This window comes from Callospermophilus lateralis, chromosome 2 (assembly GCF_048772815.1).
Source record: "Callospermophilus lateralis isolate mCalLat2 chromosome 2, mCalLat2.hap1, whole genome shotgun sequence".
Taxonomy (NCBI): Eukaryota; Metazoa; Chordata; class Mammalia; order Rodentia; family Sciuridae; genus Callospermophilus; species Callospermophilus lateralis.
In genome coordinates, this window is record NC_135306.1 from 147,178,066 (window position 1) to 147,239,013 (window position 60,948).

Below are 60,948 nucleotides of genomic sequence, written 5' to 3' on the forward strand. Positions count from 1 at the left end.
CACCCTAAATATATAAGCAGAGGGGCCCAGGGACAGACCAAGCCTTGCCAAGTTCACACAGCAGGGCAGGACAATTCAGAAGTAGGACTTGGTCTCTGGCCTCCCAGTTCAGGGTGGTCCTTGGAGTATAGGTGAAAGGGCAGCTCAGGCTGGGGACAGTCATGAGCTGAGCTAAAACCTTGCCAGACTCACTGCTGCCCTCAGGACAGGCAACTTCAGCCCTGAAGTCTGGCTTTCAAGGTCCAGCCAATCGAGGCCCTGCCCATATCTCAAGTCTTTTTTCTCCCCAACCTGTCACTCGATATTCCTGAAATATTCCGCTCTTCTCAGACCTCTTAGCTTTTGCTTACATTGGCCCTTCCACCTGGAATTCAGACTAGAAAAATCTTGTCTGTGGTTCATGGCTCGGTTCAGATGGTACCTCCTCTAGGAAGCCTTCCCTGACCCTGTCCATGCCACCAAGGTCCTCTGTGTCTCCCTTTATCCCAGGCTTGACTACACATATTCTGTTGTTTGGGTCGGAGCCTGTCCCCACCTCTGCCCTGAAAGCTGGGGATTTGATTCGGCACAGGGTATGCCCTGAGTCTGTGCCGTCCCCCATCTCTAGCCTTGGCCATCCCAGGGCTGGGCTCAGATTTGGGCTTGGGAAGGACTCCTGGGACTAGGTGTAGCTCTTAAAGCCCTGGCGCATGGGCCCTGGCAAGAGGCCCTGATGGCCCCAGACCTGTCCTTCAGGATGAACATTAATTTTTCACAAGGACCCATTCAGAGGCGCCGGGGCATTCGATCCTCTGCCCATGACACTGCCTGACACCTGAGCCCTGACCCCTGTGCTGAGCCCTGGTCTCAGTGGGCACACAGTCCGTCTGGAGACCAGCACTAGCCTGGGTACCGGGAGGGAAGTGAATTCAACAAGGGCCCGCAGGTAGCTGCCATGGGGAGCTATGTCTGAAGAGGACTCCCAGGTCACTTGCCGGCATCCAAGGCCAGCATGAGCCAGGACAACCAGGGGCAGACCAGAGTTGTTAGAAAAGATACGGGACCATGGAGGCTGGTGAGGGTGTAGAACTTAGGGCCCACAACAGTAGGAGAAACTATGAGATATATGATTTATTTCTAAAAATGGGAACTAGACCATGTTCAAGCTCATTGCTTTTCAAATTGATGATAGGAAACACAGATTGCATTTATATTTCTAAGCCCATGCCCGATTTTGCCTTCTCCCCAGGACAGTCCTGGCTGATGCGCTTCTGACCCCCATGTCACAGATGGGAAATTTGAGGCAGAAATAGGAAGTGACTTGTCCAAGGACCGAGCATGTCTGCTCCAGGACGCCCCCCACCCCAGCTCCCGCTCAGCAACAATTCAGCAGATACCATGTGCTCGGCTCTTCCCTTCTCCAGGGTTTAAGCCTCCATCATTCCAGGCTTAGGACAATTTCATTCAAGGACTGCTGTGGAGGCACCCCTGTGGGTGGCAGGAAGCCCAGGAGCAAGGGGCTATGGGGGCAGGGGTTCCAGAGGAAGCCCATACCCAGGACTCTTCTAAGCTCCCTCTCCCCATGCCTGGGAGCAACCCAGCCTTACCTGGGTCCCAGAAGCACACTCTCAGCACCCCACCGGCTTGGGTGCTGCTGCCACAGGCACAGAGGACTCAGGAAGCAGGGCACAAACGTAACTGGCCTGCAGACACGCTGCCCTGCCTGTCTTACTCCGAGGCCCGCTGTGGGTGTCACTCTGGGTCTTTCCGACTCTCTCTGGTCTCTCTTCGCCCTTCTCTCTGCCCAGGGAGGCTGTCCAGCCAGCACTGCCACCCTCCTTTCTCACTCCAGAGCCTTCTCCCAGGAGGCGGAGCCGGAGGGGGCCTCCAAGGTCTGGGTGTGGTGACATCAGCGTGGGGGATGGGCTGTGCTGGGACTAATGTCCAGAGGCTGTCCAGGGCTCTGTGCAGAGCCCTATGCTGACCTGTGGGACCCAGGCCCCCACCCATCCTGGCCTCAGGTGCCTCTATCATTTGCCCAAACCTGCTACCTGCTGACTTGGCGCGAGGGCAGGAAGTCTGATCTGGTCTTGGTGGCTGATTGCTGGCAGCTCAGGTGCGCCTGCCTCCCTGCAAGCCCACCGTCTCCTAAGGTGGCTGTGTGAGACTCCCACAGCACAGGGGCAGGCAGCCCATGGCAGGAGGCGGGTCCTAGCTAGCCCAGCACTTGGCACCCGCTCCCAGACACACTGGCCCGTGCCCCAGACCCACCTCCCGAGGGTGTGCTCAGACGCCACCCCCTGAAGCTCACCAACTCAACACAACCCCACAACATGTTCTGGGGGGTGGGGTGCACATTATTCTACAGTCATCCAGAAACTTTGTGAACCAGATAACTTGGGGCAACCCCAGTGCACCAGGAACACGTACCAAGGGAGGTAAAGTGTGTGATTAAAAGGGACTGAGGACAAAGAAGGGCACAAAGCCTGTTATTAGCGTTGTGCAGCCCGGGGCTGGGAGGAGGGTGACTTCTTGAGACTTGGCCCTTTGTCTTTGCCACCCTTGGCCTATAGCTCTGGGCCCCAGAGAGGGGGGGCACTTTTGTCTCCCTAGGCTCCATACCTGGGGTACATCTGCAGGGAAACCAACCATGGATGGGTGGGGGCCTGTGGGGGCCCAGTGGCCCAACAGCACCACCTGCTGGACGAAATCTCCACGGCCACAGAGCCAGGGAAGCAAGACCCCTGACGGGGAGCCAGGCCCCAGCTTCTCAGCTCCAGCAGCAGCTTTGGTCCCTCCACAGGTCTGCCTGGTCTCCCGCATCCACCTGGGCCTCACAAGCCCTTTAATGGTGTCCTTGGTGCGGCTGCCTCTGCACCCCTGGATCAGGGCTTGGGCCTGCTTGGGCCCCGTGGGAAGTCCCACACTGCCTAGCAATCTTCCTACAGTGTTTGTCGTGATTGGAGATCCATCTTCCAGAGCACGGACTGTCTCCCTGTGTCCCCAGGGCGAGGCTTGTAAAGCCAACAGCACTGGCTTGCTGTAGGCTTATCCTGCTGACCAGAGGACAGTCACCCATTGTATCATCCCCTGTAGAGGGGGAAAGACAGACACAAGAAGATATTTCTGGATTGCAGAAACATTTATTCTGAGAACAGAACAGGCCTCCTCTCCCCCAGCCTGGCAGTGGGCCCCAGAAGGACTGAAGCCCAGGTCTGGCTGGTGTGGGCTGGAGGCCCTGCCCATCTGTGAATGCCGACACTGAGGCCCTCCTGGGCGCACAGGTGAATTGCTCTCCCTGATCCACCATCTATTCTCATCTGTTTGGACCCCACACCTTCCTGGGGATCAGAGATCCCTGCACAGCCAGGAACCAGCCTGGCCCACCTCGAGGGAAGGAGCTGCTGTTCCAGTTCTGCTGTAGGCGGGAGGCTAGGATCAGCCCCCAGGCTGAAACCTACACAAATCAGCCACTTGGTCCCAGTTTGCCCCTATACCTAGGGGACTATGGCTGAGCAAAGACCCACGTGTCAGCTCCAGAGGCCCAAGCTGGCATACCTGACTCAGGAATCTTAATTTGAAATAGACAAGAAGCCGTGATTACAGGAACGTGTACAGTGTGTAGCATACAGAGATACATAGAGAGAGGGGTTGCTTTGCCCTTGTTTAGCACTGTGGGTGCTGACAAATAGGAATCATTGGCCCCACTTTGCAGAGGGAGAGATCAGAGGCACAGGAGGTTTAAGTGACTTGCTCCTGGACACATGCACAGTTCCAGCCCTGGGTCCTCTAGGTCTTTCAGTTCCAGGGCAGGACCCAGGAGCAGAGCCAGCCCCAGAGCAAGGTGGAAATATCAGAGAATCCAGCACCTCCAGCCAGGACACTGGACTGAACAGTGAGCTCTGGAGTAGAAAATTCAGGTTCCCAAAGGAATTGCTGTCCTGGGGCCAGCTGGACTTTCCATTTGCTTTGCCTGGTCCAAAGTCCAAGGAGGGTACAGAGGAGACCCTGAGTGGGTCACGGCACCAGCACTTCACAGAAGTTCTCCAAGAACACAGCGCCAGCCTGCAGTCACCCAAGTACAAACACCCTCTTCGTCACCCTCCTGCAGACCTCCTCTGAGAAGGCCTGACTTCGCCCATGTCCCTGCCCAGGTGGAATCAAAATAAAATTAGAGGGTGAGCAAAACTGGTATCAAAAGAAAGGGGGATCCAGAATCTCCTTTAAACCCCCCTGGCTAAAACTGAGATTTTTTTTTTTTTTTTTTTTTTTTTTTAATACAGAGGACACTAAAAGGATCATTTTGGTCCAGGCAGTAAGAGGAGCACTGTGGTCCCATTAGCTGTTGGGGGAAGATGTGGGTGGACAGCTTCTGGGGAGGCAATGGAGTCACCTGTCTCCTGCCATGCCCACTAGGTGACCTGACCCCAGCAGGCCTGGCACCACCCACCCTGGAGTCCTTTCTCCTATGGGAAGCTGGGGTCTTGCAGCAAGGGGAGCCTGTGCCTCTCTCTGGGTCCCCACAGCTGCGCTGCCTGCCTGGCCCACTAACGGGGCTCACTCAGGAAGGTGCCCTTTACTTCCCTCAAACCAGGGGCTGAGAGTGGATCAGAACCTGGAATGAGAAGGTAGCTGCAGCCTGCCTGGGCTTCTGCCTCGGGGGGGACCTGAAGACAGAGGCCCAAGGTGGGGGCTGGGTGGTTCCCTTCACCTGTTGACTTGTGAGCGTTGCTTCTTCATTTGGGGGGAAAAATGGATGGCTGAGTGGGCAGGATTAGAGAATGAACAGGAATCACCTGCACATGTCCCAAATTCCAGCCTGAGCAGAACCCCAGCAAGTGCCTAGCAACCGCTCTTTCAAAGTAGCTTGGAAATCAAGTGTAGGTGGCAGAAAAAGTGAATTCTGGGAGACTGAGGTGGGCCTGGGAAACAAGGGGGAGGAAACATGGGGCTTGGGGACATGGCAGTTTGTGTGTAAACAAGTGACATCTTCTTGGCACTCCTCGGCAGACAGCAGGGCCTGGGGAAAATGTTTTCAACGGATAGAGTCCTTTAGCAGTGGTGACAGCTGGGGTGGGGAGGGGACTCCCCAACAAGGAGGGAATGCTTTGGGGCCCTCAGGACACTGAGGTCCAGAGAAGGGTAGAGCTCTACCAATGTCACACAGCAAGTCAGTAAAAGAATGGAAAAGGACCCCAGCATCTGGCTCCCAGGCTGGTCCCAAGTCTGGTGAGGACATGCAGGTGGTGGTGAGACTGTTGGGGCCGGTAGATGGGCAGGCGTCAGACAGCTGTGAGGGAGGCACTGCTGAGGACGTGCACAGCCACGGTGCCTGGCAAGTCGCTCGGCTGCCGGCTGCTTCGGTCTCGGAGGTGGAGGGTGTGCAGGGCCTGGAGGTCATCCGGGTCAGCCTTCAGATGCACCTGGCCCAAGAATTCATCCTTCAGGACTCGGTGATTCCAGATCTGAGAGGAGACAGAAGATTATGGTAGGGGCCATATAGTCTATGGTAGGTGCTGGTGGTGACAGCTAGGTCTCAAACTCACTTCCCGCAGTGCAAGCCTGGCCAAGGAGCCCTGGTGGTCTGCCTGGGCCAAGGGCATGCCCCATCCAGAGTCTCAGGCTCCCCGTCTCTCAAACTGCTCTTCCACCTATAAAGTCACATCTGTTCTTATTAGCTCTGCTGCTGACCTAGGATGAACTTGGACAAGTGATACACCCTCAGCTCTAGTTTTCCCATCATTTTTTTGGCGGGGGGACAGGCTACCCAGGATTGAGCTCAGGGGCACTCAACCACTGAGCCACATCCCCAGCCCTATTTTGTATTTTATTTAGAGACAGGATCTCAGTGAGTTGCTTAGGGCCTCACTTTTGCTGAGGCTGGCTTTGAACTCCCGATCCTCCTGCCTCAGTCTCCCTAGCTGCTGGGATTACAGGTGTATACCACAGCGTCCGGCTAGTTTCCCCATCTTTAATATGAGGGTCAATATGAGGGTCGAGTCCTTTCCGAACTCCAATATCTATGAGTCTGTGATTTGATCCAGTGGGACCCAATGTTAAGAAAACTTAGAAAATCTACTGGGGCTCTCCGGGGGTACCCCAGCATTTGTTCACAGAGTTTTTTCACCCAGAGAGATGCTGTTCTGAGCCTGGGGGGATACAGAACTTCCTGGTAATGAGCTCAAAATCATCACGTACCAGCCTGAGAGGGGTGGGAAGGCCTTCCAAGGACACTGGCTTTCCCACCCCTGCTCAGAGCTCTTAGGAAACAGCCACACTGGTCTCCAGCCGCTTTCCCAGGTGCAGCCACTACAGGGGAATCTAAGAATAGCTATGAGGCTGTGGGCGAGGTCAGCAGAGATGACCACTGTCCACAGCCAAGAGACTGACCCTGCTGGGTCTTGGGATTGCATTGGCTAAAACAACTGGCCCACCTACTGAGGGTGACCAGGAGGGGCAGGCAAGGAATGCCAAAGCCACATGGGGAGGCAGGGACAGATGGAGAACCAGAATCCAGCAAAGGTCTTCTGCCCTGGAGCCTGTGGGCAGGTGGGCTCACCTGCACGGTGATGGGCTGGCTTGGCTTCTTGCGGTAGAAGACTCCTTTCACATTGTACTCAGGTGTGGAGGTCCCTTTCTGCACAGTTGAGCGGACTTTGTCCCCTTCACACTTGATGATCACGTAAGAGTTAGCCCCTAGGGAGGGGGAGGGGGAGCTGGGGTGAAGGTGCAGGCTGGAGCAGGGCCCGGGTGGGACAGAAGTCTGGGAGGTGAAGTGCCTCCCTGGGCTCAGGCATTCAGAAGGGGAGAGCAGAGCCTGGCCCACCCCTGGGAACCTTAACTTCCAGACACTGGCAGATGGCAAGAGGGCACTGGCCATGTCTGGCCTTATCCATGAGGTTCTCCCGGCTCAGGCTTCCTACCATAGTACCTCCTCGAGCCTCCAGGTCACCTTCCCTGAGCCCTCCCTACCAGCTCTCTGTCCCAGCATCTGACTTCCCTACCACCCAGGAAGACCCTGGGAGCAAGAAGCAGCCTTACTCCTCTCTGAGCCCAGGATGCCCCAGCAGTGGCTGGCCTACAGTGGGTGTGAGGAAAGGTCTGCTGACCAGCGGAGTGTCAGAAGGGAGTTCTGGAGGCTGAGCAAGGAGAGGGCCTGGGGCAACTGCCAGGAGGGAGACACAGGCCTTTCCCTGGGCGAGCTCACCTGTCTGGGAGTCCTTGAGGCCAGCAGCCCCCAGGACATGTACCTGGGTCACCTGCTGGGGGTAGCCACACAGGGAGCTCCAGCAGGTGCGGGGGGGCTCATCATGGCGCAGTTCTCTAATCCAGGAAGGACAAAGAGGCCCGGGGAGACAGTGAGAAGGGGGTTCAGAGTGAGCAAGGGGAGAGGAGGATTTAATACAGACATTCATTTAGTCCTGGGTCCATCTCTATGGGCAGAATGAGCCACCCAAGCTCACGGCTTCCTGCCTTCTCTATCCCTATCCAGGGGCACCCATCCCATAGGTAGGGAGAGAGGAATAATTTTATGAGCACCTACTACTGAGTGCCAGGCCCACTGCTGGGTGACATAGGTGGTGTCATTTCTAATCCTCAAAAAGTCTGGGGACACACAGGACTATTATTTGTCCATTTTATAGGGGGGGAAGCACCAGGCTTCCCCAGAGGAAAGCCCCTTCCCACACAATGGAAAGCGGTGGAGCAGGGGGTGGCAAGGCCCGAGTCATCTAAGACCACACGGGAAGCTGCTGCCTGGGGCTGGGATGTGGGCAGGGCCCTCTCCTGGGGACAGTGAGTCTGGGCTGCATGACAAGGTGGTGAGGTTAGTGGAGGATACACAAGGTCTGCTCTCCGGCAGGGACAGGGGTGGTTTCGGCCGACCCTGATCCCCAGAGCCAGCTCCCTCAGGGAGGGGAGAAAGGCCACAAGGCTAGAATCAGGCTGGGTAGCGGGCCAGCCTGACATGACCACACCTCGGCATGACCTTGGGCTCTTTCTGATCCCTGTTTTCATTTGTAAAACAGAGTGGCCAGGCCCCCTACTTGGGAGTGTGGGAAGATCAAATGAGGTGAGTGGAAGCTTCTTTGTAACTGGGAAGTGCAGCGCACATAGGAGCTGCTGTTGCTGGTGGTGCCCAAGAGGCCAGGACAGACCTGGGGAAGGGGAGAAGGGGCAGGGGATGGGCAGGTGGTCAGCCCAGGGAGGCTGGATGCCCAGGCTCCACACCTTGGGCAGACCTCAAGTGCCCCTGGAACTGCAGACTCTGCTCAGCCTGGCTCGGACTGTCACCCCGCAACCCTGGCCCACTGCAGTCCCTGCGCACCGGCAGTTGGAGGGCACGTCTGTGAAGACTCTGAGCAGGAACTCGCCGGTGTGGCCTGGCTCAAAGGTGGTGGGGATGATGACGTATCGGCCCTCGGGCTGGTCCGTGCGCAAGAAGACGCTGCGTGAGTTGATGTAGATGGAGCTGGCGGCCTTGTGCTGCAGGCTGTGCATTCGGTACTGGCGGTTCTCCTCCACCTATGAACACAGGAGGGGCTGGCCACTGTGCCACCTGGCATACCCAGCTTGCCCCATGTCCCCTCACCACCAGAAAAGGACAATGGAACCCATGCGTGTGGAATTCCAAAATGGGCTAATCTATAAAGAAGTGGATTAGGGTTTTGCCTAAACTGAGGGGAAGCAGGTCCTAGGATTGGGTGAGGGGTTTCATTTTGGGGGGGATGAAAATGTTCTAAAATTGTGGTTTCTAACTCTGTGACCACACCCAAAGTCTCTAGATCATATACTCTGAATAGGTAAATTGGATGGTCTATGAATTGTATTTCAATAAAAGCTGTTAAAGACAAAGGGCACCGGGCATGGTGGGGCATGCCTGTGTTCCCAGAGGCTCTGGAGGCTGAGATAGGAGGATCATGAGTTCAAAGCCAGCCCCAGCAACTTAGCGAGGCCCCCAAGCAACTTAGCAAGACCTTGTCTCTAAATAAAATGTAAAAAGTCTGGGAATATGGCTTGGTGGTTAAGTGCCCCTGGGTTTAATCCTGGTACAAAAACAAAAAACAAAAAACAAAACTGAAGGCAAGGAGTTAGGGCAGTGGGGCATGACTGTAATCACAGCTGTTTTGGACTGCAGGAGGACTGCAAGTTCAAGACCAGCCTCAGCAACCTAGTGAGATCCGGTCACAAAGTTAAAAGTAATAAGGGCTGGGATGTAGCTTGGTAGCAGAGCACTCCTGGTCTCAATCCCGAGTACCATAAAGAAAGCGGATCATAAGGAACCCCCCTAATAACAAGTCCCTTGGAGTTTCTCACTGTTATACTAGGATCAGGTACGGCAGTCCCCCATATCCATGATTCTGTTTTCTACTGTTTCAGTTACTTATAGTCAACTATATGCTGAAAAAATTAAATGGAAAATTCCAGAAATAAACAATTCAGAAATTTAAAATCTCTTGCTGTTCTAAATAGTGTGGTGAAATCTCCCACCAGCTCCTTTCACCCCTTAGGGCAAGGATTAGGCTTTTTCCAGCATATCTATGCACCAATGACTTAGTGGTCGTCTTGGTGACACTGGAGTGCATAGGACTTGGTACTATCTGCAGCTTCAGGCATCCACGGGGTGGGGGTCTGGGACCTACCTGCCATGGAGGAGGGGACTACTGTATCATGGCCTGCCCAAACCATGGCACAAATCTATGAAATGACATCACCAGCTGCCAGGACATGCTAGGCAAGTCCTAGAGTAAGTGCCACAATATGCCGTGACCACCTTAGTGAAGGCCGTGACATGTCAAGGTCATGGTGTCACAACAGCCAGCCTGTGTGAATGCAGAACAATGATGTGAACAGATGGCTTCGATGTGACTGAACACACTGAAGGCCAGGGACCCAGCACACCCATGTGGTTTCATCAAGTTCATGGGGTCTGACAAGGACATGGATCCCACTCTGCCACCTGTCACCACACACTGGGCCTCACACGTGGATGGCCTCAGCTTCCAGGTTGGGGGAGTGGCCACAGTGAGCCCACCTGGCTCAACTCAAGTATGCTCCTACCTGTCCTGGCATGGCCCCTGACACAGGGAGGTCCCAGGAGAGGGCTCTGAGCTCTGAGGAAAGGCAGCAGCCCTCAGAGCCTAGCCCCAGCCCTAGTCCTCCCCTCCCTCACCTGGGCCTGGGGCCTTGGGAGCTCCCACAGAAGCCACGCCCTGGCGGGGCCCACACCACTGTATCCCCATGATGTCACGGAGCAGCTGGGGTGCTGTCAGAGACTGAGGTGCTCTAGTCCCAGACACAGGCAAGCCAAATTCTCCCGTGCTCTCCTCACCCTCAGCAGGGGTCCAGCTGGCCTCACCTTGTAGATGTCAAAGCCAATGGCCAGGTTCTCGCCCTTGCCCTCCTGGCGGGTGGACCGCTTCGGCTGCTGCTGGAGACACACCAGCACCTCATCTTCTGGCTTCCTGACCTCAAAGATGTACTGCAGGGATGGCCAAGGAGAGACAGACACCTTGTTGGCTCCGGGGTGCCTGGGCTCCTGAACCAGGACCAGACACTTTGGCTGCATGAGCTTGGGCCAGTCCCATCACCTCTCTGAGCCGCTGCATCCCTCCTCTGTGACACTGTAGGCCTGCCCACGCCTACAATGGCTACTCTGCGTGAAGGCTCAGCTCAGGGCCTGGCACGTAGTTGATGCTCAATAAAGGCACACTGATTCCCAGGACTGAGCAGTGCTCACAGGCTGTGAGTGAGGAAGCCGCAGGGCAGAGGCTACTGCTGGGGAGCTGAGCCCGGCCAAGTTCCCCAGGAACAGGCACGACTGTGCTACCATGAAACCACGCGCTGATCCTCAGCTCCACCACTAAATGTCCTGAAGACTCTGGACCAGACACTCAGAAGTCCCTGAGTCAGTTTCCTCATTTTTACTGTCTGCAGGTCAGGTTTAAGTGTAGGGCTTCGTGACAGCCAGCTGAGACTGCTGCGACCGTCTACTGTACACACAGGTATGCCGAGACCCAAGGAGGGGTAGAGATATACCTGAGGTCATGCAGGAGCCCCTGGAGGGACAGCGGGGGGGAGGTGGCTGCAGTCGCTGCAGAGGCAGGGTGAGGTGCCTGAGGATGCCCACCTGAGGGTTCTGGAAGAAGGTGTCCTTGTGGTTGATGCAGCCCCCGCTGCGGTTCTGCCGAGGGTCCTCGTGCCGAGTCCAGGCGCCGCGCAGGCGGGCCTCCTCCCACGTCTTGTGGATGCTCAGATAGGATGTGTTGAGCAGGCGGCACTTGATGATGTCGGTGAAGTAGCGGCACATGTCCTCGAAGGTCATCCTGGGTGAGGGAAGGGGCTGAGCCAGGCAGCCCCCAGGCCCTCCTGCCGGCCCACCCTTTATGCTCTAAACCATGGCTCACGCAGGAGCGACTGGGCATGGCCTCCCGCAGAGAATGGTCTCCTCGTTTGTAAAATGGGGCTGAATTTACCAGCAGGCGCCTTACAGGGCTAGTGCAGAAATCAAGTACAGCAGTAACAGCTGGCACACAACCTTTAACGGAGTAGCTAACAAAGGCCGGCTGCTCAGCTATACGTATACAGAGGATGGATAACTGAGTACTGCCCTCTGCAGTCTATAAAGCTGGTTTCCATCCATTGTATTGTACATCAGCTATGAAGCCTCAATAAAGAGGTGGTGGGCACCCCACGGTAGGTGGGTGACCGTGGCCAGGACATTGCTATAGGCACCTTGTGCTATGCACACCTCCAGGAGCCTGGGCGGGGCCAGGGGAAGTGCAGAGAAGGGCCTTAACAGGAGTCCTTTCCACAGGCCAAGGGCTCGACTGACCCCTGAGCCAGACTGAACAAAGCAGATCTTGTCCACAGGAGAATAGAATGAAGGCCCTGGGTGGACTCGGGCAGCAGCTCCCCTGGCATCTGTAGGAGGGTCCTCGATGGGATGCCAGGATCACTGCCCTCTGCCCCTGGTCTGCCTAGGAGGCCTCATGGCACCCACATCGCAGTGGGCAACCCATACGTCTCCAGGTGGGGCTAAATTCCTAAACCAGGTGTTTTTTTGGTGGTGCTGGGGATTGAGCCCAGGGCCTTGTGCATGCAAGCAAGCACTCTACCAACTGAGCTACATCCCCAGCCCCCAAAAACCAGGTGTCTGTTGAAGAACAACACAGCCTGGCAGGACACAGGGGAATGAAGGCAGCGGTGGCGCCCACGCTCCTTGGTCTAGGCTTCTGTTGTCTTCCCAGCCACTCCAGACACCCGCTGCTCTCACCTCTGAATTCTTCCCGAATTTGAGAGGTGTGCCCTCTCACCTCTGGGGCATGTCTCTCTCCTCAACCATCAAAGGTTATTCTGTACCCCAAATCTCAGCTCAGGAGTCAGCTCCTCTGCGAGGCCTCTCCTCTTCTCTCCCCACTCTGAGCACTCAGGCTACCACAGCGTGCCCCTGTGCTCAGTCCCCCACCTGCTGGTGCCCCAAACTGCTTGCCAAGAGCAGCACGGGGGTCCCTCAGGTGGGCAGAGGGGACTGCAGGGCTAAAGGGCCCATTACTGCCCAATTCATTATACAGTGGAAGAAACCGAGGCTCAGAGAGATGGTGTGACTTGTCCCAAGCCACACAGCAAGCTTCTGATGAGGCTGTGCTGGAGCCCTGGCAGCCAACACCCCCACCACCAGGTGCTCCTTGCCAGGTCCAGGTGGTCCCCTTGACTCAGGTGCCAGGCACCAGCACACTCACCAGAACTCGCCATCGTCCTGCACGGTCACACCCATCTTTTCCCGCTCACTCTTGCTCACTTTCTGCCATTCTTCTGAGCTGGGATGTGAGTGCCAGGAAGGAAGAGAGCAGAATAAGAGGACGGGCCCCACCAGAACCACCCTGAGGGACAGCTCAGCGCGAGGCCACCCTCAGTGCAGTGTGGTTAGGGACACCTGGGGCCCTGCTCAGAGAAGCCCTGTCTGCCCTCTCCCATGGGCTGTAATCATGCTAGGGCTAGGAGGACAGGAAGGAAAACCGCAGACAGAGAGGGAGGGGACGTGACCTGTCAATCTGTGGGGCCTCACAGCCGTGAACAAGCACAGAGCATCAACCCCGTTCACTGTCAGCTGGTGGCCTCCTCCTTACCCTCCTTCCCAACCCACTCACCACACTGGTCACTATGTCCTTATAGGTCAGCTGTCCTCCAGGCCTCTGTCCTTGATGAATCCACTGCCCCACACAATACTCCAAAGGAAGTCTTTTCTAATTTCATCCTCCCCCAGACCCTCTGAGGCCCAGGTCCAGTATCAGCACCCCCATGGAGCCCACCCCATCCCTGCCCAAACAACTCTCATGCCCGTGGTGCCCATCCCCAGTCCTCACGTGTCACTCCAGGGACCATTCCACTCCCGCTCGCCCCAGGGGTTGCGTAGACGGATCATGTCCAGCTTCTCTGACTTGAAAAAGGCCAGCAGGCCATGGCCCAGGCGCACCTTGCGTACGTCGGTGACAGCATAAGCATGACCCTTCACCAGGCCACACGCCAGGCGTGCCTCCATGTCAGCTGCTGTAACAGCCTGCAGGAAGACACAGGTGCTAAGACAGGTGGGGCCAGGCTGGAAGCCGAACCCAGGGGGGCAAAGGCCCAGGAACCAGAGCAAGGAGGCCACACCGCCCCCTCCAGGCAGGTACAGGAACTGCACCCTCCCATACAGATAGACCTTGTTGGGTGGTGTCGGAGTGGTGGGGGGTTCAGAGCTTTACGCAGCAGTCTCTCGTAAAGGAAGGTGTCTGCAGTGGGGCCAGCCCAGGGTGGGCAGAAGCTGATTCACCCTGGCTCAGCTGATCATTAAATATTCAGGGTTTTTCTTTTTTCTTTCTATGGTACTGGGGATCGAGCTGGGGGTGTTCTATCCCCGAGCAACAGCCCCAGTCCTTTTTATTTTGAGATGGGGTCTTTCTACATTGCCAAGGCTGCCCTTGAACTTGTGATTCTCCCGTCTGCATCTGCCTCTCAAGTAGCTGGGATTACAGGTATGTGCCACCACACTCAGAAATATGCAGAGGTTTTGAGAATTGACTGTTAAAACATTGGTAACTGGAAATTAACCATGGTGGAAATATTTACACCCCTCAACCAGAAAATGCTACAAGTCAAGGCCTTCTGGGTTTCTAGAGCCAGTTTGTGGGTGTACCAGGGGGTCAGCTAAACCTGGGTCAAAGCCTGTCTTCACTGGGCTGAGCTTTCTCCTCCAGGACCTGAGCAATTAATGAAGCCACATGAGCCTCTTGAGGTGGCAGCCCAGGGCCGGCCCACCACAGGGCTCCTTCCCTCTTTCATCTGCCCCCAGCTTCTGATGCCTCCCACTTGGACTGAGTCAGATGCAGATGCCCAAAGCCCAGAAGGGTCAGCACGGAGTGGGTGGTGTGGGGCTGCACAACTCGGGCAGGGCAGAGGCTACTCCTCCAACTGCTCCCATTGCTCACGAGGCTGAGGGTCTGGACTTGGCCCTGGGTCCTCACAGCCACCTCCCGTCCCAGTCAGGGTTGGTGACATGGAGGTCTGCTCTGGGCTCTCACCTTGATGGAGGCACTGATGAGGCCCCCCCGGCTGTGCACCTTCAACACACGCTCAAAGAGCTGGTTCCTCTTGGCCTCGTCATTGGCGAAGTCCCCCTCAGTCAGGTCGATGGGCTCAGAAACGCCGCCCGTGAAGTCCACCAGTGCATCCGCCGTGTTGCCTCCATCCAGGGCCTGGTAACAGCCCGCCAGCCTGGGGAGCAGTGAGCAAGAATTCCCAGTGCATCCCAGCCGGGCTACACCCTTCACCTTGTAGGGGAGAGTTTTGAACCTCAGAGAGCTCAAGCAAACTGCTAAGGTCACACAGTAGGCCACAGCACAGCCAACACTGGAACCCAGACCCGACTCCCAGTGAACCCCGTCAAGTTCCACTCAAATTTCCCCAGGACTTAGCAGCTCCAGCTTCACAGATCAGATGGCCCAAAACCTAGCCATTCATTTCAAAAGCATTAAAGGCTCATATACCTTTTGACACCCCAATTCTGGATAAGTGACATGATTTATAATGATATAAAAGCAGAAATAACCTCAATACCTAACAATGGGGAATTGATTTTAAGAACTAAAGCTGTACCCATACTCTGGAACATGAAGCAGCTGTGGAAAATGTACAGAATTCCTGAGGTAGGGAAATGCTAGTGCTTGCTTGGTACATTTGAAAAGCAATACAAGTGGATTCCAATTGTGGTTTTAAGTATATCATGATTCACTTAAAACAAAACAAAACAAAACAAAACCAAACAAAAAAAACCCCACTTATTAGCCAGGAAGGACAAACCATAAAATCAGAGGGACCTAAGTCCCATTTCCTGGGAGTAAAAAAAACAAAAAAGAAACTCTTAAGAAAATATTTAAGTACCTACTATGTGCCACATAGTAATGAATGAATGAAAACTCAGAAGCAGAAAGAGATATATAACATAATACTGTTGATGGAAATTGAAAATATATATACACAAAACTGGAACACTTAGCATGCCCAAGGCCCTGGATTCAATTTCCAGCACTACAAAGAAAGAAACAAACAAACAAAAACAACACCACCCCCCCGAAACATGGTTTTATAAGGTCACCCACAAACAAAAATGTCTCACAGATGCTGAAAGAGGCTGGAGGTATGCATAAGGCCTGGGTTTGATTCCCAGCCCTGCCCCCCTTTTTTCTTAAAAAAAGTTAAAGCCACATCAATTTTACAGCAGCTCAATTCACAATAGCCAAGCTATGGAACCGACCTAGGTGTCCTTCAACAGATAAATGGAAAAAGAAAATGTGGTATATATGCTCAATGGAATATTACCCAGTCATAAAAAAGAATGAAATTATGGCATTTACCAGTAAATGGATGAAACTGAGACTATCAGGCTAAGTGAAATAAGCCAATTCCCCAAAACTAAAGGCCAAATATTCTCTCTGATATGTGGATGCTAACCCATAACAAGGGAGGGTAGGGAGGAGAATAGAAGTTTACTAGATTAGACTAGATTAGAATAAGTTATACTCCCCTATGTATAATATGTCAAAATATGCTGTACTGCCATGTATAACTAAAAAGAACAAATAAAATTTTAACAAGAAAAAAGTTGAAACAGTTGCCATTGGTGAGGGAGGGGAAGAGGGGAAGGGAGAGGCCCAGGTAGGAAAGAGGGTAAATGGTGACAGAGCAGAGTAGGACAGGGGCCAAGCTACAATGGTGATGCTCTTCGTTAACTCAGACCAAAACAGGGAAGGGGAAGGCAGGGGCTGATCTTTCTACAAATCTTTCATTTTATAATTTAAAAAGTAAATGTGGGCTGGGTCTGGGGCTCAGTAGCAGAGCGTTTGCCTAGCATGTGTGAGGCACTGGGTTCCATCCTTAGCACCATATAAAAATAAGCAAATAAAATAAAGGCATGCTGTCCATCTACAACTACAAAAAAATGTTTTTAAAAAGTAAATGTAAAAAAATAAGCAAGCACAAAGTATGCAGCCACTGTGGAAAATAGTTTGGTCATTCCTCAAAAAGTTAAACATAATTGCCCTGTAATTCACTCCTAGGTGTGTGCTCATAAGAAGCGAAAGCAGAGATTCACATGGACACACCCATGTTCACGGCAGCACTATGCACAAGAGCCGGAGGTGGAAGCAGGCCAGGAGTCCAATAGACAAACAGAGAAACAAAATGTGATGTATTCAAGTGGAGACTGTCACCCAGCCGTTAAGAGAAAGGAACCTTTGATATCTGCTATAACACGGATGGACCTTGAAAACATGGTGCTTTGTAAAAGATGCCAGACACAGAGGGGCTAATACAGTACTCCACTTACACCAGGAACCTAGAATAGGGCAAGTTCCCAGAGACAGAAAGCAGAACAGAGGTCCCTGGGGACTGGGGGAGGAGAAGGAGGAAGCTACCGTTCGATGTGTAAGAGTTTTCATTAGGGATGATAAAAAAGTTTCTGGTGTAGACAGTGGTGAGTTCGTTGCATGCACTGAACTGTGGGCGTACACACGATGAAAATGAGAAATGTTGTGTTGGGTTTATTTTACTACAAAACTGCTTATTAAAAAAATAAAAGCAAGCCAGGCATGGTGACACCCCAGCAGCCTCATCCTCTTGGGAGGCTAAAGCAGGAGGATTGCTTAAGCCCAGGAGTTTGAGATCAACCTGGGCAACATGGCAAGACTCTGTCAAGAAGGGAAGGGACAGAGGGAGGAAGGGAGTGACGGAAAGAGGGAGGGAGAAATAGAGGAAGGAAACAATGATAAATACAAAATTTTTTAAAAACCCCAAACCCAAGAGCAAGGGCTGGCCGGGGTTGTGGCTCAGTGGTAGAGTGCTCGCCTCACATGTGTGAAGCACTAGGTTCAATCCTCAGCACCGCACAAAAATAAAAAAATTAAATAAAGGTATCGTGTCCATCTACAACTAAAAAAAATATTAAAAACAAAACAAAACAAAAAACCCCAAGAGCAAGACCAGAGCCTTCTCTCCAGAAGGGCAGCACCCATGGTGGAGACTCAGTGGCCACCAGGGGGCAGGCTTTGCTTTCTTAAGATTAAAAATGGAACCTGCCAGTTTTGTTCTCTTGGATTTGTTTTTCCTGTTAGTTTTCCTTTTCCTCCCTTCTTCCTTTCCTTGGACTCTCCCTCCTTCCCCTCTTCTGTTAGGAGACTGACATATAGGTCTGGGAGGAGGAACCAGGGACCGGCTCCCACCAATCTGGCTTGCCTGGTCTCTGGCCCCGGACACTCCTGTCCAGGCCCACCCCAGTGCTGCAAAGGCCTGGAGAGGTCACTCTGCTCCAAAGCCCTCTACAGCTCAGCAAACTTTAGTTCATGCACATTCTGTGTGAGGCCCTGTCCTGGGGACACAGAGTCTGGCACAGAGAAGGAAGAGGGGTCAGCAAAAATAGTATAGATGGACAGTCAGGTAGAGAGATGGTGAGTGGACAGGGGGAGGCCTCTGAGCAGGGTATCTGCCCAACCTCCACACTCAGGCTGGATCGCCGTTACCACATTCCCAGCAGAGGCGCCTAGGGAAGGTCCCACCACATCACCTTTGAGAAACCCACTGCTATGAATATGAGCACTGGCCCTGACCCCAACTAACGCAGAACACCTGCCTGGGCCCCAGGCCCACCCCAGGTAGCCATGCCTCCCCTCCTGGGGTCCAGGCTTCTACCCTACCCAGCACAGCTCTAGCTGGCCATGCCCAGGGCCCTGGGCTCTGAGCTCTGAGCTCTGAGCATGCTGTGTGTCCACCCATGGGAGTTGGCCACCCAAGCTGCCCTTGGCTGGCACCTACTTGGCATAGGCCTTCTCCACCAGAGCGCACCAGAACTCATTGCGGGAGTTGGAGTGGCAGTAGATGAGCTGGTTGTTGACTGTGGGCAGCCGGTCATCAATGACCACGTCCACCCACTCCCCAAAGCGCCAGAAGTGGAAGTGGAAGATGCCGGCGTAGGCGTCAGGCTTCTCAGGGTCCCACTCCTGCTCCTTCCAGTCTGGGATGACCTGGGTGGAGACAGGATGGGGCGCATTTAGGGAACACCCAGCTCCAGGGGAACGGGGGTGTGTGCCTCCCAGGACGGCGAGGAGTCCTGCGCTGCGCCCGTCACGCCACGAACCCGGTGGGACTCGGTAAGACCCCCGCACAGCCCCCGCACCTCCGGGCTCCAGGGCTGGGGCTCCCTCGGGCTCCTCCAGCTCGGCCACGTGGCTCCGATGGGCTCCCGCTCCCTCCTACCCGCCTCCTCCGGCTCCCGCCACATCTGCTCCAGCCTGAGTGGAATCTGGCAGCCACACTAGCCTCTTCACCCTGCAGGTCTCCATCAGGGCCAGCTGCTCAGGTGCCGCCCCCTCCCACCCCACCCGGCCCCAAGCCCCATCACCTGGTCCTGAGGACACTGTACCAGCATCTGCAGCCACACCTGCCTCCCCCACTACACACACATCAGCACCCCTGACCTGATTGTGCCACTTCCTGAATGGACTCTGCCCCCTGTCCCTTCAGCCTCATTTCTCTGCTCCCACCGCTGCCCCAGCCCTGGGTGCTGTAGTCTCTGGGCAAGAGCCCCACACCTGCTCCTCTTCTGCCTCTTCACCCCCTGACCTCCATTCATCCTTCAGTTCCATCCTCCTCCTCTAGGAAGCCCTCCCTGACTCCAGGCAAGGTCAGGACCCATCCATCAGACCCATGGCTGTGCCACCTTCTCTTAGATACTTACAGTTACTGAGCTAGGTACATTAAATGCCTGAGTGACTTTACATTCAGTGACTGACACTAGGAACAGCAGTCCTCTGAGGGCAAGGCCATGCTGTTCTTGGTCACTGCATATACCCAGCACCTGGCCAGGGCCTGGTCCAGAGAGTGAGCTGAATATACTTGTGTGTTGACTGAAGCATAAATCCAGACGTTGATTTAGACTCAGAAATTAATCTATTATTTATGGAACATCTTACAAATACCAGGCCTTATGCTGAGACCACCATAGTCCCTCAATTTAATTCTCACAATAACCGTATGGGTGGCCTACGATTATCCATCCCTACTTGACAGAGAGAACTGAGGCTCAGAGAGGGCAAGTAACTTGTCTACGACCACATAGCCAGAAAACACACGCATTCTTTGTAAGCACAAAGATCTGGGTCGAAGCCAGGATTCAAACACGGGTCTATTTATAAAGAATGCGTTCTTCATCAGTGTGGACTACTCTGTGCCCAGCACTTGCTGAACAGAGGAACCAGACATGGTCCCTGCCCTCAAAAGTCCTCCAGTCTGGTAGGAGAGGCAGGCGTACAGGCCACAAGCCGAGCTAACGTGGGTATATGTTAGCAGGGCCCCAGCGGGGAGGGAGCAGGGGTCCTACTTTGGAGGCGGGCATCTGAGAGCCAGCAGAGGATGTCCCCCAAGCACCCAGGGGCAGACAGAGGTAACCTGGGCAGCAGGTGGTGGGCAGGGAAGGGCAACTTCTCACCCCTCCAAGTCAGGAGGAGGGGCTGGCCAGTCAGGTGTGGCTGAGCCCACCCAGACCCTAAGCAGATCCTTCTAGAAGAAAACCATGCCCAAGTATCCGGGCACCCAGGCATGCGGGCTGAGCTGGACCCCCTCCAGGAGCCCCACATGCTGAGGCCCTGCCCGCCCACAGGCTGCGGTCACCCCACCCCTGCACTCATTAAGGACGCCTTTGTTTACAGGCCTCTTCCATCAGCAGGGAGACTGGCAAAGGGAAATGCTCCCTAGCGGCACATCTGAGACCACGAAAATGAAAATGCTAACTCTGGCAGAGGCACTCGAGCCACTAATGGAGCCCTGCTAGGGGCCCGGGGGGCAGGCTGGTCAGTGTTTCCAGAACTGCCTTGGCCTATCAGTCAGCCTGGCGGCAGGGCTCCGGGAAGCTTCTTGCAGAGGCTGCCCTGGGCATAGGTGAGGGAAGCAGGATCACACCCAGCCAGGAAGCCTGACCCGGTGTCCTGGCCTAAGGCTCAAGACCGCTGCTGCGGCCTTTCCCCGCTCCTCACCTCTCTTTCCAGGCAACTCTGTCCTTTTAAAGTAAAACCCCCCAGGCCTCTGCCCCTCCCATTTTGCTTTCAAGACTGAAAGCTGTATCAAAAAGGAGCCAAGCTAAGCACTGTGGCATTCCCTGCTGCCCCAGCTACTCGGAGGCTGAGGCTGGAAGTTTACTTGAACCCAGAGGCTTAGTGCCAGAGACTGGGTGACATGGGAAGGCCCTGTCTCTGGAAAACGGGGGAGATACCTGCAGGGTGGGGTGATCATCTCTACGGCACAAGTAGGAAGCTCTGAGCTGAGAACACAAGCCTGGTCTACCTCTCCAGGACACCCGCCTCCCTCCAGTGGCCCTGCTCTGGATGCTCTGGACTGTGTGGGGAGGGAGGAGGAGGCCTTGCCGGGTGCGGGGAGGTATGCTGGGACCTGGAAGAATCACTAGCTAAACTTAGGGCTTGGCCCTGAGCCCTCTGTGGCTCAAGAAGCAGTTAATGAGGCTCCAGGGCCTGGGGATCGTGAGTCATGAATTCCTGGGGGCTTGACTTCCCCTCCTGTATCACAGCCAGGGGACCTGGTGTGGGGTGAGCCCCAGCCAGCCTTCCACCTCGAGCTCACCCCTCTGCTGCCAGGAGGACACTGAGTGGGAGAAACTCAACAATTCCACCTTCCTACCCCATAGCCACCATGCCCAAATTCAAGGAAGCCACCCAAGACTCCTGGGGACCTGTCAGAGGATTCAGGAAGCAGCCTGAGGAGGTTCCCATTGGCCACAAATGGGCCACCAGAGCATCAATAAGGATAGCAGCTGCAGCGGAGTACAACAAATCTGTTTAAGTTATCAGACCACATGATACAAAACAAATGATGAGTCATCTTGGAGGAGAGTAGGGAATTAACTCATTTTTTTGAAACTGAAAAATAAGATTAAGCATTGATCCAGCCTTTTCTCACACTGTGCCAGAGGGGAACCAAAGAGGAGATGAAGGGAAATCTCCAGCTGGAAAAGAATCCCCGCTAAGAAATGAGGAGTAAATGACAATACTGGGCCACCACCTTCTATAACCATAGGAGAGTTAGTGGATCAGGCAATGGTCAGCACCGGCTCCTCACACCATAAAAGAGATAAACAGACATTTCATGCCCCCCCCGCCCCACCACCCAGGGAAGGACACGGCATCTCCTGCAGATCAGTCATGCCACAAAACATTTGCACCTCAATTTCCTCAAGCTTCTAGAGCTAAGTCCTAAATACAGGAATGCAGGGGACAGGGCACATGTTAAACAACACCAGGAAGACAGTCACCAACACCCCGACTGGGAATCCCACAGGGCAGATGACTTTGTTTCTTCAATAAATAAATCACAGGGAAAGGTAAAAAGATGAAAGAGAAACAACCAATTGCCAATATGGACTTCGGTTTTGATCTCATTCAAATAAAGTGTAAGATGTCTACGTGTCTGCAGCCTGAACTGGAAACTAAAATACTCTGGGGGCATTTGGTGATATACATTGAGCATCCCTACTCCTAGAGCTTGAGTCTAGAATGTCCCCCAAAGGCTTGTGTGTTAAATGCTTGTATCCCAGTGTGGCCCTATCAGGAGGTGGTAGAAACTCCCAGAGGTGACACTATATGGGAAGTTTTAGGTCACAGAGGGATGTGCCCTTGGGATGGTGGGACCCGGGTCTCCTATGCAGCTTTCAGAACCCTGCCATGAGGCCAACTGTCTTGCTACATCACACATTCCTACCATGATCTGCTGCCTCCCCACCAAAGGTCTTCAGGCAATGGATCTGCTCAATCATGAGTGAACTGCAATCTCTAAAACCACGAGCCAAAATTAACCTTTTCCTCATTATAAATTGATTCACCTTGGGTATTTGTTAAAGTAACAGAAAACTAACACAACTGAAACTTTCTGAGCACTGACATGATGTTTGGGATTTTGGAGCATTTTGGATCTGGGATTTTTCAGATAAGGGATGCTTCCCTGATAAAGGATATGCAAATATTCCATAATCAGAAGAACTCTGAAATCCGAAACAGTTTTGGTCCTGAGCATCTTGGATAAGGGATACTCCACCTACATTAAGGAGTTACTTTAAAATGTTTCCATTGTACATGGGTATTGTGGTTATTATTTTTGAAATGAGTGCTTCTTTTCCAGAGCTGCATCCAGAAACATTCACAGAAGAAATGATCTGCTGCCTGGGGGCAGGGGGCGTAGAAGCAGTAAGATTGGCATGAGCTGCTGGCTGCTGGAGCTCTGTGCTCTTGTGGTCTCTGGGCTTGACATTCCCTGTCATCAGGGACACCACAGCCTGGCCTGGCATCAGGAGCCCTGTGAGTGGGCTCAACTGATCCTCTCAACTCTGTCCCTCAACATATGCCCTCCTGTGGGCTTCTCAGAAATCTTCCACAACCACCAAACGCCACGATGCCTCTCCCCCGTGTGTGTATGTGTGATCTGCCTGCACCCCCTTCCCTTGGCCCTCAGGTGCTAGCCCCCACTCCTGCTCCCCAGCACAGCTCCCTTTCCCCACCCATTGGGAGGAGTTCCTCAGACCTCCGCCGCACCAGGCACAGGGCCTGGCCCAGCTCCAAAGCTGGTTGGAGTCTTTCTGGGAGGAAAATCCCCAGCTCTGGTCACTGGTGAGGCCCCTGACCAGTTGGTGACCCTGTACACACAACCTCATCACAGAGACTGGGCCACATCTCAGAGCCTCAGTTTCCTCATCTACTTACCTTACCCCCAGGACCATCACAAGAACTCAAACAGAAGGCCTTGGAGGTGCACCACATGCTGCGGAGGGCTGTGCACACCTGGTGGGGCTGTTGGCTGTGGAGTACCTCCGTGGGCACTCAAGGCTGCAAACCTCAGGGCAGGGGGGCAGCCACCGGGTGGCCTCCTTCCCAAGAGGAGAAAGGGAAACTCAGCACCACTGGCTGTGGGGTGACTTGGGCTGACCTGGCTGGTGGCAGGGACTCGGTGGGGTTTGGAGCCTCCCTCACCTGCCCGGGGGCGTGGCTTCTTGCAGCACACACCCCAAATCTCAGGGCTGTGATGGGCACCACAGCGCCCCCTGGTGCCCCAGCTCCTGGGCTTTGTCCTGGGAACCTCCCACTAGGTTCAAGCAGCCTCAGATCATGGGACAGAGAACAGGAGTCAGGAGCCCAGGGAGGGCAGTACTGCTCAGGAGCAGTGTGTGTGTGACTATATGCGTGGATGTAGGGGTGTGGGAGAAAGCTTCCCAGATGTCTACCTGGGACCCAAGGCCCAGCTCACAGCGTTTCTGAGCCACATAATGGCTGTGGCAAGAAGGGCTCCGGCTCCCTGTGCACCCAAGTTGGGTAAGATGAGCCACAGGCCTTTTGGAATCCTCAGACCTAGCAGGTTCCTGGTGCTGGGCATCTGAGATTCCTCAGTTCCCAGCTTCTGGATTCAAGAATCTGACCTTAAGTTTCAGATTCTCTGGAGGAGCCAGGAAGGCTGCGTGCCATCCCTACCTCCTTGGAAGGGCAGAGTCCGGCTGCCCAGACATAGGACAGCTGAACCAAGACCTGCTCATCCCAGGCCTGCCTCTCTGCTACCTGCTGGATGGCCTCAGGCAACTTTTCCCCCTCTCTGAACCTGGAGCTTCTGTTCAGTAGGCAGGTTCTCCTCAGAATAATTTGAAGTGAGGCCACACTTCTACAGTCACTGGGACAGAAAAAGGCAAACCCAGAGAGGGTGGCCAGGTGCCAATTCTGTCACGCTTGACTGACACTCAACCTTGTCATTAGACTGAGTCACCAGAGGAGGAAGCCACTCAGAGAGGCTGTCCAGGGACAGTGCATAACACTGAGGCAGGGGCCCTCACCACTTACCATGCTGCCTCTCTGGGAAGAGGCTCAGGAAGTGTCAGGTCTCCCCACCCTACGGTTTCTCCTGGTTTCCATGGAGAGTGGGTCATTTCCCCCTGCCTGAGAACAGAGCCAGGTGCTACCTCTTCCCACGGAGGGAGGGCTACATTTTTGACTCTCAGCGGTGTTTCCAGCAGTGGCCAGGAGGCAGGCTTGGGAGGGCAGAGACTCTGGAAGATGGGGGAGGGGATTCTTCAAATGCTGTCAGGGGGATGTGTGGGGGCAGGAAATGGGGAGGCCCTGAGGTGGAGGAGAAAAGGGGCTACAAGACCAGCTTGGGGAGCATTTTGAAGCAGGGTCATTCCCAAGCAAAACCACAATGCAGCCTCTGACCCCCATCTCAGGAAAGGGGCAGAGGGACACATTTTCCCAGCCCATTGCAGGTGACAGTGTCACAGGGTCAAAGGTCCACAGGGCCATGGCCTGGTGCCCCAACCTTGTACTCCTGACCCTGGTCCAGCCCCTCCAATCCCTCTATGATCTGGGCAGGAAGCCTCCTCCTCTGGGTCTCAGTTGTCTCTGTTCAAAATGAGCAAGAGGTAAGGACAGAGGAGGTAAGGGCAGAGCTGCGAAGAAGGATCAATGGGATGCCCAGGCGATGTGGCCTTGTAGCTGCACTGGTACCAATACAGTCGTATCTGGTCACTAGTCTAACAATCTCAAAGGGTAGGGCAGAGAGGGGCCTCACAGAAAAAGCCAGGCTGTTCCCTCTGCAAACCCTGGGGCCAGGGCAGGATCAGGGACTGACAGAAGATCCAGGGCCAGTAACTCTGAGGCCATCCAGCAGGTAGCAGAGAGGACTGACCCTGTCCCACACCCTGGCCACTCCAGTGCTCCATCCACCCCTGCCCAGTGCCCTGTGGGGAGGGAGACTGGAGACAGCATGGCCTCAGCATGGCTCCCTCCACTCCACACAGGCTGGCTAAGCTGCTGGAGGGGCGCCAGGAGGCCCAGTAAACCCAGGCCTGACGGAGGCCTGGCCGGTCACCTGACTGCTCTGGGCCTCATCCCTGACTGCTGGCGGGAGTGGGGTAGACACTTTGGGAGAGGCTCATGGAGGGTTGCCCAGGGTTGGAAAGGCACTAGACAGGACTGGGAGAGAGGCGGCAGAGCTCCTGAGGGGCAGCGGTGCTCACGGCGAGACGCACACCACCGAGGCAGGACACACGGCTTTTATTGGGCACGCACAGTGGGCACAGTGGAGGCACTCAGCACCCCACAGGAAGGGACAGAGTGGGGAAGAGCAGTCTGGGGGGTCCAGAAAGGAGAGGGCAAGCAAAGAGGCAGAAAGGGGGAACTGCCCAAGGGTCTGACCTCCTCCCATCCCACAGTTAGCAGAGAATAAGGCAGCAATGGCTATAGGCAAGGCCAGCACTTCTCCAAACATGTCCCAGAACAGACCCCAGAGCCACAGTTTCACAGGACCAGAGCTCACCACAGCCCATCTCTCACAAAGAATCCTGACTCCGACACCACCTTCTACATCTCTGAGAGGGGGCCTGCCCCCACCAGCCCCAACACTGGGGATGGTTCTGACGCTCTAGGTCTCAGCACATCTCTTCCCAGGTCCAAGTGCCCTGATGGACCTTTCAAAGGATGTCTCTGGCCAGGGCCAAACAAAGCCAGCCTTGCGACAAGGTGTTGGGGGCACTTGTGGAGGTGCTCGGGTCTGAATCCAGAGAGCAGGTCAGGCCCCTCTAAATGGGGGCTTTGGGCCTGTACAATGGGAAGCGGAATGAGGCTAGAGCTGGAACTGAATCTGCCAGTAACTGTGCCTCAGTTTCCCCATCTGGTGAATGGATGCCCCCAGTGACCTCCAAGGCCAGTGTTCTCCATCACATTGCTGTCAACTCCAGCCCACTTGAGATTATAAGCCATTGCAACCACCCCCTTAGGCTTTACCCACCCCTCCCCTAGTTCCCCTAAAGCAGCCCAGGAAATGCCAAAGCTATTCCAGTCGAAGGAAATGCCTGCTTCTCTCTGTCCAGTGAGCTGGCGAGGCCTGCTTCCCCAAGGGGACATGCCATCTCTACCTCCAGGGCCCTGGATCCCTCTATCCAGCCTCCCCCCAGGCAGAAGGAAACCCTTTACTAAACTGCTCCCACTTCACTGTATGAATCTCAAAGACTCCCAGCTCAGGAAGCCCCCAACGGGGCTCAACCCAGGTCATGTCAATCAACCCCTTGCCAAGAGTCACCCTTGAACCAGCAGCAATTTTTCAATGGATAACCTAAAATTAGACGTGTCCACAGGGCAGGAATAGACCCTAGTGTGCACCTGTGTGAGCCCCGCATGCCGTCTTGATGGGTGTGTGCATGCAGGTAGACAGATCTGTGTGACTGTATACAGCTCCCCTTCGCTTCTCCACTACTGCCAGCACTGGGCGACAAACCCCAAGCCACTCCCACCACCCAAATCAGCCCCTGCCGCAACCCTGCCCCATGTCCTGAGGGTCCTGAGGCATCCTGGGACCACACTGGGTCACTGCAGAAGCAGCACCTTCCCGAGTCCTCAGGCTGGGTGTTCAACTCCTGACAAAGGTGGCCGAGGGTGCCGCGTCCAGCGGAGAGCAGAAGGCTTCTTCCTGGATTCCCCGAGGAGGTTGCTCCTGTCATCTCCATCTCCCCGTCTCTGGAGGAAGCCAGATGGCTGGTTGTTTGAATCTCTGTCTCTCTTGGTCTTTGACTGTCTCACTCCCTCACAATGAAGCAGAGAAGGCAGGTGCCTACAGCTTCTCCATCTGCCACACGAGCCCCGACCAGGTCTCTACCATCTACAGGGGGTGGCATCGGTGGCCAGTGAAGCTTCTAGACTACAGAGCCGTGGGATCTTTCTGGGAGCCGGAGCTCTGACACCAGGGAAAAGGAGAAGAGGAGAGGAGGACACGGACTCAGGGGGCCTCTGGCCACGCAGAATCCAGGCTGAGCAGCTAGAAGAATGTCCTCCCAAAACACAGGTGTGGGCAAGGGAGGTCCAGGCAGGAAGAGGGTGGCGGCAGATGGGGCAGAGGGCAGCCCCCTCAGAGCTGGCTGAACACCACGGAGGCCTTGAGGTCAGCAGGCTCCAGCCCTTCACCAAAGGTGATGAGGAAGTACATGACCTTGCGGATCTTGGCCAAATCCGACAGGCGCTCCCCGAACTCCAGGGCATCGGCCTCGTTACAATCCATGGCGTCCGAGTCCTCCTTGCGCCAGAAGATGGCAGCGGGGTCCAGCAGCTGGCGCGTCATGAGGTTGGTGAGGTCGGGCGTCCAGTTCTGCGAGGTGCCGGTGATGGTGACCTTGCCGGGCTTGTCCAGCGCCACGTTCCAGCGCTCGAACTGCAGCCTCTGCTGCTGGATGAAGTCGAGGCGGTACACGGACTCCGCCGGCCGCAGCAGCTTCTCGCCGTCCTGGCGCTTCTCCCCACGCTGCTTCAGGCTCTCCACGCGCAGCCGCATCTGCTTGGTCAGGTCCTTGTCCAGGACCAGCGGCATGTCCAGCTGCTGCTTCTGCGGCCCGTCCTCCGCCATGGCCCAAGTGCTGCTGCTGCTGCTGCTGCTGCTGCTCCCGCCAATGTCAAAGAGCCAAATGGGCTGGGGCCTCAGTGCAGAGAGAAGAGGCCACCTAGAGGCCCCGCCTCCCCTTATGCCCTCCCTCCTCTCCTCTCCTCCTCTCCAGGTCACTGGCCCTTCCTGACCCCACCCAGTTCCAAAATAGGGTGTGGTGAGAAGTGGGAGTCCATCTGCCTCCTCTCCACTCCTGGAAGTGATAATACAGGTGCTGCAGGCAGGCAGGCAGGCAGGAGGGTGCTGGGCTCCCCAGGGACAAGGACGCTGATGTCAACTGCTGTGGAAACCACCTTGACTACACGGATGGGCTGGGAGCTGCTTGTTTGTGAATAAGGGAGTGCTGTGCACGGCAATGCGGGGAGGAGTGGAGCACTGGCTGGAGGCTCGCAGGAGAGGCTGGAAGACCCCTATGGGGGGCAAGAACAGGACCAGACAGGTGCACCCGATGGAGACCTGGAGTCACCCAAGCCAACATCCCAGGTTCCCCTCCCCCTCCCTCACCCACATCCAACCACCAAGGCTGGTACATTCTACTTCCTAAATGTCAGGGAGTCTTCCCCTACATTCCCTCTGCCAGGACCCCCACCCAGCCACCATCATGTCCCACCCAGATGCCTGGTTCTCAAATTCCAGTCTGCATCAGAATCACTTCTAGGACTTGGAAACAGACTGTCAGCCTCCACTCCCAGAAATTTTGATTTAATCCATGTTGGATGTGGATTTGCATTCCCAACCACCTCCCAGGCTGCTGGCCCAGGAACCAAGCTTTGAGAATCACTGACCAGCTGATTCTGACCTGGCTCTTCCTCCACCCTGTGCCATGGCAACCACATGACCACAGTTCTCTTCTACCAAAGTCCTATCACGTATTCCCCGTTATCCCAGGAGACTCGAGGACAAGGAAGAATCGCAAACATCTATATCTCTAGCATCCAACAGGAAGCAGAAGCTCCATTATCAAAAGTGGGCAAGGGGGCTGAGGTGGTGGTTCAGTGGTAGAACACTGCCTCGCATGTGTGAGGCGCTGGGTTTGATCCTCAATACCAGATAGAATAAATAAGATAAAATATTGTGTCCATCTACAACTAAAAAAAAAGGCAGGATGTGGCTTAGTGGTGGAGTAAGGCCTTGGGTTTGAGTTTAGAATACACACACACGCACACACACACACACACAACAGGACACATGAAAGAACTGGGGTATGTGAGCATAGCTGAGGTGGGGATGGGGCAGAGGGGTGGGCTACCACCATGATATGCAAAGGAAAGAGGAAAGAGGCCCAGGGCCAAGTGTAACAACAGAAAAAAATCTGAAGGATCTAGTGGACCACAAGCAGAGTCAGTTGCCGAATGAAGGCTACGTTAATCAGTGATATCTTGAGCTACATGAATGGCATGGGGGTACCAAAGGAGACGGTACCTGGTTTGGTAGAGTGGGAGTTCAGTGCCTGATCAGAACCTTTGACCTTACAGCTGGAGGGGCGGGGGCGGGGGAACAACTTGGCTGATGAACTGACACCAAGCAGCTTCTCCTTCCTCCTTGGGAAGGAGCAGTTCTACCCTTCCTGGCTCTACATTTTGCTTTTCACTTGTATGTCGGCTTCGTTTCTGCCTATGGCGTCCCCGGCTAGACCACCAACCCTGAGAGGGCAGGGGCCGGGCCCATCTTGCTCAGGATCCTATGCCAGCACCCAGAACAAGGGAAGCACAGAGGAGGCCCACAGAAATGCTTGTTGAATAGATAAGTGACACTGATAAGAGAGTAGCTGCTGGAGGGACCCTGGGGCCAAGAACAAGAGGACATAGGCAGGTGGGAGAGCCCAGGGCACTGGCTGAGGCCCGAATGAGGTCAGGTCAGCAATGTGCTGGGGCTGGAAGTTGAGGCCAGAGAGACCCAGCCTTGACTGCAGACCACCTAGGGCTGTCCCAGGCTGTGGCTGTGGAGTGTGGAGGTGGCTGAAGGTGAAGGCTACTGGAGATGGAACCCAGAACTAAGACCAGGGCAGTGGGGAGTAAGGGGCGGAGTGGAGGCACGAGCCACAGGGGCACAGTGATCCCCAGAACGCAGCAGTTCTTGGGGTATAAAAGGCTAGATTCCTGGAGGTGCCACCCCCTTTGAACCTAGGTGACAGCGCAGACCGCTGGATGAGGATCCAGGAGCACAGGAGGGCACCTCATCTCTGGCGGGGTGGAGATGTGCAACCGGGAGGAGGCTGAGGCTGGGCCTCACAGACCGGGCAGGAGGGAGGGGGCGACGGGGGCCACAGGAGGGGAGGACAGTGCAGGGAGGAGGGGAGCAGGGAGCAGAGGGTACAGAGGCTCCCGAGGAGTGGCAGGAAGGAGGCAGGAGGCTGCAGGCGGTTCTGGATGCGCTGATATCCTTGGCTCAGCTGCCAGAATCTGGGGAGGACCCACCCACGGCTGGACGCAGGAACAAATTCAGGGGAGAAAAGCAGGCTCCAAACTTGCACAATTAAAATAAAACTTCTTAACCGAAATGGAAGAAACAACAACATCAACAACTGAAAACCCTGAACACTGGAGGCTACTGGGTAACGAAAGTCACTTGAGTTTGTGGTTTTGGGACTTTTTCCACATCTTCTGTTCCAGGACCTTCTGTGGCATTGGGGCGCAGTTGGTGTCCGGGAACGTGCACTGAGCAAACTGCTGAATAACTGAGAACAGGAGCTGCTGATGTTAAAGGGCCAGGACGAAGCGGGAAACACAAAATGGAACCAAGATTGTCTGTCCCGGCCTCCTCTGCCTTTCCCAAACCCGCCCCAGTACTGCAACCCCCAACTTCCATGCTTTCTTGCAGTCGGGGGCCTGGCTGGCTCCTCCAGGCCAGCCCACGGCCAGGGACACGATGGCTCAGGCAGCAGGCCTGGCCTCTGCTCTGGCTGCACCAGGCTCCCAGGGAGGGGAGCTCACAGATGACCTTGGGTCCAGCCTAGGCATGGTCTCCTGGCAAGTGCTGTCAACTGCCACTTCCTGATTTCAGGTTCACAAAACCTGGCCACCTGAAGTCCACTGCCTTCCCGCCTGCAGGGAACACGCAGTGAGACTCGGAGGCCAGGATGCCCCACCAGGGAGCCTACAGGAAGGGGAGCCCACTGCCCAGAGGCATCTGGAAGAGGCGAGGGCGGGAGCTAAGTGTGCAGAGTGCTGGGAGCCAAGGGCTGGTCCTCCGCCCGTGATGGCGAATCCCGAGCCTGTTGGTCCCAGGCTCCTTTAAGAACTAAGAGTGAAGGGTGACTTCCTGGAGGAGGGCGCGTGTCAGGTGCCATGCTCCTGCTTCTGAGGCCCAGCCTCTCGGAGTGTGCAGCTGGATGGGGGGGCAGGGGTGCAACTGAGGCTAAACGCCACCCCTGTCTCCTCCACTGCCCTTCCAGGGAGAAAACAGGGTGGGGCAGGGAGGCCCTGCAGGGCAACAGGCCCAGAAAGTGAGGGGTGACAACAAACAGGGCCCCGTCAGGGAGCGTGAGGCACAGTAATGAGCTCCCTGGAGCCTCATCCCAGGACCCAGGGGCTATCGCCACAGCAGTACCTGGAGGCAGAGTGCAATTAGCCAAGAGCACCCAGGAAGGCTGGGGACCTGAGCTACGGGAGACCAGCCTCCTGGCTCTGCCGCCTGGAAGACCACCCAGGCCGGTGTCCCAACCCCTCAAAGGAGGAAACTTCAGTCCAGAGATAAAAGCAGGCCTGCCCAAGGCGGCACAGCATCAAGACCAGGCCTCTCCTGTGAGTCTCAGCCTCTTCCTCCAGCAGTAAAGATGGGGAGCTGCCACAGGGACCCAGGGCCAGGCCTGGGGCAGGGCACACAGCGCTGAGCTCCTCCCATCTTGTCCGGCATCTTGCCCACTCCTAGACCCGGAGGTACTGTCAGCAAGGCCCGCGGTGGAGCTGCCTGTCAAAAGCTGGGTGGAACAATTCAGGGTGGACTTCCATTCCCAAAACTCTCAGAGGCTCCTCTATGCTGGCCCCTGTGAGGCTCCAAGGGAAGATATAAGTTGGACCGGCTCTGTCTGTGGGGAGCTCACCTCAAGGGGGGAGACAGCAGATAAACAGGCAATTATAGGGCGGGTGGGAGGTGGGGGGCAGCCCCGTAGGATTCCCTTGTGCCACCTCCAGCCCCACATGAGTCCTCGCCTGGGGGTGCTGGGGCTCAGAGGCAGGGGGCCTGGTTCTGGACTCAAAGAAGCGGGCTGGAGGCTGCAGAGTGGAGACCAGACCTCTACCTAGAGAATCGGGCCAGGCCCCACAGGATCCCACGTGCTTTCTCTCAGCCTGGATGCCCCTGAATACCCAAATCTATAAGCTGTAACAGCTGCCTTTGCTGAGGCCCTGCGAGCCCTAAAGCCAGCTGCCCTGACCACTGCAGGAGCCTCAGAGGCCAGGCCTCAGGGATGCCCACTGGGTGGCTATGAGAGGCCACACCCCCTTCAGAAGACCTGAGAAAAGGGACCTGGGTCCCAGCCTCGGCCAAGGGCATAGCTCCCTCTGACGGCTGATGGATGCCTCAGAGGACGAAGAAAAACACACTGTGCTCCTTGCACCCTGCTTGCATAGGAACACCCTACGATCCAGGAATGTTCCTAACGCTGCGTCCACAGAGCCTCACGTCACACGAAGCACGGTGAGGACAGCATGTCAGTCCACCTTCTGGCAAGGCCACTACTCTGATTCTGCAGAGGAATAACCTGAGATCAGCTACAAAGCTTCCGACTGGTAAGGCTGGGGCTCAGATTGAGCCTGGGCAATGCCCCAGGCTCTAACAGCCCACCACCCACCCCTTCCTAGGGAGAGCAGGCAGAGCAGAGAAGGAAAAGAGACAACCACTGGAGCTTAATCCTGTGCTCAGCCCAGGTCTCCTCCACAATCCCTGTCTTAATTCACCAAATTCGGCCTCCACTCCAGCCTCCCTGTTCTCCCCAAAAGAAAGCATTGGATTTGAGGGTCCCAATGCTAAGTGCTGCCATAAAAGAACCAGATGGCAAGACCAGAGTCCATTTGTTCCAACCCCAAACCTTTGGACGGCATGATGATGAACAAGCTGTAGAAGGTGATCAGGATGCTGGACCCGGGCCACCACCTTCCTCCCCACCTTGAGGCCCTCCTGGACTGGTCAAGAACATCAGCAGTGCAGAACCAGTCAAGAAGCATTGTCCAGACCACTCATGCTGAACAACTGGGAGCAGCAAGGCCCAGAGAAGGATAGCAACAGCCCAAGAGATACCCTGAGCCCCGTCACAGCTGACTCCACACTGAAAATCATGCAGGAAGGTTCCATATGTCACAGGTATATATTCGGCTCCAGAGACACTAGGCACCCAACAGTGGGGAGGGGACACATCAGGATCCCCCTAGAGTTACACAGATGCTACCAGCACCTGCCTCTGGATCTTCAGCTGATGGTGGAGGGAAGGCAAATCCGATGCCTGGCCAGTGCTGAGGGGCCCAAGGTCACCCACCCGGCCCTGGAGCAGGCTTTCAGGAAGTCTCCAGCCACATCAGGGCTACACCTGCCTGGCAGTGAGGGCCACAGGCTGCCTCAATGCCCCAGCAGCCCCGACCCCAGGCCTCACCTTCTGCCACAGCGAGTCACGGGAGGCGAGTGAAGAGCAGGCTGCCACAAACCAGCAGTTGCCCACCTGTCCCTGGTGCAGATCGTGGGAGCTGATGCCATCCACAAAGAGGCGGGGGTCCTCGCAGATGTCCTACAGAGAGGGCAGGGAGAGTGTGAGGGCCCCAGGAGCACAGGATGCCCACCTGCTGCCAGCACAGAGGTTCCCCATCCCCAAACACTGGGGGCCTAACCTGGCAGACCACTCCCCAGGCCCAGCCTCCCCAGTTCCTGGTTGGATGCCCTTTTCCTTCTCGGACCTAGAGCGCGCTTCTGCCAATGGCATGAAGATGAACAAGCTGTGAAGGTGGTCAGGATGCTGGACCCGGGCCACCACCTTCCTCCCATCCATGTGGCCCTCCCTGACCAGCCAGCCCTCATGGTGCCCTGCGGTGGGAAGGGGGAGGTGAGACAACACCAAAATGACAGTGATGACCAGGGGGCGGGGCCTAGTGAGCAGAGGGTGGGGCCTAGTGAGCAGAGGGTGGGGCCTAGTGAGCAGAGGGCAGGGCTTGGCCAGAGGAGGGTGAGGAGGGGTGAACAGCGGATGGGGCGTGGCAACAGAGGGCATGGGTGGGGTAAGCTGATGCCCCTCCTGCTCTCATCTGATCCCCACACCCCTGAGGAGTATGGAGTTGCTATTCCATTTCAAGAATGGAGGTCCACAGTAGCGCAGCGGCTTATTAAAGGCATACCACACAAAATGCCCAAGTGGAACATAAAGTCCTGCTGTTTTTCCCATGGGGACTGGCAGCCATGGCAGGGGGCCTACTCCCTAGGACATGCCAGGAAGCCAGGCCGGGCAGCCACTGGACAGGGAAGTGACTCACACAAACTGGTAGCTCTGGGACCCAGTCCTTCTTGTTCCTGTGGCTGTCTTGGGGGAAGCTGGCAGGGGGCCTCCGCACCAGACCCTCCCACCAAGCTCACACAGAGTTTTCCTTTAAGACTTCCTGAGGCTGGGAAGTGGGAGAACCATGGACTTTGACCTCAGACACAAGCTAAAAGGGTTCATTCCCCGGCTTCCCACAGCGGCTGACATCCCACCCCAGGCCTGAAGTGGGCAGCTGGTTAGTCCTCCGAAGGGTGACAGACAATCCCTGCCCGGAGCTGAGCCCCAGCTGCAGCCAGGGGCTGCCTGCATCACCTGTGGGTCAGGCAGTGTGGGGCTGGGCACAAGGGGGGGGTCTCTTCTACTGCCCATCCTGGTCTTGGCCAGCGCTGCATATGCAGCCAGCCACTCCAGGCCCCTCCTTCTCTCTCATCTGCACCTTCACTCCACAGAGCTGAAAGTGACTGTCCCCCAAGGGGCGGGATCAGGGAGACACTGATTCAGGTCTTCTATGTGCCACACAGCCTGCTAGCACCATGATCAATCCTCACTGTAGCCCAGAGAGGGGAAATATGCCCATTTTACAGATGAAAGGTTGAACAACATGCCCTAGTCATACAGCAGGGGTAGGTGACAGCAGGTCATCTGCAAGTTTTTTCCTGAGCTCCATCAATCCCAGAGAGCTCCCGAGGCCCTACCACAGGTGGCCAGTAGATGGTAGCAGAACCAGGAAGATAGAACTCCAATTCCTTCTCCCTGTTCATTAACTGTACAAGTTTAGGCCAGTAGCTCAACCTCTCTGTGCCTCTATTTCCTCACCTGTGCAAAGGAGACAGACTGTTATTCCTGCAGGGCTGTTTAAGGCCCCCACAGATCTTAGTGGCGGAGATTTGGGCAGGTGGAAGTGGGACAAAGGACCCCTCAGCTCCCATAAGGTGCTTGAGACTCCTCTGGTTTCCAGAGAAACCAGTATCACAGGACGGAGGAAAGCATCAACTCCCAGAGGACAGGAGCAGCTCCTGAGACCCGACCCCTGATTCCAGTTGGAACCGCAGGGTGACCCAGAGCCAAGCTGCGAGGAGGCTTCATCTCAGGTCACAGGAGACCAAGGGAGGCAGCCTGCCCCATCCTGTCCCCAGGGCCTCTCAGCTGCCTTCCTATCTGGCCTCCCAGCCCAGCCTGGTGATGACTCAGCATCTGCCTGAGGGCAGGAAGGAGGGAGGAGCTTCAATATCTGGAGGACCCCAGCTAGGGCAGGCCAGGGGGAGACCAGCACTGCAGGGCATGCCCTCCACTTCAGATGCTCCCAGCCTGTGGCAGACATGACTGCCCCATTCCATGGAGAAGGCTGAGCCCAGAGGGGGCAGTGCCACCAAGGTCATGAGGAAAGTGACAAAACCAGGTGTGCTGGGCTCCCACCAGGGTTCTCTCCACTGATGCCCAATGCTGCTGGGCAGATCTGTGGGGCAGGCAAGGCCACCCCAGCTCAGGGCTCTGGACCCAGGCACCTCTCCAGCAAAGACCCGGCTCCCAGTCAGGCTTCCAGGGTTCCACTGCCCTGACTGCACGAAAGCTGAGACCTGGAGCCATCAGACAGCCTGGGAGGGAGCACCTGAGGCCTGGGACTGTTCTTCCTGCCTGGACAGGCTCAGGGTCCTCAGCTATAACCTACAGAAACCAAGTGAGTTTGGTGGCACGTGGAATTCAGAGACCATGTTGGGGCACCTGTAAAAGAACCATCATAGAAATAGCTCTCAAGGGCCGTGCACGCACTGCGAGCCAGGCACTGCCCAAAGCAACCCTGCAAGACCAGTATTGCTAGCATCCCCTTTTACAGATGAGGAAACCAAGGCACGAAGAAGTTAGGTCACTTGCCCAGGACCACAGAGGAAGAGGTTAACTGAGACTCAAACTCAAAACTCAAAGTCTGGCTCTAGAAATTCCAGGTAGGCCAGGTTTATGGGTGACAAAGCCACCCTTCTTTCACCTGTCCCCCTGCATCTGTTCTAAGCCCAGCTCAGGGGCCAGGGGATACCCAGACCATCACCCACCACCATGGGACCAGGTTTCTCCAGACTGGCATTTGTCCTTCCACCTTTCCTGGGTCATCAGTTGGACATGTGCCATAGAGTGAGTCAGGGATGGTACCTGTCCACAGGTCCCTGTCTCCCTTGAGCAGGAGGAACGAGAGCCGAGCTGTATGTGAGCGGAGCTGTCATAGCCTGAGCCTGGAGGGATCACAGAGGCCACCATCAAACAGGCGTGGAGAGGGCTGATGGGAAGAGCGGCTCCAGAGACAAATGAGAACTCTGAATACTCCCCATAACAGGGGCCAGCTGGAGACAGAGGCCACTCTGATACAACCCCGCCCAGGCCTGGCCTGTGCCCTCTTCCTCCACTATCCATGCCTTGGGGTCTCGCCCTCCAGCCTGTGAGCTCTGCCCACCTCCAGGGTGAGCAGGGCCTAGGAGGTTCTGCTGGGGCTGTAAACAGCATTGGGAGGGCCAGTGCCAAGGTTGGAGGGGATCGGGCCTGCTGTGAGCCCTGGGCCAAGCTACAGGAAGGTTGGGGAGGCTCCTCTGGTCAACACACCTCTAGGGCACAGACTTCTGCACCTGTGGTCACCTCTCCCTCCTCTGTGGCTCCCAGCCTGTTGGACCGGCTTGACCAGATGCAGGCCGCAACCCTCAGGCACCTCCCCCTGGCACAACAGGAAGTTCAGGTTCCCAGTCCTAGTGTACAAACAGGTGTGTACAGGCAGCACGTCCACACACACCCACACACACACCCATACACACACACACGCACACGCACACGCACATGCACACGCACACGCACACGAGTGGCACCTCTGGCCTCTGCTCCCTGACCTGTTCTCGGCCCACCTTCACCCAGGACACCCTGCTCCAGAATTTAAGATCACAGAAGGAACTGGCAACTGGGGACACTGGGAGGGGGACCTCTGCCTGGGACAGGAAAGGGCAGTGTTCTTGTGAGTCATGCTGTGTGACCTGCACCCTCTGCCCCAGGCTTGCCTCCCCCACTGCTCCTGTCACCATTCCCATCCTTCAAGGCCACCTCCTTTAACAAGCTTTCCCCAGCTGCCCTGAACCTGTCCCGGTGCCAAGGGCAACGGCTCCTGGCCAGGGCAAAGGCCTGCCCGGCACCTGGCCTCAAAGCAGACAGTCTGCTTGGGGACATTCAGGGGTCTACTGCTCAGCACAACAGAAGAGCAGAGGCCACCCCAGGAAATGGGCATGAGCCCCAGAGGGTGGGGATGGACAAGTTCTGGGGGGTTCCAAAGCTGACATCAGTTTGTAGGACCCCCACTTGTCCCACGTTGTGTTCCACCAAGTGACCCCCAGAATGATTTCCATGTGAGATAAGTAGAGTGATGGATGGGGGCACTCTGTCCCCACAGGGATGTCCGGTGGCCCCCTACCCAGCCCTGAGCCTGAGAGAGCTGGGAGGTGGCACTGTCCATACTCTTGGGTCTCCCCCGAGTTCCGAGGCCTTGCTGACAGTGCCCATCGCCTCTCTCTGACCAGCCTGTGAGGGAGGCTGGCAGGTGTTTACTGTGCTGGAGAGAAAAACAAAAACCAATGAGCTGCAGCAGGGTTGGGCCTAAAGCAGGTGCCCTGGGTGGAGGGGGAAGAGGACCAGGCCGGGTCCCACCTGCAGAGTCAATAAGAGGTGACGCCCCAGGCAGGGAGGGTGGCTGAGGAGAACCTCTAAGAACCGAGGGCCACTGTCACCAACAACTTAGAGAAAAGGAGCCAGAAATGGGGTAGAAGTGAAGAAGGTTCCCTGGGCTGAGGAAGGAGCTGGGCCTCCCTGTGAACAGCTGGGCTACAGGACCACAGACGCGCAGCTGCCCCGGGGCCAAGGGTCACTGGGCAGCGGTGAGAGCTACGGATCAGGAGCTGGGCCCGCCCACGGAGGCTTGACTTCCTGCTCCAGGGACCTCTGTCCAGCCATCCAGAAGTCCTGCTTCAGGGCCCAGGCGCGGCCCACTCACACTCTAAATCCACAGTCAGCGTCCCATCCTGTGGTCTCACTTCCTGGTCCTCTGTGGCTCCCCAGGGGGTTCAGTCCTTGAGCTGCCTCTCCACAGACAGCTGAACCCCTACTGCAGCCTCGTGGACCCCCCAGACACGTCCCTCAAGACCAAGGAGCACACGCTGTCACCCCTCCCACAGCACCAGGGAGGAAGGTGGTGAGGTGGACAGACAGGCAGGACTCCTGGGCCCAGAGAGGGCAGAGACTCCCTCAGGCCACACAGCCAGGCAGAGCCACAGCCTGCCCTACCTGCCCCAGCCAGGCCTCACCAGCCTCCTTCCGGGTCCCCAGGCCACAGGCATCTTTAGTCTGGGTGACAGGCCCAGGGCAGGAAGAGGGCCAGGACAAGGGCAGCAAGCAAGGGTGGAGCAAGAAAAGGGCAGAGAGTGAGTGTCCACTCCTCCTCCCGGAACCAAAACCCTACAAAGGCCCTTTGAGGGTAGCCTCCTTCCCCACCCACTTGACAAAGAAAAATGACGTGCGAGGGTGGGCCACCAAAATTCTGTGACCAGGCTGAAGGCTCTGGGGAATTCCAGAGAATGAATGCAGGGGCCAGAGGACCAGGGACCCTTCACCTGGTGTCACAGGAAGGTCCAGGGAGGCAGGACTCCAGGGCACTGGCCCACCCCTGCTAGTGACTCACTGGGTGATCTGGGGTTCAGGCCTCCTCTCCTGGCTTGTTCCCCTCACTCTCAAGGGTTCCAATCCAAAAGAGAATATGGGGATTTGTGAGTTGAAAGGGGTTTCAGACCCTGCCTAGGAGAGGAGCTTGAACAATAAATTTAACTTTCCCCAAAAGTCCAAGACTTTGTAAAATGCAAACCTGATCCTGTCATTTGCTGCATAAGACCCTCAGAGCAAGGGCCAGCACCTCAGCCTACACATGGGCCCCACCCAGAGCCGTGGCCCGGTACACCACCCCCAGCCCTGGCCCAAGCCACCCTGGGCACCTGGGCCTGCCATCCCCACCTGCTTTGAGCCTTGGACACAGCTTCCTGCCTCTCCCCTGGCTGAGATGCCTTATCTGAGAACTGAGCAGGAGTCACAGTCTCCTCCTGGTCTAGTCTGGGTGGCAGGTAGAGCAGTCTTCCACTGAAGTCCCTTCTGTGGGACACACCTCACCGTGTCACTAACATGGCCATGGGACCTGGGGAGGGGCCTGAGCTATGATCTCTAGCAGTCTCTCCTTCACACCAGCCCCGGGGACACCCGCTCTGCAAGGTCCTCTCCCCACCCAGCCTCCCACCCAGGAAGCAGAGCAGTCACCCCATGGGGCCACACTCCGGCCTCAGTCCTAAGGCCGGGACAGGGGAGTGGCCAGGAGGTGCCAGAGTCCATCAGGACCAATATTGATGGAAAAGACTCCCCGTTAAAACAGCCAGGCCCTGTTTTAATCTCACAACAAGAAGCGTAGGCTCTTACTTCTTACTGCCCTTATCCTTACTGATCAGTCATCATGATAAACGCTTTCATTTAGACAGGAACGGATGGCTGCCAAACCATTAGGATGAGAATAATGAGGAAATCCCTTACACTTGATATCATTCTACATTTTACTAAACAAAGGCCACACCCACAGGCCAAAACAACCCTGGAAGGTGACCAGGGTGACTTTCCACGGTGGGCCTAGCTGGGCAGTGGTGGCTGTGGGGTTAGGGCCCATTCTCCTGGACCCCTGCCCAGGTCACATCACATAACAGGGGCTCAAAATCGGACCCTCTGCTCTCTGGGCAGTAGGTATCCCTGCGTCCCTGAAGACTCAGCCTGGGGTCTCTGGCCTGCTCGCCCAGCTCCATGGGGGCCAGACACTGACCTTGGGCCGCTTCCACCGGACGGTGGGCCCTGGGCTGCCCTTGTAGTAGAGTGAGTCATCGGTAGCGGGGAAGTGGGAGTCCTCGAAGAGCACCTTCTTCCGCAGACAGGCCCGCTTCAGAGACGAGTAGTTCTGATCTTCATAAGGCTTCACGCAGGAGAACATGGTGGCCGCTGCCCCAGGGGGAGGCAGAATACCTAGAGGACAAGAAGGCACAAAGGCCATCACTCATGGGGTACCTGGGACCCTGTCAGCACCAGCCCCGTGAAGTGGGCTTCACCACCCTCACCATCCAGGTAAGCCTAGGAGCTGAGGGCAGAGGCCACACAGCGCGAACGGTCGGTGTCCAATCTGCAATCTGGGCTCTCTCCTCTCAGATGCCTGGAGGGGATGCCAGGCCCACAGGCCACCAGTCAGGGCTCAGGGCCGGCCTAGCCACGCCCCCTCCCTCCCTCTTTGTTTAACCAGCTTCCTTAGACCTTGGGGACCCAACAGACAAGTGGCCAACCCAGCCACTCTGGGGCTGGCACCACACCCACAGGAGAGCAGCCTGGGTCTCATCCCCAGTTCTCCTTCCTCCCAACCCTCACCTCTAGCCAGGAGGGGCAAATTTCCTCCCTGCACCTGAGATGAGTAGTTCTGATCTACCGAGAATCAGTGTCTCTGTGGGGAGCAGGTTTCTGCCTTCTCTCCCAGGCAGTGCCCTGCACCTCGCACCCCCCACGCTGACCAAAAATAAGGGAGACTGGATGTGGCCAAGAAAAGCCTCCAGGAGGGAAGGAGAGGGCAGGAGCAAGCAGCCAGCAGAGACTGTCACATCAGGAACACTGACAGGTGTTCAGAGACCAAGCACCTGAATGACTGTGCCACCTCTGCTAGCTGGACCCTCACACCCCATCGAGGCTGCGACAGTGCCACACCTTGAGGATCTACTCCTCCTGGGCCTGCCCAGGGCAATGCTGCAGCCCCATCAAGGTTCAAGCAAGTTTCCCAGCCTCACTTGGGAGAGGAGGAGGCTCGGGAGGTTGGCTTCCAAAACCATGTTGGAGAGGAAGATTGATGTAGGTGCAGAGGCCAGTTGCACCACTCACCTGTTGGGTGACCTTGAACAAGTCATGCAGCCTCTCTGAGCCCCCATTTTCTCATTTCTGCCATGGGAACAGTGCTGCTCGGATAACTGGAAGACGACGCTATAATTAACCACAGGCTGGGAGAAGGCTGGCAGGAGGAGCAGGAGGAGCAGGAGGAGCAGGAGGGAGGGGCTCTGGGACACCCTGTGTAAGACCCCTGGATGGCAGCTTGGGTCTATTATTTGAAAACAGAGCTGGAGAGGGGGACCTTGTTGCCACGGTTCAGAAAGAGAGCCGAGGCTCAGGGATGCCACCTGCCCACGTCCCCCCTGCACTGCCTGGACTCCAGCCCAGTCTTCAGACTTCGGTGCCTCCACCTCGGCCTCACAACCCTGCCTCTCAGGAGCAAGGGCTGAGCAGGCGGGGCTCCCCACACACCCTGGAGGGAGCTGGGGCCTCACAGGAAGTGGACCATGAGGGGAAACAGGAAGGAAGGCATGAGACCAAGCAGAATGTGGTCTTGGAAGGGACAGCAGAACTCGGACACAGGACAGCTGGCTGGTTCCTTGTTCTGCGCCTGTAGCTACTTTATCTTCCACGCCCACATCCCTATGGGGGCTGCTGTGTGACCTCAGGCCAACCATGTAACCTCTCTGTCTTCCCCTCTGTCCAGACAGGCCAATCACCCTGCCCCCTCCGGCCTCCCCCCAGCCCCAGCCTTGGAGGCCGGGGGAGAAGACCTGGGAGAGCCTGAGAGGGCTCCGGCCCACAGGGACCTGGCGGTGTCATTACACTGTGGGTTCCCAGCAGCGCAGCTCAGGAAGCAATTTAAGCTGTAAGAATTAGATGAGGGAAGCTGGAAGCAGAAGCCCAGAAACAAGCTTTTGTAGTTCCAGTATTTCAGAGCCCAGAGGGCCCAGAGAGGTGGAGTGGGTGGCCAAGGTCACACAGCAAAATTGGTGAGTGTTCTCCAGGCCTGCTCCCAGAGAAGAGAAGGGGAAAGTCTGGCCAGACAGGGCCCAGGAGAACGGGTGGGGCCTTGGGCTGAGATGCAGCTCCACTGCCCTCCACCTCGCCCTGAGGGCCAGGCTGATCCAGCGCTCCTTATGCTGGGTCTTCTGGGCCCAGCCTTTGGGCTGACAGCCCTCCTGCCACATCAGAACCCCAGTCCCAGAGTCTATAGCATCTGATTCTGGGCGGCTCGAGGCATCGGAGCCAACTACTACTGCTGCTTATCTCTGAAGCTGCATACCACCAGGAGGAGGGAAGCTAGCCTCTCAGCTGGCCCCTCTCTCTGGGCCTGAGCTCCGGGCCTGGCCCTTCCCGTCCTCAAGCAAAATTACACAGTGTTCAGCCAGCCAGGGCCCAGGGGGGTTCAGGACATCTGAGCATCCCAGCTGCCCCGAGAGCCTGCCCTCCTCCCTTTCTCTTTCTTTCTTTTTTGCACTTGGGATTCAACTCCGGGGCATTTTACCACTGAGCTGCACCCCAGCCCTTTTTACTTTGAGACAGGATTTCACTAAGTTGGCCAGGCTGGCCTCAAACTTGTGGTCCTCTTGCCTCAGCCTCCCGAGTAGCTGGGACCATGGGAATGCACCACCCCACTTGACTCCCTCTTCCCTTCCTCTGCCAATCCCACCCCGCAGCCTCCACTGGGGCCTGAGCTCCAGTGCGGTGAGTCCCTGCAGTCCCCCTAATGCTGCTGACCTCAAGCCTTTGCACAGTTGGCCCCTTGCACAACCCAGCCCTGCCTCACCAGTCCCAGAGCACCAGCTCCCCAGCCCCTGCACACGCCCCCTGGACGGAACCTGTGTCCAGGTCCTCTCTGCACTCCCAGGTCCAACGCTGGGGTCAGGGACTCAGTAAGCGCTCAGTGGGCCAGGCAAGGCCAGGGCGGAGGACCCTCACTCCTTCCCAGGCACAGCTCGCTGAGGCGGGCAGAGCTCCCTCTGCAGGGGAAGCTGCTTCCCAATCACAGCCCCAGACTCAGGTGGGCTGGAGCTGGGCCACCGTTCCCCATCAGGCCAGGCCTCCCTCTTCCTTCCTGCTCTTCCTCATGGCTGGGTGCCAGCAGGTGCCCACACCCGCAGTCAGCTCTGCTGGGCCCCGCCCTCCTCCAGGGGCCGACACCCATGGCTGTAGTTCCCCAATGCCCGCCTAAGCTATGAGGCTTGGAGCAGGACACATGGCCTCTCTGGTCTGCACAGTCCTTGTCTAGAAGGAAGAGGGAAGGTGCCAGGACCTTGTGCCTCTGAGAGCACTGAACAAGGCACCACCACTCGGAGCAGCACACTGGACACCTCAGTCGGCTATGAGCAGTTGGAAGCAGATTGTGGAAGGGGCCAGCTATGCAAAGACCCCGAGGTCAACAGCATTAGGGGAACTGCAGGGAACCCACAGCACCTGGAAGCAGGAAGTGGGGACCAGCCACAAGAGCTGACGGGGCCAGGCAAGATGGGGCACGTCTGCAGTTCCAGTGACTCAGGGCTGAGGCCACAGGATCACAAGTTCAAGGCCAACTTAGCCGACCCTGTCTCAAGATAAATTTTGTTTTTAAAAGCCTGGGGATATAGCTCAGAGGAAGCGCACTTGCTTGGCCTGTGTGAAGCTCTGGGTTCTATCCCCAGTGTCTCAGAAAGAAACAGAAGGGAAAAAAGAAGCTGAGTCAAAGAAAAATAAAAAGTTGCTGGTGGAATGGGTGGAGGGCAGGGAGCTCCCAGGCGGAGCTGAGACTGAGTTCAGAACTGAGTGCACGCAGGGCAAGGCACTTACCTCTCTGAGCCTCTGATGGGAGATAATGGAAGGTGTTAAGAAAACCAGTGGCACAGTGGAGTCTAAGTTCAGGAGCAAGAGGGCCTCAAATCAGCACAAAGGACCAGGAACAGCCAGGGATTTTCAGAGGACAAGCTAAGGGACTCACTCTACCAGTTAACCAGCCGATCACAAAGCTCTCCCACTGAGACAGTGCTGGATGGACAGGCAGACCAGTGGAATGGAGCAGAAGGGCCAGGTAGGGCCGGGCGTGGTGAGCACACCTATAGTCCCAGTGGCTTGGAGGCCCAGGTAGGAGAATCTCGAGTTCAAGGCCAGCCTCAGCAACTTAGCAAGGCCCTAAGCAGCTTAGCAAGACCCTGTCTCTAAAAAATAAAAAGGTTTGGGGGGGGCGGGCTGGGGTTGTAGCTCAGCAGTTGAGCACTTGCCTTGCATGTGTGAGGCACTGGGTTCGATCCTCAGCACCACATAAATAAATAAACTAAACAAAGGTATTGTGTTATGTACAACTTAAAAAAAATTAAAACAAAAAAAGGGCTGGGGATGTGGCTAAGTGGTTAAGCACCCCTGGGTTTAATCCACAGTATCAAAAAAAAAAAAAAAAAAAAAAAGAAAGAAGGAAGGAAAGAAAGAAAAGAATAAGGAGGGCCAGATAGGCCACAAGCATAGGGACACCTAAGGTACGGCCATGCATGGTGCATTCAGGAAGAATCACCCTTTTAATAAACAGTGCTAGGTCGATTGGCTATTCATATGGGAAAAGATTTATCCTGACGCCTACCTGCCACTACACATGGAAACTAATTCTAGGTAGACTGCAAATCTAACTGCAAGGTAAACCAATAATGCTTCAAGAAGAAAAAGAGCACATCCACATGGATAAGAAAAAGAGCTTGACTTCATTAGTCATCAGGGAAATGCAAATTAAAACCACAGCTAGATACCAGGATATCCCCCACTAGGATGGCTAAAATGGAAAACACCATAAACACTCACAAAAATGAGTGACATAGCTCTGTGGCAGAGCACTTACTTAGCATATGCAAGGCCCTGGGTTCCATTCCCAGCACCATACCAAGGAAAAGAAAATCCCAGGTTTAACTCTTATATGCTGGTGGTGGGAATGCAAATTGGTACACTTTGCTAAGGCATTTGACTATGGCTAGTGTAGCTAAACAAATGCATACTCTACTGCCCAGTAATTCCACACCTAAGAATATGTCCAACAGAACCACATGCACATATTCACCAGTTACGTGTATTCCAGTGTTTATCCTGGTAGTACGTTATGCTGAAAATTAGAAACAACCCATATGTCCATCAACAAAAGAACAGATAAATACGTTGTTATATATCCACATAATGCACTACCAAAGGATGATGAAAATGAACAAACTGTTGCATGTAACCCCATGGATGGATCTCACAAGTATAATACCAAACAATAAAAGCAGGGCCAGGATAATCCTGATACCAAAGTCAGAAATAAAGAAAATTGTAGGCCAACAGCCCTGATGAACATAGATGCAAGATATCCTCAACAGCTGTGCGTGTTGGTGCACCCTTACAATCCTGGCGACTCAAGAGGCTGAGGCAGAAGGAGAGCAATTTCAGGACCAGCCTCACCCACTTAGCAATGCCCTGAGCAACTTAGGGAGGGCCTTTCTTAGATAGATAGATAGATAGATAGATAGATAGATAGATAGATAGATAGATAGGGCTGGGGATATGGCTCAGTGGTAATGGGTCTATGGGGTTCAATCCTAAGTACCAGAACAACAACAACAAAAATTCATTAAAATAATAGAAAACAGAGTTCAGCAGCACATTAAAAGGATCATTCACTATGATCAAGTGGTACTGATCCCTGGGAATCAAGGATCAATAAATGGGATACACATTACATGTAAACAGAATAAAAAACAAAAGGTACATGACCATCTCATTAGACACAAGAAAAGCATTTGACAAAACTAAGTATCCTTCATGAGAAAAACTCTCAACAAACTAGGCATAAGAGAAATGTACAAAAATCAGTATTCTTTCAAGTTCAAGGCCAGCAACTTAGTGAGACTGTCTCAAAATAAAAACTATAAAGGGCTGAGGATATGACTTGATGGTAGAGCACCCCTGGTTTCAATCCCTAATCTGTAGAAAAGGGAAGAATCAAAACAATGAAATCAACAAACTTGAATACTTAATAATCAGTGAGCCTGTAAATCAGCTCCAGTCCAGAAATAGATGAAAAGATCCTTTCTTTAAGGATTGGAAGGATTAATAGTGTCACAACATCCATACAACCCAAAGCAATCAGATTCAGTGCAACCGGTACCTAGGAAGGTTCCAAAGAGATTTTTCACAGAAATAGAAAAAAAGAATACGAAAATTCATATGGAATTAGAAAAGACCCCCAAAAGGAAGAAAAAAACAAAAAAAAAAAAAATGAAAGAAGTCTTCAAGCAACAAAGACAAAAGCTAGAGAAATCACAATACCTGACTTCAAAATATAGTACAAAATCACAATCATCAAAGCAACATGGTGCTAACATAAAAACAGACCCAGGGACCAATGGGACAGAAGAGTGAGCCAAGAACTAAATCCACACGTTTATGGTCGACTGATTTTCAACAAAGGTGCCAATAGCACACAACAGGGAAAGGCCAGACCCCTCAGTAAGTGGTCTGGGAAAACTGGACGTTCATATGCAGAAGACATGTATCATAACATAGGAATCTCTTCAGGCAGATCAGAGACTTAAACTTCAGACCTAAAGTTGTAAAACTAGTGGAAGAAAACACATGGAGAAACTCCATGACATTGGTCTAGGCAATGATCATCTTGCATCTGACCCCAAAACCACAGGCAAAAAAAGCAAAAAATAGGCATATGGTACTACACCAAATGAAAGTAAAAGAAATCATCAACAGAGTGAAGAGGCAGGTACAGAATGGAAGAAGACATTTGCAAACTGTATATATGGTAAGAAGTTAATGTCCCAAATATAGAAGAAACTTGTATAATTCCACAGGCATAGAGCAACCTTATTTTTAAAAAATGGACAAAGGATGCAGAGAGACATTAAAAAAACACACACACAAGCAAATGACCAAAAGGTATGAAAAAAAAAAAAGTTCAACATCACTAATCATCAGGTAATTGCAAATCAAAACCAAATCGATCTAATACTGTCTGATGCCTACCACCAAAAAGTGTTGGCAAGAACATGGGGGGGGGGGGAACCCTGTGCATGGTAGGAGGGATGTAAATTAGAGAACCCTTATGGAAAGCGGCAGGGAGATTCCTTAAAGAATTGGAAATAGCCAGATGCAGTGGCACAGCCTTCATGCCTATAACCCCCCAGCTTCTCGGGAGGCTGAGGCAGGAGGATCGCAAGTTCAAAAGTTCATAGCCAGCCTAAGGCCCTAGGCAACTCAGTGAGACCCTGTCTCTAAATAAAATATAAAAAAGGGCTGGGGATGTGGCTCAGTGGTTAACATTTCTTTGGTTAAACACTGAGTTATGGGGGTGAACCCACTGCACCCCTGGATTCGATCATCAGTACCAAAAAAACAAACAAACAACAACAACAACAACAACAACAACAAAACACTACCATTGTATCCAACAGTCCCACTGCTGGGTAACATCCAAAGGCAAGGAAGTCAGTGTGGTGAAGAGATGGCTACACTGCATAGTGATTTACAGCAGCCAAGATACTGAAACAAATATCCATCAACCAGTGAACGGATAAGAAAATGTGGTACACAGATACAATGGAATATTACTTGGCCTTATAAAAGAGGGAGATACGTTTGGTCATTTGTGACAACATGAATGAGCCTGGAGGAGAGTAGGTTAAATGAGCCAGAAAAGTACTGCATGGTCTCACTTATATGTAGAACCTAAAAATGCTGAACTGATTGAGAATAGAAGGATGGCCGTCAGGGGCCTGGTGTGGGTATTAGGGAAGGAGGGCTGGGGAGACAGTGGCCAAAGGATACAAAATTTCAGACAGGAGCAATAAGTTCAAGAGACCTGCTGTACAACATGGTGACTAAAGTTAATAACAATGTGGGGCATTCCCCCCACCCCTCAATACTGGGGATTCCATCCAGGCTGGATCCCCAGCCACATCCCCTGCCCTTTTTATTTTTGAGACAGGGTCTCACTGATTTGTTGAGGTTGGCCTCTAACTTGTGATCCTCCCCCTCAGCCTCCAGCCATCTCTGGGATTACAGGCATGTGCCACCACATGCCAGTAATAATGTATTATATCTTAAAAGTTACTGAGAGAGAGGACTTTGAGTGTTTTCACCAAGCACAAACAAGGTGAGATAATACATACGTTAATTAGCTTGATTTAGCCATTCTACACTTGTATACCTACTTCAAAATACCATAATGTACATGAATATATATAACTTCTGTCCATCCGAATTTTAATTAAATAAAAAGGAAATGCAAGCATAATTCATCTATAGTGAACAGAAAATAAGAGAGTGACCACTCTCAGCTTTCCATTACTGGACGAACACCGAGACAGCCAGCTTCTAAAGAGAACAGGTTTGTTTTGGCTCAGGGCTTTGGAGTTTCCAGTCCCTGACTGGGGGAACCGTTGCTTTCAGGCCTCTGGTGGGGATCTGGGTGGCAATGGCGGGAACCTACTCACCTCCTCATGGCTGTGGAGCGAAAAAAGAGGAAGAAGAGACCAGGGTCCCAGAGTCCTCCTCCAAGGGCACACTCTCAGTGTCCCGTGGGGTCCCACCACCTTCCAACAGCACCTCCCTGAGGACGAAGCCTTTCACACAGCGGCATCTGGGGACATTTGGGATCCAAACTAATGCACTACTTTTAGGGTTTGGGATTGGAAGGGGCATGATGGGGCTTCTGTCATTCTGACAAAACTCTTCAGTGACGTAGGTGGTGGTTACGTAGGGGTGGTCACTTTATTTTTTATTTTTTCAAGTACTGGGGATCAAAGCCAGGGTCTGGTGCATGCTAGGCAAGTTCTTTACCACCGAACTACATTCCCAGCCCTTTGCAAAACTGCCAAGACTGGCCTCCAACTTTTGATCCTCTAGTCTCCACCTCCCGAGTTGCTAGGCATGTGCCACTGCGTCTGGCTTGGGGTTGTCACTTTGGTAGTCCATGTATGCTTATGATTTATGCACCTTTCTGTGGATCAGTTATACTTCATTAAAAATATTTAAAAGCCAGCACAGTGGACCTGGGAAGGAGGAGGGCTAGATCTGGTGACCTAGGTCCTAACAGATCTGGGCTCTTCACAGATCCAGCTCTGTCACATTGGACACTAGAAGCCTAAGTGGATGACCCAGAAAGGCAGAGCAGGAAAGAGTGTCAGCCTGGACCGGGCCTTGTCATCTACAGGCTGTGTGACCTTCTGCAGATCTCCACCTCTCTGACCTTCAGCCCCCTCCTCTATCTCTCAGGACATTGTGGCTTTCCATTCAGAGCGCTCAAGTCCAAGAGGGTCCAGTGGAGCCCATATTCCAGATTTCTTTGGGGCCTGGCAAGGGCTTACATCTCAGGAGATGTTCTTGGCCCTGAGGAGCGCAGGCACAGAGCTCAGGGAAAGGATCATAGAGGAGGCTACAGAGGACCCAGTCAGAGGTCCTTGGACGCCCCCCACAGGCATCAGTCTTGTCTTGAGGTGAGGAAGCCCTGGAAGGTGCTGAGCAGGGGAAGAACCGGTTACACCTGTCTCAGTGAGATCCGCTGGAGCCTGCCATGCCTGGCTGGATTAACTCTGTCCCCACCAGAACTGACGCTGAGGCTGAATTCCTCAGTGAGGTGGCATTGGAAAGTGGATCCTGGTGGGCGGTGTCATGGGGTCACAGCCCTGGAATGGGCTACCCATCACAAGAGCTCAGTCCCCTTTCTTTCCCACCTGCCTGCTTCCCTTCCGCCTCCTACCATGAGTTGAAGCAGCATCAAGTCCCTACCTGATGCGACCTTGGGTCCAATCTTGGATTTCCCAGTCTCCAGAATCATGAGCCCCAATAAACCTCTTTACAAACCACCCCGTCTCAGGTGTTCTGTTATAGCAACAAAACAAGACATTGCCACACGGAGGAAGACTAGAAAAAGACACGAATAAGGGCAGAAATACCAGAAGGAAGGCTAAGAACTGGCATGGCCACACATGAATGGAGAGGAGCGCATTCCAGAGGCCCGTGGGAGGCAGACCCAGCTCTACAGGGTGCCAACTGGCTGTGGGGGGCCTCGACCCCTCCCCCACATGCCACAGGAGTGCCTCATGAGGCACAGGCCTGGCAGGGTAGGTGTCACCCAGAGCCAATGGAAGAAAACAGAGATGCTCCCACCCATAACCTGGCAAAGTCCCCCACGCCCCTCACCTCCTTTCCTCAACCTCCTACTACCCCCACTCCAGTCAAGACCCACCCCCCCACTGCCCTTTGCCATGTGAGCAGGGAAGGCTGCAAGCTTCCTGGAGGCTGAGCTGGGGATGATGGGTGGCGCATGATCCCAGCAACACGGGAGGCTGAGGCAGGAGGATCGCAAGTTCAGGGCCAGCCTGGGCAACTTAGCAAGACCCTGTCTGAAAATAAAAAGTAAATGGGCTGGGGATGTGGCTCAGTGGTGAAACGCCCCAGGAGGAGGCAGGACCAGAAAGCTCAGCCTCAGGCAGAGGCTTAGGGTGTGCGTGGCAGGACAGCTCTGCAGGGCTGGGGACACCAGGCTGAGTGGTGTCAGCTCCCACTGGGGACACCGGACACCAGGGGTCAGATGCTGATGCAGTGACCCCGGGCAGGGATGGCAGATGCCAGGCGGGGGCCTGCAAAGGGTGGAGGCTCAGCCTTTGGTAGCTGACTGATGACCTGCATTTCTGTTCGGGGGCTTTGTTGGTGGTGGTTCTACTTTCATGGTGCTGAGAATGGAACCCAGGGCCTCGAGCACGCTAGGCAGGTGCTCTACCAACTGAGCCACAGCCCAGCCCCGGTGCTTCTGTTTATCTCACGCCTCACTGCAACCTCCGCTCGCTCGGCCAGCCACCATTTTAAGAATGTTTTTAACGTGTATCTCTGTTCTGTTGTTGGTGTATTCTGACCTCCCAGGACCCATCTCTCATAACGAGGAGCAACAGACAGCAGGATGGGGAGAGGCAGGTGGAGAAAGAGAGCTGGCTCGGACCCGCTGTCTCCTGGCTCCTGGGCTCTGGCTCCAGAGCCGAGGCGGCCAGGCCCTGTGAGTCACTCCAGCCAACACCAGGCAGGCTGGCACCAGGATCGGGAAATCCTGTCTTTCTTCTCCTCCCCTCCGCTTATCATTTCTGTCTGTGTCCAATCCATTCCCTGCCTGGCTACAGATGGGGTGGGGCTGTGGCTGGGGGGGCGGAGCACTTGCCCAGCAGGCACCGGCCCTGGGGTCCACGCACAGCACCACCAAAAACAAAACTAAAATTCCAACCAGGCAGCTAGGAGACCCAGAGCACCAGAGGGCAGGGCCAGACCTACAGGGCACAGGGTCCCATCTGGTCCTGCATGGATGGTGGCCCGGGTGTGAGGAAGCAGCAGGCCTCCTGGCCTGGCTCTGGGTGGCCCTGACTGAGTCATGAGGCTGGACCCCACAGCTGTTCCTGATTTGGGAACTGGGTCCTGTCCAGGGCGTCAGGAACAGGAGGGAGCTGGGAGGTGGATGTAGGCAGGATGACGGGGGACAGGTTCCGTGGGCCTTGGGCAGGGGCAGAAAGAATCTGAGAACCTGAAGGTGGGGGCTTTCTCCCCAGGCTCAGTCTCAAGTCTCAGGAGATGGCTGCCATGGGTTTGGCACTCAAAGACCCACATCCCAGAACAAACCCTCATTGTGGGCAACCCAGGACAGTGGGTCACACTACAGTGGGGCCCCCAGGCCAGCACGGTGTTCTGTAGAGAAGGCCCCGGGCTGAGGGGCAGCAGTGAGCACTCCTAGCAAGGGGCATTCTCTCTCTTACCAGGGGAGTCCAGGATACAGATGCCACTCACTCCCCTCCAGGGGATACAATCTGGCAAAGGCACTTATTCAGATCACAAAAGCCACTTCTGCTCTATTGCACTGTGTGACACCAGGCAAGCCCATGCCCTCTCTGGCCTACAGGCTCTTGCTGAGGAAAGGGGGAGAGAGGGACACTCCTTGCCCTTTTCCAAAGGTGGGTCTGTCAACAGGACAGCCTCTTTCCCCACTTCCTACAGAAGCAAACTATGCCCCTAAAAAAAAAACACACCCACCTCTTGGTTGCAAGGTTTAAAACCTGATGAGTACTGGTACCCTTTTCTCACGCAGGGAAACTGAGGTGCCATTCCTCAGAGCAAGTTCTGCACAACTATAGAAATGAGCTGTGCTATTCTAACCGCAGAGGCTCAGATGGGGAAGAGAAGCATCTAGGGCAGAGGCAGCAGCCTGTCCCATGTCAAAGTGCTGCTCTGTGTGACCTACCACCTCTCCCTCAGGCTAAGATGGTGACCCTCACCAGCCATGGGGGAACAACTCAGTATCTGTCCCCCACCCTCTTCACTCACATTTGCTCTGTGCCTGTCCAAGCAGGCAGTGAGGAGTCAGGGCTCAGCCTGGTGAGGGAGAGATGGAGAATTCAGGAAGACAGAGGGATCTGCTATCAGAGGGAGTCGTTCAGACAGGGCCTGGAAGGCTGAATGGAAGAAGCTGCATTTAAGCCAGCTCTCAAAGGGTGGATTGCACCAGGCATGATGGTACACACCTGTAATCCCAGCGACTCTGGAGGCTGAGGCAGGAAGATCGAAAGTTCAAAGCCAACCTCAGCAATTTATCAAAGCCCTAAGCAACTCAGTGAGACCCTGTCTCTAATAAAATACATAATAGGGCTAGGGATGAGGCTCAGTGGTTGAGAGCCTCTGGGTTCAATCACCAGTACCAAAAAAACAAACAAATAGAAGGAGCGGGTAGCTCAGAATGTTGGGTGGTGGAGAGCCCTGAAAGCCAGACTAACAATATAAAAGCAGCCAGGTGTGGTGGCACATGCCTGTAATCTTCCTGAGGAGGCAGGAAGATCTCAAGTTCAAGGGCTAGGCAACTTAGACAGACTCTGTCTCAAAATAAAACAGAAACGGCTCGGGGTATAGCTCAGTGGAAAAGCACTTGCCTAGCATGTATCAGGCCCTGGGTTCAACCTCCAGCACCAAAAAAGAAAAAGTATAAAAATAAAATGAGAGGCCAGGCACGGTGATGCACAAGTGCAATTCCAGCAGCTCGGGAAGCTGAGGCAGGAGGATCACGAGTTCAAAGCCAGCCTCAGCAACTAAGCGAGGCACTAAGCAACCAGTGAGACCCTGTCTCTAAATAAAATACACAATAGGGCTGAGGATGTGGCTCAGTGGTTGAGTGCCCCTGAGTTCAATTACCCCCAACCCCCCAAAATTTTAAATTTAAAAATAAATATATAAATAAACAAAATGCTGCCCCTGAGAGAAGCAATTGACCTGGCCTTGGCTGAGGGGGTGAAATGGAGACCCATGCTGGGGCAGGTTCCATGGCATGTGGGCCAGGGGCTCTTTGGGGTTGGCTGAGTCCCTCCTTGGAGACACACACATGGCTGACCATGCCTGGGGCCATTAGCAATGGCCAGGCCCTGCTCGCTGCAGGAAGTGTGTCCTTTCCTGCACATAGCAGCTTTGAATGCCAAGATCTCTTCTCTGTGCCCAGGCAGGGGGTCAATCAGAGACTCAGGATAGCAGGCAAGGCCAGAGATGTCCCACCCATAGGCCAATCCTCAGGTGGGGAGAGTGAACCCAGGGAAGGGCAAAGCAGCCAACCTCTTTAGAAAGTGAAGGTCTTTCCAATCTACAGGTGCAACAGCCTCAGACCCTGCCTGCAGCCTCCCAGGCTGAGACACTGAGAGTGACCTCATGGGGTAAAGAGTATTGTGACTGGAGAGGCCAGGAGCTGTGGGCATCAGGGGTCGGGAGGAGGGCTGGGCATGGTGCCAGCAATGACACCACAACCGTGGTAGGCTAAACAATAGCCCCAAAGATGTCCACATTCGAGTCCCTAGAACCTGTGGGCGTTGCCTTATATGGTGCGGGGACTTGCAGATGTGATTTAGGATCCTGAGATGGGGAGATTATCCTGGCTTATCTGGCTGGGTCTTAAATGTAACCACAGCGTCCCTGTGAGGGAGGCAGGGATGGGGATGCAGCTCTGCAGTGGTAGGGTGCATGGTTAGCATGCACAACACCCTCCCTCGGGACAATTCCCAGCACCACACAAAGAAAGGGGGCAGGAAGGAGATGACTACAGAAGGGGAAAAAGCAATGACCCGATGGAATAGACCCTGGGTGATGTGGTCAAAGGATAGAAACAGCCACCAGAAGCCAGAAGAGACAAGGAATGGATCTTCCCTTGAGCCTCCAAAGGAACCAGCCTGACTTTTAACCCCACAAGACTCAAAACAAACAAAGACTTCTTTTTTTGTTTGTTTTTTGAGATAGGGTTTCACTAAGTTGCCAAGGCTGGCCTCAAAGTTGCAATCCTCCTGCCTCAGCCTCCCAAGTTGCCAGGATTACAGGCATGTGCCACCATGCCTAGCAAGACAGTCTCATGTGTGCCACTGTGCCCAGCAAGACTTCCAAAACTGCAAGAGAATACATCTGTGTTGTTTTAAATCACTAGCTCACTAGTGGTTTGTTACAGCATCAATAGGCAAGAAACACTGTTCTTAAAGCACAGTGGACAGGGGCTGGGGCTGGGGCTGAGTGGTAGAGCACTTGCCTAGCATGTGTGAGGCACTGGGTTCATCCTCAGAACCACATGAAAATAAATAAATAAAGAGCAGTGGACAGGTGGATAATGGAGCCCACCTTCTCACCCTGTTCAGGCAAGTCAGCAAGTGAGGGAGAAAATCATTACACCATGAACTGCTCCAATATAAAACAAAGTCACTAGCATGTTGGTGTCTTAGTTACTGTTATTAGTAGCAAATCATCTGAGTCCCTCACTGTCAGAAGTCACCTGGCACGAAGGCAGACGCTGGCTAGATAGGGGCAGGTGGATCAGGCCAGCAGGCTCTCAGCTTTGGGCCACTCTCTTGGGCCTGACCTGCAGTGACGGGCAGCTGGGTTCCAATGGATGGGCTTTGATCGGTTCCGGCCACAGATCCCTTCTGCCACACCTGACCACATGTCCTATTGTGGCAGAAAAACCACAAGACATACCTCCAAGCTACCCTCGCCTCAGCCAGTGGCACCCCACACATCCAGGCCTGGGAAAGCTGGGGTCCCCAGAAAGGTTGTTTGAACAAAGAGAAAGGGAAACAGTAAGTCCACCATTACTGTCCAGCAAACACACACATGCTAGACTCCTGTGTCCAAGACAACCTGGATTAGAATCCCAAAGGGACCTGGCCCACTTTGCCTTTAATGAATGAGGAAAGGCAAGGCCTGAGGCCAAAGGGAAGTCTGCAGCTATCCCAGGGTGGCCCCAGTAATCCAGAGAAAAGGCTGCAGAGATGGGCCTTGAAGGCCAAGCCTGGGGACCACAGCAAGCAATATTTGACCCAGGCAGGGCAAGGAGTGATGGGCAAAAAGGTGTCTGGGAGGAGCTGCAAGAAGGGGCTCCAAAGGCACCCAACGTGTTGGCATAGGTGGGGACAGAGACAGGGCAGGGGGCTGAGTGACAATACCATCTACAGAGAGACCACCAGTGGCTGCAGGGAGGGGGTTGCAGACCCTTCCTTGCCCCGCCTGGGAAGTCCAGGGCTCCTGCTGAGCTTTTCTAAGGGAACCTTCACAGGACTTACTCAGGGAGCTCCCAGCAGGTCCTGCCCGGGCTCTTCCCAGGGGATAGGAGCTTGTGGCAAGGCCAAGGGACTTAGTCAGCCAGAGACCACCCATGTGGGGGGCCTGCAGGGATCAGCAATTCCCCTCATCCATTAAAGCCAAGAGGGACTCCCACTTTAGTGACCCCACTCCCTTCTGCTCCTGTCCCAAAGTCTTGTCCTCCACTCTCCCCTCAGGGAAAGAAAACATGATGCGATTGTCAACTGCTATTAATAATGGCTACCCATCACCATGTACCTGGTTAAGTGCTTCTAGGGACCTCATCTTATGTCCTCATCATCCCTCAACCCCCATGATAGGCTGCACGTAGCCCCATTTCACATATGGGAAAACTGAGACAGGGGAGTGACTCTGCCTCAAGGTCACAGGCAGGAAGGAAGACAAACAGCCAGTGTCTCAAGGAGAAAGAAGACAGACCCTGCAGGTGGGAGTGGTGGTAGAGTGGCCTCCTGGTGCCCAGTCTGGGGGCAGGGCTTTGGGCTATACAGAGAGCCTGCAGGGGAAGGCTGCCTGAATGGTGGCTCCTCCCACCCCCACAGTAGCCTACGATGGCTCTTGCTGACACACACCTGACCCATGTAGTCCCAACCCTGGACAAGCATGCAGCTTCACACCTCCAGGCCTTCGCTCTCACCCTTCCCTAGGCCTTCAAAGTCCCGCCCTTTCTCTTCTGCTTGGTGGGCTTCTTCTAGACCCTGTCCGGTGACTCTGAAAGTGAACTAATCCCAGTTCCCAGAGGAGAATCAGACCAGGCCTGGAACTCCAGGCCCTCTAGATAGGGGCTCATACATTGACCCACCTGCCCTTGTCAGAAAAGTGGCACTTCAGGGCGCATTCTGCCAGAGCACCTACCTCTTGGTGTGGCACAAAGCTCTGGCTTGGCCTGGGGCAGCAGCAGTTGGACTCACCAAACCCAACCCCACCCCACCCAGTTCCTCTCCATCCCCACCCCAGGACTCTGAAACAGGAGCAAGAATCAGCCCCAGGACCCTGGGAGGCCATGATCCTTCCAGGGCACAGTGGTTCCTCCAGGAGGTCTCACACCAAGTCTCCCACGGCACTCAGGTGCCCTCAGCTTTTGTCTCTCCAACCCCCAGCACAGGAGAGTCTGGCTTGAGACCAGTGGCCCTGGGTTCCAATGAGGGAGGCTCATTTCACCCATCTGAGCCCAATTCTCCTCATCTGTGTGGGGCCTGGGACTGCAATTCACCACATGAAATGCAGCCAGCAGAGAACTTGGCACCTGTTAAGGATCTTCAGTCCCATTTCACCTCTGGTCCCCTAGGCTAGTCTCCCCAGACCCCCCAGTCAGGTGGGAACATGGACAGGATCAAAAAAGAGCCATTCTCTCCCAGATCCCATCCCACCCCGCCCTGTCCCCAACGTCATACATCCAGCCCAGCAGCCAAGGAAGGAGGCCCCCCCATGCAACCTGGGTAGGTGGACCAAGAACGGTAACAGGCTCTGATGGCAGGGGTCCTGGCCTTTCTCCAAGCTAGGATGGGGCGGGGGTGAAAGGGGAACTCAGAGGGATTGGGAGGTCGAATGGGTGGAGGGGATGTGAGGGGGAAGGGGAAAGGGGACTTGTAAGGAAAACGAAAAGAAACAGTCAAACCCGTGTGTTGAGTGCGCCCCAGCGCGTCTGCACTAGGAAAGCACGTCCTCCCCCAGAACACCCAGAGTAGGTTAAAAAAAAAAAAAGCCCCTAGCCTCTGGCTGCGGGTGGAGGTGGGGATGAGACCTGGGGGCCCAGCCGATCTTCAAGGCCCCTGCCTCCCGGGCCTCCAGACTAGCGTTCACCTCACTCCCCAGGGTCCGCGGGGTGCACAACCCCCTGCTCCGATTATGCTCACCGGGCACGCGCTGGCCGGCGCTGCACCCGCACACACACCCCTGAAACACACACACCTAAGCTCGCGCTCGCACACGCCTCCCTCCGCGCAGCGCCTCCTACCTGCCGCGCCGCCGCGGCCCAAGCCGGACTCAAGCCGGACTCCTGGGAGGTCGTTCACCGAGCAGGCACTGGAGCAAAACTGGACCGGCCAGAGCAGTGGCCTCGGGTTCTGGCATGAGCTGCAGCCGAGGCGGCCCCGGGGCGGGGGCTGGAGCTCGGACTCCCCGGGTTCTGCTGCTCCGCCCGGCCCCGCCCCGCCCCGCAGCCTCCGCCCATTGGAGGCCAGGGGCGTGGCCTCCAGGGGGTGGGCGGGCGCGCAGCACTGTGCGCATGCGAACTGGCACAGCGCGGTGGGGCTGGCACACCCGGAGGTGGTCGCTGGGTTTTCGCTGTGCACTGGGAGGGCGGCTCTGGGCCGGTCCACCCGCCTCCCCTTCTCATCCCCAAGGGACCCCCGCGCTCCCTCCTTCCCACCCTATTTCTGTTCCCGGTAAAGAAGTATCCCCGGAAGCCCTCCTGGGCAGAGACCAGGGCGGCAGCTACCCGAGGGCCGGGGACTGACTGCGGGGCACGGGATCGGGCGGGGCAGAGTGCAAGACCCTCGGAGCGCGTGCACAGGAAGCCGGCTGACTTTGGGAATGTATCTTGTACTGTGTGCCAGCAAGGACCAAAGCAGGATGGCCGCCAGCCCCCCTCCCTTCCCTGTCTCCATCCATCCTCAAGTTTTTGGATGGAGGAGGAGAAATCCAGGTTCCCATGACACGCAGAAAGGGCCTTGTCAGTGAGCAAGCTGGCTCCGCCACCTGTACTGAGCACTTACTTGCGCTAATTAGACCGCAGCAGAAGGGGTCTGGATCCCGAGCTCAATCTCTGTGACTGTCTCCAAGAATACCCTGGAAGGCACCGGGCCTTGGTTACTTAATCTGTAAATTGGAGACTATCATTCCCACCCACGCCAGGCTGTTGGGAATATGGTTGAAAAGAATTATGGCCGAACAAGTCTGACATGCAGCTGGGGCTGGGGCAGGCAGGTGTGGAGTCCTGGGCTCTAAGGCAGCAGACCCCAGGCTGATCTGATTTAACTGACCCAACCATCCTGTATTTTTTGCAGCAGTTGAAACCCAGGCCCACTTATCCTCCCTCCAGTCTCCATCAAAGATATCATCAGCCGCTCAGTCACCCAGATTTCTCCCTGCTCTCCCGTCTCACCCCTCTACCCAGGCCACCTAAATGTCCCACAAGTGTAGCTCAACCCCCCTTGGGAGCCACCTACTCAGTCAAAGACTTTTCAAATGTGCAACTGATGCCCACCACCCAAGAGCAATATGTCAAGACTGTAAGCCATATCACTCTCCCATTCCCCTAACCCTTCACTGCCTATACTGTTGGAGCCCCACCACCACCAGCAGCCCTTAAACACTCATCTCAGAGCTCTGCTCCCCACCTCAGCCCCAAACCACTGAAAGGCAGTTGCAACCTTCTCTATATTGCAATGTCTGGGACCCCAGCTCTAATGCTGTTACTGGAGTCCCTGGCCAGAGGCCTGACTTGGGTTGGGTTCAACAAACCAGGTCCTGCCACTCTGCCCAAAAACTGATCAGAAAAGGTAATGGTGAAAAGCAGGAAAGGAATTTTAGTTAGTATGGCCATATTGGAAAGACCAAAGATGATCCAGCATCTCAGCCTTGTCTCAGAGTGCCACAGGAGCCAGGTTTAAATAGAGGAAGAATTGGGGCAGGGAGTGAAAATATGCATAATTAAGAAGTCTTGGTCAAACTGTGGTCTGGTTAATCATTATCCAGTTCTGGTTTACCACGTGGCTTGAGTGGGCAATCTTCATTTGCTTCTCAGGATGTTTATCTATCAAAACTGTGAAGGGGGTATTTTGTTCCCAGGAAATGGTGGCTCCTACTTAGGGTCAGTCTCCTCCTGTGGTGATGTGCCTGCATAGTTCCATTTTTCCTGGAAGGTGTAGTGCAACAACTGGAGATGTCTAGGCACCACTCCAGGAGTCTGAAACACGATGCTGTAAATGTCCCTGCAAATCTTGCCCAGTCTTAAAAGGGTATGAGATAGGTTAGGTGAATTTAGGGTTAATAAACTTTGTATTACCAGTTTTTAGGTGATCATTCCTTAAATGATCCATATGCCTACCTGCAGAGCTGAGCAGGTCACAAATTCAAGGTAATAAAGGAGACAGACAAAATAAAGGCAGAGATGCCAAACTCTGTCCTGTTGTTAGTTACATCTGCAGGCATCTGCAGGCATCTGCAAGCCTAGGTTAGAGTTACTGCTATTAGAAAGCCTCTTTAAGTCCTTGTCATATGCTACCATCTCCACAAAGCTCTGCTGCCTCTTCAGCCTTCCCACTCTGGCTGTGGCCCTCCACTTATGTTGCCCCTTTCAGAGTTGGCCAGGTCTTAGCTTCCCCCATGAGGCTAAATCTTCTGGAGGACAGAAGCAGAGGCTCATTCTCAGGGAGAGCTAAGCAGATCTGGACTCCAGTCCTTGCTCAGCCAGCCACCAGCTGTGTGATCTGGGAAAGTCCTCTATCCTTTCACGGCCTCATTTTCCTTGTCTGTAAAATGGGCTTCTTGAAGAGCATGATGATCAGGCACAGGTAAGTCCTGGGGCCTGATTAAGGGCCCATGACATAAGGGTAGTTGGCAGCATTTGCCTCTGTTGGGGTGACTTCTTATGTTCCAAAGTGGAGTTGAGGTTGTGTCTGAAAAGTGAGTCTTCCTCAGCCCACAAAACAGCCGGGACAGGAGGATGCTCAGGTCCCCTCCGTATCTCAGAATGTTGGAGCTAGGTAGGGGGTATCATGTAATGATTGTGAGCATGGGGTCTGCCTGGGCTCATATTAACCATGTGACCTTGAGCAAGTGACCCAACCCTGCTGTAGAACCAGCATAGTAGTACCCATACCAGGAAGCTGTGGGGACTGACTATGAGGGAGATATAGAAAGGGTGTAGGCGGCCAGGGCAAGATGTCCAGCAAAGAGTTTGGTGGCAGGGCCAGAACAAAGGAGCACAGAGAGGGTCTTCCAATGAGGTCAACTTTCTGCTTGACGAGAGT

At 54.8% G+C, this 60,948-nt stretch overlaps 2 protein-coding genes across 3 annotated transcripts; both read right to left on the minus strand.

The window, feature by feature from the left end:
* Positions 1-3,166: 3,166 nt before the first annotated feature.
* Positions 3,167-58,052, minus strand: Capn5 (calpain 5). Of its 2 annotated transcripts, XM_076843950.2 has the most exons (13): positions 57,930-58,052; positions 40,305-40,501; positions 33,563-33,694; positions 18,325-18,533; positions 14,541-14,733; positions 13,344-13,537; positions 12,720-12,797; positions 11,108-11,303; positions 10,337-10,459; positions 8,306-8,502; positions 7,187-7,302; positions 6,539-6,675; positions 3,167-5,444 (listed from the first exon to the last, which is right to left on the minus strand). In XM_076843950.2, exons 2-13 carry the CDS (start codon positions 40,467-40,469, stop codon positions 5,262-5,264), a joined length of 1,923 nt encoding a protein of 640 aa, XP_076700065.2. In that variant the 5' UTR covers positions 40,470-40,501; positions 57,930-58,052; the 3' UTR covers positions 3,167-5,261. The 2 variants fall into 2 exon arrangements, with proteins under 2 accessions (XP_076700065.2, XP_076700066.2); XM_076843951.2 differs by lacking the exons at positions 18,325-18,533; positions 57,930-58,052 and having other exon boundaries at positions 40,305-40,465.
* Omp (olfactory marker protein) lies at positions 27,448-27,939 on the minus strand. Its single transcript, XM_076843949.1, has one exon. It carries the CDS (start codon positions 27,937-27,939, stop codon positions 27,448-27,450), a length of 492 nt encoding a protein of 163 aa, XP_076700064.1.
* Positions 58,053-60,948: the final 2,896 nt, after the last annotated feature.

Coding starts and splice junctions, on each gene's coding strand:
- Capn5 (XM_076843950.2), bottom strand. CDS start 40,469: ATGTTCTCCTGCGTGAAGCCTTATGAAGATCAGAACTACTCGTCTCTG. Junction 33,695..40,304: donor TCCGGTGGAAGCGGCCCAAG/GTCAGTGTCTGG, acceptor CCCTCTCTGTAG/GACATCTGCGAGGACCCCCG. Junction 5,445..6,538: donor GCCAGCCCATCACCGTGCAG/GTGAGCCCACCT, acceptor GTCTCCTCTCAG/ATCTGGAATCACCGAGTCCT.
- Omp (XM_076843949.1), bottom strand. CDS start 27,939: ATGGCGGAGGACGGGCCGCAGAAGCAGCAGCTGGACATGCCGCTGGTC.